The sequence below is a fragment of the Anastrepha obliqua genome, chromosome 6, assembly GCF_027943255.1.
Source record: "Anastrepha obliqua isolate idAnaObli1 chromosome 6, idAnaObli1_1.0, whole genome shotgun sequence".
NCBI lineage: Eukaryota > Metazoa > Arthropoda > Insecta > Diptera > Tephritidae > Anastrepha > Anastrepha obliqua.
Window position 1 is genome coordinate 62479957 of NC_072897.1, and position 72089 is coordinate 62552045.

Consider the following 72089-nt stretch of genomic DNA (forward strand, 5'->3'; position numbering starts at 1 on the left):
AAACATGCTCTCACCTTTTATACGGCTCCGAATCGAACACACTATACTCACACATGCTCAGCTCCTAGAAAGGTGCCGGACCAACCATTCTCCATTTAATTGCATTCTGCCCAGGACTCGATGCCAAAAGACAACAGAATTTCGTTGGAACTGACCCCATCGCACTTCTTATGAACCCATCTGAAAAAAACATAAGAACAATGTATGGATTCCTAAAACACGCCGACCTACTCCGAATTATTTAAAACCGTTCATACTTCCCGGACAGCTAATAGCCTGTGATGCTAGTGCTGCATGACAACCCCAGCTTATATATTAGTTATTAACATTGAATAAGCTTAATTGAAATAAAATAAAATAAAATAAAATATGCTGGACAAAGATTTATGCAACGACTTAAGCTAATCACTTTCTTTAATTATTAAAATGTAACTCTTTCTTTAGTTATTACTTTCGATTTTTTTAAGGCATTTCTTTACAGTCTGGATATAAGATGAGTCTTTTTGTGGAAAATAAGTAAATTGGCTGCTGGAATCTTATCGATATTCAATAAAATGTATTTCTATCTATAGCCTTTACGAAATTACTTAATTCTAAAAATATAATTTTTTAATAGGAACTTAAAAGAAGAAATCCAGCTGTAACTGCAGCTGTAGCTATTGTTGCTGCTGTATGTGTTGTGACTACAGTATTCTTTCATTATTATTTAGTTAATGAATTTTTTAGTTTAGTCAAGTAGAGTCGCAGAACTGTAAGAGCAATGTGATGCTTTGAGTGGAAATGCTGTTAGGATGGGAGTCATGTGTTAACCTATACCTTCCAATGTTCTTACACACAACTAAATATGAATATGAAATGAAATGCTTGTAAAACAAGGAAAAAACACTACAAGCAAAATATATATATATATATATTTTTTTTTTTTAACTTTATTTTGTATTCTGTCTATACTTACAATTCTTAGAAGACATTTTACAAATATTGGGTTACATTTAAGAGTGGCTTTGATTTTAGTATTAAAGGAATATTTCCAGTGAAATATATAAAGCACTATATAAATAACATATAAAATACCACCTACCATATCAAGAAACAGAAATATCTTCCATCGATGGAACACATCTCTTTCCAAAATCACAAAAGCTTTCTCTTTGCTAAAACGTTCCGTTTCTTCATCAACTTCGTCATCAAAAATTGCTACTTACTGCCACTTCAAAAATCGACTTGTCAACAATTTCATAAACTTTCAGAGTCTTCAAGCATATTCAAACATCTTGTATCGCTTGTTCATACATATATAACGTATATTTTAAACTCTTACTATCATACTTGATGCATTGATCCTGGAAGTCTGATTTTAATTTCTAAAAGCATTTAATTTCGTTTCTTTTTCTTTTCTGTTAATTTTCTAAAGCTTGTCCTATCTTCCATTTATCTAACTTTTAGTATCGCGGACGTCCAGGCTCTCTCTGGTTTTACAAAAATATTTCATTTTTTGCTCTTCGAGAGCTCTGTAGAAACTCCTCCTCGCGATGTCTTTGGAAATCCTGTACCTTTTTACAATTTTTTTAAAGCTCTCGCCATATTTGATAAAAATCCACGAGCTTCTTTACACAATTAGGAACAGCCCTGGTAGGTATCTTAGCTTTACCCAGAATATAATGCATTCTAAAACCACATGATACTCGCTTTCACTTAGAGTCAACCACCACGACCACGCTTGCAGGACAATATCCTTTTCATGAATTTTTCCATAACCGAATTGCAAAGTGGCTGCCCTATGTCCTCGATGGCCTCATGAGTTCCATCTTTGAGGTCTCGAATCGACCTTGGGCTGTTGGCGTAAACCTTATCTTTTACGGGGCCCCAAAGAAAAAATTCACAAGGTGTTAAGCCACAAGATCTCTGATCACCTTTTCGAGGGATAACACGGTCTAGAAACTCTTCCCGTAAAAGATCAATGGTTTCGTTGATTTTGTGGCATGTAGAGCCGTCTTGTTGAAAGTAAACGTTGTCCAGATCAATACCATCCAATTCCGGCCATAAAAAATCGTTAATCATCGTCTGTAACACCTGTTATTGGAAAACGCTTTAGATGGCAAAAAAAATTCTCTTGAGGGACCCCAGAAGAGACAGTGGATGGATCAGAAGATATACCTTCAATTATAACGACATATCGACTGTTGATCAAGTATGACCTAATATATATTTATATTATATATAAAATTGGCGCGTACATCCTTTTTGGGTGTTTGGCCGAGCCCCTCCTCCTATTTGTGGTGTGCGTCTTGATGTTGTTCCACAAATGGAGGGACCAACAGTTTCAAGCCGACTCCGAACGGCACACATTTTTACGAGGAGCCTTTTCATGGCAGAAATACACTCGGAGGTTTGCCATTGCCTGCCAGGGGGCGACCGCTGTTAGAAAAATGTTTTTCTTAATTTTGGTGTTTTCACCGAGATTCGAACCGAGTTCTCTCTGTGAATTCCGAATGGTAGTCACGCACCAACCCATTCGGCTACGGCGGCTGCCTATGACCTAATACTTTGCAAAAAAAAAAATCGAATGAAAGCCCAAATTTGATAACTAAGATCGAGTGCGATGCTTTGTCAAAGTTTTACTCGATTTAGAATGCGACTGTTGTTACAGAGAATTTTCTCGGTGTCTAGCGAAAATGTCGAAAAACACTTATTTTTTATAATGAATCGATTTATTTTTATTAAACTGTTACTTATAAATATATATTAGATAAGCTGACAAAATTCACAATCCGTTAACAAAATTATAACTTTGATATTATGGTAGTAGCCCGTGTGACGGTTCAAAAAATCGAATTTTTTTTACAGTTTTCAGAAGAAAAACATCTTAAAAATATACTATAAAAATTTCAGACAGAAATTTTAATTATTTTTAAAGTTATAGCTAAAATAAGGGAGCGCGCCGTATAGTGTAGGAAAGCAAATTCGACTTACATAGACAAAATATAAGAATTTGATACAATATACTGATCTGTACCATCGAGCAGTTCATCAGTACACGTTTTGCACTCGACGAATACACACTGCTCTGAAATGGAAAACAAGCGCTTTAATGGAGCTTGGCACAAGAATAAAGGTGAAAGAAAGAGATCATTTAAGGGGAATCAATTTATTGCAGAAGCTGATACTGAAAGATAACAGTGATTTTGAAGTAAACCATGATTCTATTGTCAAGTACGTTTTAATCAGTTTCGCTTTGGTGTTTGGTGCGATAGAATCGCAGTTAAAATGTTAACTTTGCAACAGTGATACTAAATTTTTGAAAAATTCACCTAGAGGATTAGGATTTAAATTATGTGTGAAGTGTTCGTGCCGAGAATATCTGATTGATTCGTGTCCAATGATAAAAAATGCCGACGATTACTTATGTAATGAGATTAACCGACGATTTACTTATGTAATGAGATTGCTTGGCATCGGTCACGCTGGAATTAATCTTTTTTGCTCGATGATGGATTTAAATATTTTTCATAAGTCTCTCTATTATCAAGTGATACAGCAAATAAGTCTCGCTGTCAAATCTGTTACTGATGTTGTGCTTAAAAAAGCAATAAAGGAAGAAAACGAAAAGAATTTGGCAGAAGGTTTCCCAGAAAATCACTTGACTGTTTCAGGAGATGGTTCACGGGCTAAGAGAGGTTTTTCCTCTCTCTTGGACATTGTGTCATTGATAGGAAAATTTTCTAATAAAATCGTTGACGTCACAGTTAAGTCAAGCATATGTAAAGGATGCCAGTATTTAGCAACGAAAGATCCCATCGAAGTCGAGAGTTTATACGATGATCACAAAGATGAATGCACAGCAAACCACAAGGGCAGGCAGTAGTGGTAAAATGGAGGTCAACGGGATTTCGATCCAGAAGTTGAGAAGCAAGAATGTGTATTGCATGTGAAGAAAAGAATGTACCGAGCACTTCAAGGTGTAAAAAAAAACTCTTACCGAGTACGCAAAAGTGAAAAAACAATTGGAGGCAGCTAAGAACACAAATATGGCCGTTAAAGTGAAGAGCACCGAGGAAAGTGCTCCGAAAAAGCGTAGGACAAAGAGAGACTCGTCGACCAGGGCTGAGCCACCAAAACCTAAACCATTGCAATTGACTAATAAGATTATGTTAAAAATGTCTATGTACTACGGTTTGGCAATCCCCAATCACTGTCATTCTCTCGAAGAAATAAAGAAAGTCGTGTGGACTACATTCTACCACATGACGTCAACAAACGAAAACCCTCAGCACTCTTACTGCTCAGATTCTTGGTTCAAGTACCAACAGCTCAAAGCGGAAAATCAAGAGAGCACTTATGAACACCCAGTAACGTTTGACGAACAAGTTATAAATCTCATAAAACCAGTGTACCAGACTTTAGCGTTCGACGATTTATTGAAAAGCTGTTCGGGCGGGAATAACAACGAAAGTTTTAATCACTGTGTATGGCATTTTGCTCCGAAGCATACTTTTACTGGGAAAAACGTTCTGGAAATTGCTACTTACAATACCGCCACTTGCATCTTTAATGAGGGTTTTCTACCTGTACTCAAGGTTATGGAGACAATGGGCGTTACATTAGAACAAACAGCCAGGGACTACGCTGACGATGTTGACAATGCACGGATTTTGAGGGCAGAGAAAATTGCAGAAGCCAACCGTAAAGAGGCCACAACTTTACGTAGGGCTCTAAAAGCTGCTGAAAATGACAACTTTGAGGAAACGGAAGGACTGCTCTATGCACCGGGCATAGCTGATTAATGTAAGTATAATTTTTTTATAAAAAATTTGTTGTCGAAACTTTAAACGCGTTTTTCTCAAAACCATGTTTTCGAAATTGCGGGGAATCACTGAATCAAAACTATTCAACCGATTTGGCTAAAAATTTAACCCGTTATTCTAGACACACATATCTAGATCTCGGACCTTTAAAACATTTAATTTTTTAATAATAAAGTATTTAATTTAAACAATTTATGGAGAAAAAAATTAGATTATGAGAACTTTTTTCACAAATCCGCCATTTTTTTTTTCCTTTTTTTACGTATATTTTAGGTTTGGGACCTACGGAATAATAACCTCTTTGAATTTTTTATTTCAGATGACTTTGGAAGGCTGTGTGTTTCCCCGAGCCAACTCATCTTTTTTTTAAGGACTCCACTTTGACGACAGAAATTTTAAACAAATTAATATAAAATTAACTTTAACCAAATTTTTTATATACTTCAAAACACCAATCAATTTAGAAACCCCATTAGCGACATCATCAGATAACAAAATACGAGAGCCGAAGCTAAAAACAGAATTTGTTTTTAACTCAAAACCAGAGGGAGAGATGCCATTGTCAAAAAATTTTTTAGCTGAACAACTTAGGAAATAAGTTAGACAATCCTTTGGAATATGAGCAAAATTGCCAAGAAGCTTTTGGAGTATATTTAGTTCTCTATGGGCTTCTATACCATTGTATGTGACATAACGATCTTGTTCAATCATTTCGCGCACAGTAACTTATTTTGGAGGTTTTTCACAGAATTCGTTGCTGAGTGAACAACGGCCACGAGAAAACTTATTATACAAGTTTTCACGGCATCGAAGGATAGTGGTTAATCATTGTATAATGATTTTAGTTCATCGATGCATTCTTGTCTTGCTAACCCATCTCGAAATGTGTTAAAAATAATCGCACGAAAATATTCACTGTTTAATTCTATATTATTGCGGAAATGATTTTTATAGCCAATGTAATTAACACTAATATGGCTCACACATAAAAACGTTCTGATTGCGTTTGTGGTAAAATATGTGACTCTCTCCAATGGAAACGTCTGATGGCATCCGACAATACTAGAAGTGCCCAAGGCCAGAAATAAAATGGTGGTGCTGGTGTAACTGTATTTTGTCCTAAAAATGAAAGGGTCAAGAGTTGTATGCCGCCTCCGGATGACAAATGATTTTTTTTTTATGAAAAGCTACTTTATGATATAAATGGGTTCGGAGTTTTACCATATGGTAGTCTGCCAAAGGGCAATTGGGTCGGGTGAACAAAATGTTTAAATATAAGTATATTTTTACAAGCCAGTTCAAAGGTTAACAAACTCCACAGAATTGTACATAGATATGTACATACATAGTTACTTACTTACCAGATAAGCAGTAACCGCAAGCACTTTCACCATCCGGATGCTTTTCTCGCATGTGAATCTCGAGTGTCTCCTGATATTTGTAGTGCCAGTTACATTGTGGACACTTCAAAGTCTTGCATGAATTCCGTGTTGACATTTGAACACCAGTATTAAGTCGTGTTGAATTCAGTATCATTTCGCAGCTATTGAATATAAGAACACGAATATAACAACAAAAATGAATATAAAAACATAACAGGTGTACAATATGACTAAAATTTCGACTAGATTTTGATTATCTACAACAATATTTCCAAATGAAGGGGAAATATTTTTGAATATACTTGTAAGCTTTTTTTTGGTGAGCAGGCTTTAAATTTGAACTTTTGAATTTTAAATTAGCGAATTTCAATTTATTGTGCTACTTCAAATTATTGTGCTATTTAAATGAGTTTTAAACTAAATACTCTTTATATTGATTTCTTGTGATATTGCCTATTTAGCCACGTATGCATTCATACAATTTCCATCCATGAATACGTGCCCATACTGTGTATGTATGCATGCTCTTGTATGTAAAGTGTAATTTGCCTCTAGGATACGAGTAAGGCACTTTCAATGAATTCCTACAATGGTCAATTAGAACGAACTTCATCTAACTCATTGCTTAAATACTTTCATCAAATCAAACCATTCATCCATCGCTGCTACTTCTTCCCTTAGCGTGCAGTGCAGCGTGAGACTCCATCCCTATTTGCTTCTGGTCAGAGTAAGTTTTCGATTGCATCTCCAGGGAATCACGGTGATCCCAATACACTAACCCAACATAAAACTGCTGAAGCAATCTCAATTAAATCAAATACATTACCTCTTCCATAACAAAAATAAATGAACAATTGTATGAACCCGCAAATAGAAATATGTAAATATGAGTACATTGTATTGTTATAACAGCGTGTAATCTGATTCAGCAGAGCTCATATTGAAATTGCCGTTGGTGCGGGCGTCTCATTAGCTTACTGATTTCTGAACTATGAGGCATTTACGCAGTCGAAAAGTATTATTATTAGTTATTCCGTTTATTACGGGCGTGTGTCGAGCCAAGTGGGACAGAAAGTAATATCTGCCACCAAAAAGCAATGAAATACAAATAAATCAAAAGTCGCAATTAAAGTAAATATTTATGTAACCAAAACATAGCAACTTAAATTCATACATACAGATATGCATGTATAAATAAAAGCACAAAAAACGAATTACGTTAAAAGATTTATAGATCTTACACAGTTGCTTTAGATAGCTGCACTATCCGCAGATTGGCCAGTAGGTATACTTAAGTATGTCATCACTTTTTAATAAAAGAAAAAAAGCCTCACTACGTCTATTAATTTCGCGGGATATCAGAATGAAAAAAAAACGATATCAAATTTGAAAACAATTTTCGATATTAATATATATTTTGTTCGCTGATAGAACTACATATGTAATACTCATATGCTAAATTATTCTTGTCAATCACTTCAAATTAGCTATCAAAAAAATCAAATTAGCTATCAAAAAAAGTTTTCTTCTTCGTATATTTCATCGTCACAGCCTTCAGCGTTGAGGTAATTTTTGGTGAAAGAATTGTCCTTTGCAGTTATTTCATAGAGCAGCGTTGGACTTGTTTTCAAAATGTGGTAGAACTCTACACGCGAATATGTTGAATTATGTTTCGCCATAAGAATCTCTTTCAGCGTATCGAGCTTTAATTGTGACTTTTCTTCCGCCCACAATTTGTTGACGTTTGAAAATACCCGTTCCAGTGAAGCCCTAGTCCCGGCAAACACAAAATATATTCGACCAAACTGGCTATCTCACTGTAGTCACAGTTTACATTATGCAAATTTTTAAATATTTCTGTCATGGATTCGGAACTGAAACATTATCCCCTCTCCCTTTTTTAATTTTGTCGACGCAACAGTAATTCTCAATGTACAATTTCGCAACACTCAAAAGCTATGCATCACCGTTTCTTTGTCATTTCTTCTTCACCAATATATGTATTTATGTACATTAAGAATTGTATGGAAAACAAAGAATTTATATAAAGAAAAAAGTTTTTCTGCAATAAAAAACGGGATTTGTATAGTTTCCGCGAGATAAGTTTCAAAGCTGATAAGAGTATTCCGAGAAAAAACGATAGATGAGATGCTTAGGTATAATGCATAGCATGTCATATTGTTACATAAGAAGATTGATTAACAAAGGATGACTTTATTTTTTTGAAAAATATTTATTTATTCATCAATATTTATTTTTTCACCTTCAAAGTAATATCCTTTAGATACAACTTTCTATATACGAATTTCCGATATATGATTTTTCGCATGGCATATCATGAAAATGAAAGCAAAGCCTCAGATGAGACCTCCCTACTCTAATGACGACCACAAAAAAATCAACACACTACACATCATCCATAAACCTACTAAAAGAACGAAATACACAATATCACATATTTCGTCCAAAGGAAGAAAAAGGATTTAAGGTAAATCTACGAAATATGTGTCACTAAGAATAACATTCGCTGACTACGGACATATAGTTACTGACATAAACAAAATTTAAAAAAACGGGACAAAACAACCTCTTTCTATCTTCTCTGTAGAGCGTGAACAAAGATATATACATATATACATCTTGTCGAGCTTACGTCACTGTAAAATAAAATGTGAACCTCCGCATCAGAAAAGAATTTTGCCCCAGTGCATCAATTGCCAGAAATATGGGCACACAAAAAATTATTGTCGCGAAAAAAGAGAACATTTTTCAAATTGAGCGTAAACTCCCAAAACCACAGGAGAGAATTTGAGTAATCGATTGGGCACCAGGAGGCAGCACCGCCACAGGTAATGGTTTGGGCCGATGTAAGCGCAGATGAGCGCTCTCCAATGCTTTTCATCGAGGCTGGCGTCAAGGTAAGTGCGAAATATTATCGGGAAAGTTTTCTGGACGTTGCTTTGACGGTGTGGGCACTCAAACATTTCGGTGGCAGACCATGGACGTTTCAACAGAATTCGGCACCGTCTCAAAAAGCTCGAGTGAACCAAGAATGGATAAAAAACAACGTTTTGTACCTCATAACGTCCACACAATGGCTCTCAAATTCACCAGACACGAATCCGATGGGCCAAAATACCTGCAAGTCACATTCGGGCAGATTCGTTTCTGAGGCAAAAGATGGTCATATCGAGTAAAAGAAAACTGATTCTTAATTTTGTATTATTTTCACACATATTTTACTTCGGATTGAATAAAAGTAATTTTCCAAACTGAATTTATGGCTTTTTCAATTGGTGAGACTTCGAGTGCCGGGCCTTGTAGTATTAATATAAAAGATATACATTAAATGCGCTCTATGTAAAGAGAAGCACACCGCAAACTACAAAGGCTGCATGGTCTATAAATCCTTAGGAGTACAACGTTTCCCAGCTCTGCAGAAGAAGGAAATACCTGCTCCACAAACAATCCAAAATCAGCATAACGACACAAACGAACCCACCGGAAAAATCTCTGGGATTTATGCACAAGTAGTAACACAGACAACAAATAACAAAGTAACAAATAAAACATATTCTATGCGTTAGAACGATGATATACAAGAATTAAAAACAATGATAAGTCACCTAATCAATCAAATGTTGAACATGATGAACATCAAAACACTTCTCGTCACCAAAATGGATGATCAAAGAAAATAACTTGACAAACGGACTAAGCTGACATATACTGGAAACTCAAAACTTCATCTGACAAAACAGCATTAAATGGCACTCATGGCTTATTGACTATTTTAGCTGCATACTGCCCACCAAAATTTAATATTAAAATAAAGACACTTTAAAATTTATAGCTGCAGGTCATTTCCATGCAAAGAAAATGACATGGGGTTAAAGACTGACTAATACTAAAGGAAAAGCTCGACTTGACGACATCAGAAAATCAAACTGTGAATTTATTAGCACAGGCGATCCCTCGACTTGCTGGACTTTTTCATAACAAAATCAATAAATTTAAAAATGCTGACAATGTAATCCTGCCTCGAACTTTCGTCTGACCATTCACCAATCATCCTGACAACTCCAAAACGCCTGCAACTAACATTTAGTCGGATTTCCTATAACTATCGAACAGATTGTGAGGCTTTAATGGAAAGAATGGAGCAAAGCCTGGACAGGACAATCCCATTAAAAACTGAAAACGATATTGAAACTGCAATAGCTTTTTTAATGACACAACTATTATGTTACTTAGCCGATCTACACCAACTCTATAACTCCAAACTACAAAGTATAACATTCCTGAAAAAGAAACTAAACCAAAAGATAAAACTGAGAAAAACAATGGCAGACTGCAAGATTCCCAGATGATAAAGAACAACTTAACAAATTAACTAAACTAGTTAAAGAACTATTCAAACATGAAAAATACAGAAAACTAAACAATTATCTTAAAAATATTGACGCGAAAAAATCTACAAACTATTCATTGTGAAAGGCGACAAAAAAGATGGTCGGAGCTACAATACACCTCCCACCAATAAGAACAACAAACGGACAATGGGTCCGAACATAATCGGAAAAAGCGAGTATTCTAGCTCAATATTTTAAAGATATATTTCAACATTAAAAAACAACAAATCCCCTGGATATGACGTCATCTCAGGAAAAATTGTAAAACATATGTCCGACAGCGCAATAATATATCTTAGAAACGTTTTCAACGTTGCTATAAAGCTCAAAGACGTGGAAAATTGAAGAAATTATTGTGATCCCAAAACTCAATAAAGATGCCACGTTTGCATCGTCACCAATAAGTCTGCTACCGGCAATATCAAAAATATTTTAGGAGCTATTCTTTACCCTATCATAACAAGAATGAATTTAATTCTTCAACATCAGTTCGGATTTAAACAAAAGCTTATTGAATGCTTAATAATGACTTCAACAATAATCAAGTATGTGTGTCTGTACATCTTGACGTAGCTAAAGCCTTTGATAAAGGCAACCTGAACCTATGAACGCAGGAATTCTCCAAGGCAGCGTATTAGGACCCACTCTATATCTCATCTACACCGCAGGAGCAGTCTGCAGAAAACAGCATGATTGCGACGTTTGCAGATGACACTGTACTGATGGCATCTAATAGAGACCCATATGTAGCACAAAAATATTCACAAAACGATTTAAACAAAACCCTGGATTGGTTCAAAAATAGAATATAGAAATTAATGGCGACAAAACAATTCAAGTGAATTACACGAACAAAAAGGAAACAATAGACTCATTAAAGATTGGAAACTCTGACGCGAATACTGATACAAAAGCTAAACACTTAGGCATTACAATTGACTCTAAGCTCAACTGGAAGGACCTTATAATAAAAAAACATACGCAGAGTTCTGACGCACATAACTCCGATGATGAGAGAGCTTCCTGCTGTAGAAAAATTCAATAAGAAGATACTTAAACGAAAAAACTAACTGACCTCTTGTAATGTAATAATCTACATATATATATAAAAAGAAGTTACATTTCCTTGGTAATCTTATAACTCAAGAACCGCCGAACCGATTAACACAAAAATTTCAGAGTTCTTTTCTATCTTTGAGGAGGTAGTTTGTGTGAAGTTTGATTGAAATCGGTGCAGCCGTTCCTGAGTTATGACATTTTATGTGAGTAATGGTTTCCTCTCATACGAAATGCCTGTAATATACTGTTTCTTGAAATATAATAATTTTCAGTATTTTGCTTTTACATTCAATTAGTAATATACTGTTTCTTGAAATAATTTTGAATGTTTTGCTGTTACATTCAAATACTAATATATTGTACTGAAAGAATACCACGTGCAAGACGAGCAAACATTCTATATACATAAAAATAAGTTACATTTCCTTGGTAATATTATAACTCAAGAGCAGTTCTTTTCTATCTTTGAGGAGGTGGTTTGTGTGAAGCTTGATTGAAATCGGTGCAGCCGTTCCTGACATTTTATGTGAGTAATGGTTTCCTCTCATACGAAATGCCTGTAATATACTGTTTTTTGAAATAATAATAGCAAACGACGTTAATTTGTTGTGAATTTGTTAGCACATGCCAATGCTATGGACGTACCGCAAAAGTGAATTGTTTGTTTTGTGTTTGTAAACGCCAAAGTGTACGCCGTATCGACGTGCAGCAGAAAACCGCTTAACCTCAAGACCAACAACAACAGTGTAGTCTACGATCAATTTGATTGAAATCGGTGCAGCCGTTCCTGACATTTTATGTGAGTAATGGTTTCCTCTCATACGAAATGCCTGTAATATACTGTTTTTTGAAATAATCTATATATAATATATAAAAAGAAGTTACATTTCCTTGGTAATCTTATAACTCAAGAACCGCCGAACCGATTGGCACAAAAATTTTAGAGTTCTTTTCTATCTTTAAAGAGGTGGTTTGTGTGATTGAAGTCGGTGCAGCCGTTCCTGAGTTATGACATTTTATGTGAGTAATGGTTTCCCCTCATACGATTATACATTATACACAGCCGCTTATGAGCGTTTCTGTTGTACTGTTGTACTGTTGTGGTTGTAAGTGTATAATGTTAATATTAATTTTGGACGAAAATATAATAAAAACTGGAGCATTCAAGGAACTGGAAAAACATTTTTAACTTTATTTATTTTGGCATAATTTATTTAGCGTAAAAAATTGAATTAAAGAATCAAAGTTTAATTACAAGTTTTTATCGGCTCTTTCACCTTACCTGTATATAGGTGATCACCACAATCAAATTTTAAAAAAGTACAGAAAAGGCTATTGTGATATCTTTAGAAAGTATGTTGAATGAAAAAAATCAACTTATTCAACTGTTTAAACATTTTACGAGTTCTATAAAGAAAACTTATTTAATATGAAAAATTTCTTGCGATATAAAAAACATTTTATGTATGGTGGTGCCAAGCCCACTGGGAAATGCTAGTAAGAAATATATTTATGTACTTATCTAAATTATCAAAGCAGATACTTTAAAAATGAATTACATATTCCGAAATAATTCTGGAGAACAATGGCCTTTCCAAATATCTGTAAAACAAATTACTTATTGTCGTATAGACAGGTGTAATATGTTTTTTTGGAAGCAATGCAAAAAAAAAACTAATTACCCACGGCACACGTAATAAGGATTATGATTTGAGGGCATGCACCTAGGATGTCCGGTCCCTTAATGGGAAGGTGCCTATGCCCGGCTGGTTGATCAGAGTAAAGACTGACATCACCGTTATTCAAGTGATGCTATGGACATGGCAAGACAAGAATACCATTGGGCTTTCCGACGTCTGTTACAGCTGCCATGTAAAAAAACGTAATTTTGGTGTTGGATTTCTAGTGGGAGAGAGATTTTATCGCCAAGTAATAACGTTCACTCCGCTGAACAAGCGTTTCGCCATAATCCGCATCAAAGAAGCTGTATGTATTAGCTCTTATATATGCAAAATATGGCCGGATGAAAGCATGCCTGCCGATTGGAAATGAAGTATGCTCTGCTCAATCATCTGCCAGGGCTGTCGGAGTTATTCGTTTAAGTCTTCGTTTTTGCCGTTTTGAATGTGGAATTTTCAGCTTTCTTCCTTTGTGTGTGTTAATAGTCTGTGAATATGAATGATGTCTGCATTATCGAATGATGTCTTCAATAATTTTAATTTTGAGGTCCCTGTCTACATATATCGTCATTGGTTATGAACCAGCCTGCGTTTGTGATAGTCCTTAAGATTTTTGATTGTAGTTCTTGCATTATTTTAAGGTTTCATTTGCTTGCTGCTCCCCATAGTTCGATGCCGTATTTCCAAATTGGAGTTATAAGAGTTTTGTAGAATAACAATTTATTACCAAGTAAAAGTCGCGAGTCGTTTCATTTCTCTTTTGAAGTATATGCTCGTTGCAAGTCAGTTTTGCATGAATTATTATGCATAAATATTTGGCTTTTGTATCATATTTAATGACTTTATTATTTATAGTCAATACTTGTGTATCACACTTTCTGTTTGTGTATATTACTTGGATTGTTTTATCTGTGTTAACTTCGATTCCCTATTTATTGAACCAGGTCATCGTTGAGTTAAGTAACTGTTGTAGTTTATTTGTGGCAACATTTGTGTTTTTGTTAGAGGTCAATAAATCGGCAAAGGTTGCAATAATGCTATTGCTATTGCAATAATGCTACTTGTGCAGGGTATATCATGTGTATCGATAATGTATGTAGAAGAGTGGCCCCAAAATGCTTCCGTGTGGAAAACCTGCTTCCATACATAGTAACTCAGAGCATTCGGTCTGATATTTAACACAAAATATCTGTCATTCCGCAAAAGTAGATAAAAATCAGTTGGAAGTATTTATTTTTGTTTAAATTGTGCGTAATAGTCCGAGATACCATACACTGTCAACAGCTTTAGCCACGTCAGCATAGACGTGACGCAAAAATTTTTGTTGTAAATATTTTTTTGTATTTTGTATGGTACTCTGTGTACCTGTTGTATCGTTGAATGTTTTCGCTGAAAACCAAATTGATTAGAGGGAATGATGTCGTTAGCTTCTTTAGGGGATGAAGACTGTCATAAATCAATTGTTCGAATAGCTTCGGCAAAATAGACAAGAGACTTATCGGCCTGTATGATGAAGGTTCTGGCAGAGCAATTATTTCAGAAACTTTCCAAGGCAAAGAGAAATATTTGAGTCTTATTGACGCGTTACGTATTCTTTAGATACTTAATTCCATCGTTGGGTAGCTTCTTTATAATTTGTCCATTAATTCTGTCGTAGCCTGAGATACTTTGTTGCTTAAATTCTTAATTTCTGTCAGTATTTCATGTATGGTCACTTTTCTGATTATTCCATCTTTTAATTCAAATGTATCAGATAAGCTATTTTGTTGCCTATTTCTTGGATTGCAGAAGGTAATTTTGAAGTGTTTCGCAAGTGTGCAAGCTTTATCCAAATGTGGTTTAGCCCACGCATTAATTTCAGTAAGAGTTGCCTGTTGGTGAAGTGTTGTTTTGTTAATGTTCTTCTTCGCTTTCCATAGTGAGAATTAGTCATTTTTATAGAGTAAGATAAGATAGGAGTATTTTATTTTCAAATTCCCTTAACAGCTGTTTAATATCTTTAGTCATCTAGTTTAAGATTGTTTTGTCATCTGGATGTCTTGTTGTTTGTCATTGTTTCCTTAGTTTTTTTTTTAGTTTTATCTTCTGCCTAATGTAGTCCTGAATATATTCTCTTTTGGTTGTGTGTTTGACTGTTGGTGTTGATAAGGTTTTTGCGTGACTGATTGCATTGGTGAAAAACGCAATAGTGCCGTCGATTTGTTACTCAGTTGATTAATTTAATTTTCACTATTGAAAAACGCGTCCTCACAGTTCGATAGTTAGACAGACTGTCGGCTGAGCTATTCACACATAGGGACGAGCAGCTGGTTAAGGTGCATGCATCAGCTTCTATGCAAAATATGGTCGGATGAAAGCATTCCTGACGATTGGAAATTAAGTATGCTCTGCCCAATCCAGAAAAAAGGTTATTCCGTAAACTGTGCCAATTTTCACGGAATCATAATAGTATTCTAAATATCGCGTACTTGGTTCTATCGAGGGTATTGTGTGAAAAACTGAAGCTCACCATCTACCAACTGGTTGAACCTTATCAGTGTGGCTTTAGACCAGATATTCACAATACGAGTTTTGGAAAAGACCATTGAAAGAAGAATTAACACCCACCATCTTCTCGTAGATTTTAAAGCCGCTTTCGACAATACGAAAATGCGTTGCCTATATATCGCAATGTGTGAATTTGGTATCCCTGAAAAATGAAAACGGCTGTGCAAGATTACGTTGATTAATTCTAGCAGTTCCGTTAGAATGGGGAGGGCCTCTCCGAGCCATTTGATACCAAACGAAGTTTCATATAGGGTGACTCTCTTCTTCTTCTGTAACCTTATGCATTTTATTATTAGAGCGTACAATTTCTGGCGTGCGCCGATGACATAGACATCATCGGCGTTAACAACCGAGGTGTTAGCTCTGCCTCTTCTCCGCTTATAAAACAAACAGTCCGCGTACCTGCGTATCGGCACCTACGTTACAGTTGAAAGTTATGATATTGAAGTTGTAAGAGCGTCCGTTTACCTAGGGACCAGTATTAACACCGATAATAATGCCAGAATATTTCTTGCCAACAAGTGCTACTTTGGTCTAAGTAGGCAATTGAGTAGCAAAGTCCTCTTTCGACGAACAAAACTAACACTCTACGAGGCTCTCATCATGCCCGTCCTAACGTATGGTGTTAGAGAAAAATATTCTGCGCAAGATTTTTGGACCTTTGCACGTTGGCAACGGCAAATATCGTAGGGAATGGAAAATTGAGCTGTATGAGCTTTACGCCGATATAGATACACTGCAGCGAAAAGATCCAGCGACTCCGCTGGCTAGGTGATATCGTGCGAATGGATACAAACGCTCCGCCTCTGAAAGTTTTCGATGCGGTACCTACTGGTTGTAGCAGAGAAAAGATCAGGAGGAGGACTTGGCTTCACTCGGTGTGTCCAACAGGCGTCGGTTATCACGAGAAAGAAACGACTGGCGCGCTGTGTTGAGCTTGACCAAAATCGCGTAAGAAGTTATCACGTCAAAGAAGAAGAAAGACCAGGTTACAGATATATCAATGCGGGATATATTACATATGATTTATTTGTGAGCAATTTTCACAAGTACCTCGGGTTTTTGACAAGCACCTCGTAAAATGTAGTGCAACTATCTGAATTGAATTAAATTACACTGGATCACAAATTTCAACTTTTTTTCTGCACCAGAGACGCCGTTATGAAATTCCTATGTAAAATCACCGTCTGATTTCGAAAATCAAGGTTATTTTTTATTCTATGGTAACGGTTTTGAGATATTTACGAATTACCATTATTTCAAAAAAAAAAAAAATTCGGCCCACTTAATCATATAAATCTCGAAAACGAATTGAGCGATTTCAAAATCGTTTAAAGCTTTCAAAAGGTAATAAAATTTGCTATAAACTGTGTGTAAAACACTTTTTGCTAGGCCCTGCAGATTCAAAGATAACGAACTATCATGTTTTGTCATCTGGATGTCTTGTTGTTTGTCATTGTTTCCTTAGTTTTTTTTTTAGTTTTATCTTCTGCCTAATGTAGTCCTGAATATATTCTCTTTTGGTTGTGTGTTTGACTGTTGGTGTTGATAAGGTTTTTGCGTGACTGATTGCATTGGTGAAAAACGCAATAGTGCCGTCGATTTGTTACTCAGTTGATTAATTTAATTTTCACTATTGAAAAACGCGTCCTCACAGTTCGATAGTTAGACAGACTGTCGGCTGAGCTATTCACACATAGGGACGAGCAGCTGGTTAAGGTGCATGCATCAGCTTCTATGCAAAATATGGTCGGATGAAAGCATTCCTGACGATTGGAAATTAAGTATGCTCTGCCCAATCCAGAAAAAAGGTTATTCCGTAAACTGTGCCAATTTTCACGGAATCATAATAGTATTCTAAATATCGCGTACTTGGTTCTATCGAGGGTATTGTGTGAAAAACTGAAGCTCACCATCTACCAACTGGTTGGACCTTATCAGTGTGGCTTTAGACCAGATATTCACAATACGAGTTTTGGAAAAGACCATTGAAAGAAGAATTAACACCCACCATCTTCTCGTAGATTTTAAAGCCGCTTTCGACAATACGAAAATGCGTTGCCTATATGTCGCAATGTGTGAATTTGGTATCCCCGAAAAATGAATACGGCTGTGCAAGATTACGTTGATTAATTCTGGCAGTTCCGTTAGAATGGGGAGGGCCTCTCCGAGCCATTTGATACCAAACGAAGTTTCATATAGGGTGACTCTCTTCTTCTTCTGTAACCTTATGCATTTTATTATTAGAGCGTACAATTTCTGGCGTACGCCGATGACATAGACATCATCGGCGTTAACAACCGCGGTGTTAGCTCTGCCTCTTCTCCGCTTATAAAACAAACAGTCCGCGTACCTGCGTATCGGCACCTACGTTACAGTTGAAAGTTATGATATTGAAGTTGTAAGAGCGTCCGTTTACCTAGGGACCAGTATTAACACCGATAATAATGCCAGAATATTTCTTGCCAACAAGTGCTACTTTGGTCTAAGTAGGCAATTGAGTAGCAAAGTCCTCTTTCGACGAACAAAACTAACACTCTACGAGGCTCTCATCATGCCCGTCCTAACGTATGGTGTTAGAGAAAAATATTATGCGCAAGATTTTTGGACCTTTGCACGTTGGCAACGGCAAATATCGTAGGGAATGGATGAGCTTTACGCCGATATAGATACACTGCAGCGAAAAGATCCAGCGACTCCGCTGGCTAGGTGATATCGTGCGAATGGATACAAACGCCCCGCCTCTGAAAGTTTTCGATGCGGTACCTACTGGTTGTAGCAGAGAAAAGATCAGGAGGAGGACTTGGCTTCACTCGGTGTGTCCAACAGGCGTCGGTTATCACGAGAAAGAAACGACTGGCGCGCTGTGTTGAGCTTGACCAAAATCGCGTAAGAAGTTATCACGTCAAAGAAGAAGAAAGACCAGGTTACAGATATATCAATGCGGGATATATTACATATGATTTATTTGTGAGCAATTTTCACAAGTACCTCGGGTTTTTGACAAGCACCTCGTAAAATGTAGTGCAACTATCTGAATTGAATTAAATTACACTGGATCACAAATTTCAACTTTTTTTCTGCACCAGAGACGCCGTTATGAAATTCCTATGTAAAATCACCGTCTGATTTCGAAAATCAAGGTTATTTTTTATTCTATGGTAACGGTTTTGAGATATTTACGAATTACCATTATTTCAAAAAAAAAAAAAAATTCGGCCCACTTAATCATATAAATCTCGAAAACGAATTGAGCGATTTCAAAACCGTTTAAAGCTTTCAAAAGGTAATAAAATTTGCTATAAACTGTGTGTAAAACACTTTTTGCTAGGCCCTGCAGATTCAAAGATAACGAACTATCATAACGGATTTTTTAAATTTTTTTTGTAAAAATATAAAAAAATGTGTACTTTGAGAGAAAGGATCTCGAAAGCTTTTTACTTTTTCGTGTATTTTTTGTTTTCACTCTAAGCTCTGTTTTATTACAAAAAAAATAACTTTGATTCAACAAAATCGATGAACTAATACAAAAGTTACAAACATTCAAGTAAATATATTCATTTAATACTTAAGTACCCTACTGGTAATAGGTATGTGTTAGTATTCGCATATCAGTTAGTTACAGGTAGATTTTGGAAGGGTTATTTGATACAAATAAAAAATAGTTTAAAAAAACTAAAAAACACGCTTTTATTGCTAATCGAACTAAAAAGTATTATAGAAAATAATTTTTAATGACAAAGAGACCTATAATGAAGTAATAGCAAATAGAACGATCAGTCGTAGTCTACTACCTTAGAACAGAATTATAACAAAAATTAAGATACAAATAGAATAATTCAAATTAGAGTTAAACTACTTTTTAGTTCGATTAGCAAAAAAGCGTGTTTTTTAGTTTCTTTAAACTATTTTTTTTTTTATTATGAATGAAAATTATTGTTATCATTGCAGTCAGTGAATAAATGATTCGATATATTTGTGTTATATTTAATTCCTTTCTTATCGACTGTGGGTCTAAAGCTATGCAGTTATCGGCCGTAATAAAGAAGTAGTCGGGATGAAGAACTTATTTCGTGGAGGGAGCCTGAGAAACTGATTTACAAGAATAAATAAATATTTTTCATTTTACAACCAAATTCACCTTACTTTTTGCCCACAGTAAAAAAAAGAAAATATTAATCCTGGCAATCCTAATAAGGATAATGGAAAACTTTTATCAAATTATTGCATTCTCATCGGTCCTTGATAGGTATGCAAAATTTCAAGTCGATCAGATTATTAGAAGCCAGTGAAAATTAAGCTCAAAGATTCCGTTACATACATATATACATACATACAACCCGACCTAATAAAAGTGTGTTAAAAATTGTTAGTGGCGTTATCTCAAACACAGATACATTTCAAGCAAGATCCTATGTTTAATGCAGGTAGTGCTTTCTATGTATAACTAGGGAACCTTTTTGTATAGGTAGGCTTGCATTTTTAGTTGATCTATGTAAGTATAAATAGTAGTACATGTGCCTCGTTCCTTCATAATTTCTACAAGGATCGCCGGATACTGTTCACTTTATAATTGCAGTTTATAATCCGTCATTTACTTAAAAATATAATATGAATAAAAGGGCGCGAGAGTTTGAGTGTAAAAATGATTCAGATATGTTCTGTTTCATCTCCGGGGAATTTATCGTTAAAAGGATGCGACGTGTGTTTTCAAATCCTTTGAAATTTGCATACCATAAGTGTTATGGAATGGAGCCTAGAAACAATGAAAAACCATGGACACCGAATACTGTGTGCACCACATGTCGAGTCGAATTGGTATTTTCGGAAACCGGAACCAAAGGTACACCGTAAAAATTAGGAATTTGCTCTCTTTTAATGCATATCTGACTAATTTCTTAAACTATCTATTTAGGCGACATATGAAATTTATTACACCAATGAGGTGGAGGGAACCAACTTGCCATTCAACGCACTGCTATATTTGTACTACAAAAGTATTTGGGGTTGGAAAGTCAAGAAAAGTAACCTACGCGAGCGTATCTATAGTGTCATTACCAGAACTAAATTCCACGGAAGCTACATTGCCAGAATCAAATTTAACTTTAGTTCCGGCTCCAGTTTCATCGTCAACAGCAGTATCTGATTACGCGTCATCATGTTGTAATGAATTGCAAACGGAAAACGAAAGAAACCCTTTGTCACAAGCACAACTCAATGATTGGATAAGGGATTTGGAATTGTCAAAAGAAAAGTCCGAACTATACGCCTCTCGTATGCAACAATTTAAATTTGTTTCATCCGATGTTAAGGTAACATATTATAGGACTCGTCACGAACAATTCTCCCAGTACGAAGAAGGACAGTGTTTGTTATTGCAAAAACATTGCTGGTCTATTTAAATAGTTTGGTGAACCATATGATTCGAAAGAGTGGCGATTGTTCATAGACGGCAATAAATTAAGTTTAAAGGCCGTATTATTGCATATTGGCAACCAAAAGCCATCTATCCCGATCGCACATCTCCCAATCGTTAACGACCGGACCATGGCGAGATGTGAATAGCGATAATGCGGCTGAAGGACAACGCTTCGAGGGCTGACGGACCGCCAGCTAAGCTATTGAAACATGGTAAGTTGTATGCATCAGCTCTTATGCAAAATATGGCCGGATGAAAGCATGCCTGCCGATTGGAAATGAAGTATGCTCTGCTCAATCATCTGCCAGGGCTGTCGGAGTTATTCGTTTAAGTCTTCGTTTTTGCCGTTTTGAATGTGGAATTTTCAGCTTTCTTCCTTTGTGTGTGTTAATAGTCTGTGAATATGAATGATGTCTGCATTATCGAATGATGTCTTCAATAATTTTAATTTTGAGGTCCCTGTCTACATATATCGTCATTGGTTATGAACCAGCCTGCGTTTGTGATAGTCCTTAAGATTTTTGATTGTAGTCGTTGCATTATTTTAAGGTTTGATTTGCTTGCTGCTCCCCATAGTTCGATGCCGTATTTCCAAATTGGAGTTATAAGAGTTTTGTAGAATAACAATTTATTACCAAGTAAAAGTCGCGAGTCGTTTCATTTCTCTTTTGAAGTATATGCTCGTTGCAAGTCAGTTTTGCATGAATTATTATGCATAAATATTTGGCTTTTGTATCATATTTAATGACTTTATTATTTATAGTCAATACTTGTGTATCACACTTTCTGTTTGTGTATATTACTTGGATTGTTTTATCTGTGTTAACTTCGATTCCCTATTTATTGAACCAGGTCATCGTTGAGTTAAGTAACTGTTGTAGTTTATTTGTGGTAACATTTGTGTTTTTGTTAGAGGTCAATAAATCGGCAAAGGTTGCAAGAATGCTATTGCTATTGCAATAATGCTACTTGTGCAGGGTATATCATGAGTGGCCCCAAAATGCTTCCGTGTGGAAAACCTGCTTCCATACATAGTAACTCAGAGCATTCGGTCTGATATTTAACACAAAATATCTGTCATTCCGCAAAAGTAGATAAAAATCAGTTGGAAGTATTTATTTTTGTTTAAATTGTGCGTAATAGTCCGAGATACCATACACTGTCAACAGCTTTAGCCACGTCAGCATAGACGTGACGCAAAAATTTTTGTTGTAAATATTTTTTTGTATTTTGTATGGTACTCTGTGTACCTGTTGTATCGTTGAATGTTTTCGCTGAAAACCAAATTGATTAGAGGGAATGATGTCGTTAGCTTCTTTAGGGGATGAAGACTGTCATAAATCAATTGTTCGAATAGCTTCGGCAAAATAGACAAGAGACTTATCGGCCTGTATGATGAAGGTTCTGGCAGAGCAATTATTTCAGAAACTTTCCAAGGCAAAGAGAAATATTTGAGTCTTATTGACGCGTTACGTATTCTTTAGATACTTAATTCCATCGTTGGGTAGCTTCTTTATAATTTGTCCATTAATTCTGTCGTAGCCTGAGATACTTTGTTGCTTAAATTCTTAATTTCTGTCAGTATTTCATGTATGGTCACTTTTCTGATTATTCCATCTTTTAATTCAAATGTATCAGATAAGCTATTTTGTTGCCTATTTCTTGGATTGCAGAAGGTAATTTTGAAGTGTTTCGCAAGTGTGCAAGCTTTATCCAAATGTGGTTTAGCCCACGCATTAATTTCAGTAAGAGTTGCCTGTTGGTGAAGTGTTGTTTTGTTAATGTTCTTCTTCGCTTTCCATAGTGAGAATTAGTCATTTTTATAGAGTAAGATAAGATAGGAGTATTTTATTTTCAAATTCCCTTAACAGCTGTTTAATATCTTTAGTCATCTAGTTTAAGATTGTTTTGTCATCTGGATGTCTTGTTGTTTGTCATTGTTTCCTTAGTTTTTTTTTTAGTTTTATCTTCTGCCTAATGTAGTCCTGAATATATTCTCTTTTGGTTGTGTGTTTGACTGTTGGTGTTGATAAGGTTTTTGCGTGACTGATTGCATTGGTGAAAAACGCAATAGTGCCGTCGATTTGTTACTCAGTTGATTAATTTAATTTTCACTATTGAAAAACGCGTCCTCACAGTTCGATAGTTAGACAGACTGTCGGCTGAGCTATTCACACATAGGGACGAGCAGCTGGTTAAGGTGCATGCATCAGCTTCTATGCAAAATATGGTCGGATGAAAGCATTCCTGACGATTGGAAATTAAGTATGCTCTGCCCAATCCAGAAAAAAGGTTATTCCGTAAACTGTGCCAATTTTCACGGAATCATAATAGTATTCTAAATATCGCGTACTTGGTTCTATCGAGGGTATTGTGTGAAAAACTGAAGCTCACCATCTACCAACTGGTTGGACCTTATCAGTGTGGCTTTAGACCAGATATTCACAATACGAGTTTTGGAAAAGACCATTGAAAGAAGAATTAACACCCACCATCTTCTCGTAGATTTTAAAGCCGCTTTCGACAATACGAAAATGCGTTGCCTATATGTCGCAATGTGTGAATTTGGTATCCCCGAAAAATGAATACGGCTGTGCAAGATTACGTTGATTAATTCTAGCAGTTCCGTTAGAATGGGGAGGGCCTCTCCGAGCCATTTGATACCAAACGAAGTTTCATATAGGGTGACTCTCTTCTTCTTCTGTAACCTTATGCATTTTATTATTAGAGCGTACAATTTCTGGCGTACGCCGATGACATAGACATCATCGGCGTTAACAACCGCGGTGTTAGCTCTGCCTCTTCTCCGCTTATAAAACAAAGAGTCCGCGTACCTGCGTATCGGCACCTACGTTACAGTTGAAAGTTATGATATTGAAGTTGTAAGAGCGTCCGTTTACCTAGGGACCAGTATTAACACCGATAATAATGCCAGAATATTTCTTGCCAACAAGTGCTACTTTGGTCTAAGTAGGCAATTGAGTAGCAAAGTCCTCTTTCGACGAACAAAACTAACACTCTACGAGGCTCTCATCATGCCCGTCCTAACGTATGGTGTTAGAGAAAAATATTCTGCGCAAGATTTTTGGACCTTTGCACGTTGGCAACGGCAAATATCGTAGGGAATGGAAAATTGAGCTGTATGAGCTTTACGCCGATATAGATACACTGCAGCGAAAAGATCCAGCGACTCCGCTGGCTAGGTGATATCGTGCGAATGGATACAAACGCCCCGCCTCTGAAAGTTTTCGATGCGGTACCTACTGGTTGTAGCAGAGAAAAGATCAGGAGGAGGACTTGGCTTCCCTCGGTGTGTCCAACAGGCGTCGGTTATCACGAGAAAGAAACGACTGGCGCGCTGTGTTGAGCTTGACCAAAATCGCGTAAGAAGTTATCACGTCAAAGAAGAAGAAAGACCAGGTTACAGATATATCAATGCGGGATATATTACATATGATTTATTTCTGAGCAATTTTCACAAGTACCTCGGGTTTTTGACAAGTACCTCGTAAAATGTAGTGCAACTATCTGAATTGAATTAAATTACACTGGATCACAAATTTCAACTTTTTTTCTGCACCAGAGACGCCGTTATGAAATTCCTATGTAAAATCACCGTCTGATTTCGAAAATCAAGGTTATTTTTTATTCTATGGTAACGGTTTTGAGATATTTACGAATTACCATTATTTCAAAAAAAAAAAAATTCGGCCCACTTAATCATATAAATCTCGAAAACGAATTGAGCGATTTCAAAACCGTTTAAAGCTTTCAAAAGGTAATAAAATTTGCTATAAACTGTGTGTAAAACACTTTTTGCTAGGCCCTGCAGATTCAAAGATAACGAACTATCATGTTTTGTCATCTGGATGTCTTGTTGTTTGTCATTGTTTCCTTAGTTTTTTTTTTAGTTTTATCTTCTGCCTAATGTAGTCCTGAATATATTCTCTTTTGGTTGTGTGTTTGACTGTTGGTGTTGATAAGGTTTTTGCGTGACTGATTGCATTGGTGAAAAACGCAATAGTGCCGTCGATTTGTTACTCAGTTGATTAATTTAATTTTCACTATTGAAAAACGCGTCCTCACAGTTCGATAGTTAGACAGACTGTCGGCTGAGCTATTCACACATAGGGACGAGCAGCTGGTTAAGGTGCATGCATCAGCTTCTATGCAAAATATGGTCGGATGAAAGCATTCCTGACGATTGGAAATTAAGTATGCTCTGCCCAATCCAGAAAAAAGGTTATTCCGTAAACTGTGCCAATTTTCACGGAATCATAATAGTATTCTAAATATCGCGTACTTGGTTCTATCGAGGGTATTGTGTGAAAAACTGAAGCTCACCATCTACCAACTGGTTGGACCTTATCAGTGTGGCTTTAGACCAGATATTCACAATACGAGTTTTGGAAAAGACCATTGAAAGAAGAATTAACACCCACCATCTTCTCGTAGATTTTAAAGCCGCTTTCGACAATACGAAAATGCGTTGCCTATATGTCGCAATGTGTGAATTTGGTATCCCCGAAAAATGAATACGGCTGTGCAAGATTACGTTGATTAATTCTAGCAGTTCCGTTAGAATGGGGAGGGCCTCTCCGAGCCATTTGATACCAAACGAAGTTTCATATAGGGTGACTCTCTTCTTCTTCTGTAACCTTATGCATTTTATTATTAGAGCGTACAATTTCTGGCGTACGCCGATGACATAGACATCATCGGCGTTAACAACCGCGGTGTTAGCTCTGCCTCTTCTCCGCTTATAAAACAAACAGTCCGCGTACCTGCGTATCGGCACCTACGTTACAGTTGAAAGTTATGATATTGAAGTTGTAAGAGCGTCCGTTTACCTAGGGACCAGTATTAACACCGATAATAATGCCAGAATATTTCTTGCCAACAAGTGCTACTTTGGTCTAAGTAGGCAATTGAGTAGCAAAGTCCTCTTTCGACGAACAAAACTAACACTCTACGAGGCTCTCATCATGCCCGTCCTAACGTATGGTGTTAGAGAAAAATATTATGCGCAAGATTTTTGGACCTTTGCACGTTGGCAACGGCAAATATCGTAGGGAATGGAAAATTGAGCTGTATGAGCTTTACGCCGATATAGATACACTGCAGCGAAAAGATCCAGCGACTCCGCTGGCTAGGTGATATCGTGCGAATGGATACAAACGCCCCGCCTCTGAAAGTTTTCGATGCGGTACCTACTGGTTGTAGCAGAGAAAAGATCAGGAGGAGGACTTGGCTTCACTCAGTGTGTCCAACAGGCGTCGGTTATCACGAGAAAGAAACGACTGGCGCGCTGTGTTGAGCTTGACCAAAATCGCGTAAGAAGTTATCACGTCAAAGAAGAAGAAAGACCAGGTTACAGATATATCAATGCGGGATATATTACATATGATTTATTTGTGAGCAATTTTCAAAAGTACCTCGGGTTTTTGACAAGCACCTCGTAAAATGTAGTGCAACTATCTGAATTGAATTAAATTACACTGGATCACAAATTTCAACTTTTTTTCTGCACCAGAGACGCCGTTATGAAATTCCTATGTAAAATCACCGTCTGATTTCGAAAATCAAGGTTATTTTTTATTCTATGGTAACGGTTTAGAGATATTTACGAATTACCATTATTTCAAAAAAAAAAAAAAAATTCGGCCCACTTAATCATATAAATCTCGAAAACGAATTGAGCGATTTCAAAACCGTTTAAAGCTTTCAAAAGGTAATAAAATTTGCTATAAACTGTGTGTAAAACACTTTTTGCTAGGCCCTGCAGATTCAAAGATAACGAACTATCATAACGGATTTTTAAAATTTTTTTTGTAAAAATATAAAAAAATGTGTACTTTGAGAGAAAGGATCTCGAAAGCTTTTTACTTTTTCGTGTATTTTTTGTTTTCACTCTAAGCTCTGTTTTATTACAAAAAAAATAACTTTGATTCAACAAAATCGATGAACTAATACAAAAGTTACAAACATTCAAGTAAATATATCCATTTAATACTTAAGTACCCTACTGGTAATAGGTATGTGTTAGTATTCGCATATCAGTTAGTTACAGGTAGATTTTGGAAGGGTTATTAGATACAAATAAAAAATAGTTTAAAAAAACTAAAAAACATGCTTTTATTGCTAATCGAACTAAAAAGTATTATAGAAAATAATTTTTAATGACAAAGAGACCTATAATGAAGTAATAGCAAATAGAACGATCAGTCGTAGTCTACTACCTTAGAACAGAATTATAACAAAAATTAAGATACAAATAGAATAATTCAAATTAGAGTTAAACTACTTTTTAGTTCGATTAGCAAAAAATCGTGCTTTTTAGTTTCTTTAAACTATTTTTTTTTTTTTATTATGAATGAAAATTATTGTTATCATTGCAGTCAGTGAATAAATGATTCGATATATTTGTGTTATATTTAATTCCTTTCTTATCGACTGTGGGTCTAAAGCTATGCAGTTATCGGCCGTAATAAAGAAGTAATCGGGATGAAGAACTTATTTCGTGGAGGGAGCCTGAGAAACTGATTTACAAGAATAAATAAATATTTTTCATTTTACAACCAAATTCACCTTACTTTTTGCCCACAGTAAAAAAAAGAAAATATTAATCCTGGCAATCCTAATAAGGATAATGGAAAACTTTTATCAAATTATTGCATTCTCATCGGTCCTTGATAGGTATGCAAAATTTCAAGTCGATCAGATTATTAGAAGCCAGTGAAAATTAAGCTCAAAGATTCCGTTACATACATATATACATACATACAACCCGACCTAATAAAAGTGTGTTAAAAATTGTTAGTGGCGTTATCTCAAACACAGATACATTTCAAGCAAGATCCTATGTTTAATGCAGGTAGTGCTTTCTATGTATAACTAGGGAACCTTTTTGTATAGGTAGGCTTGCATTTTTAGTTGATCTATGTAAGTATAAATAGTAGTACATGTGCCTCGTTCCTTCATAATTTCTACAAGGATCGCCGGATACTGTTCACTTTATAATTGCAGTTTATAATCCGTCATTTACTTAAAAATATAATATGAATAAAAGGGCGCGAGAGTTTGAGTGTAAAAATGATTCAGATATGTTCTGTTTCATCTCCGGGGAATTTATCGTTAAAAGGATGCGACGTGTGTTTTCAAATCCTTTGAAATTTGCATACCATAAGTGTTATGGAATGGAGCCTAGAAACAATGAAAAACCATGGACACCGAATACTGTGTGCACCACATGTCGAGTCGAATTGGTATTTTCGGAAACCGGAACCAAAGGTACACCGTAAAAATTAGGAATTTGCTCTCTTTTAATGCATATCTGACTAATTTCTTAAACTATCTATTTAGGCGACATATGAAATTTATTACACCAATGAAGTGGAGGGAACCAACTTGCCATTCAACGCACTGCTATATTTGTACTACAAAAGTATTTGGGGTTGGAAAGTCAAGAAAAGTAACCTACGCGAGCGTATCTATAGTGTCATTACCAGAACTAAATTCCACGGAAGCTACATTGCCAGAATCAAATTTAACTTTAGTTCCGGCTCCAGTTTCATCGTCAACAGCAGTATCTGATTACGCGTCATCATGTTGTAATGAATTGCAAACGGAAAACGAAAGAAACCCTTTGTCACAAGCACAACTCAATGATTGGATAAGGGATTTGGAATTGTCAAAAGAAAAGTCCGAACTATACGCCTCTCGTATGCAACAATTTAAATTTGTTTCATCCGATGTTAAGGTAACATATTATAGGACTCGTCACGAACAATTCTCCCAGTACGAAGAAGGACAGTGTTTGTTATTGCAAAAACATTGCTGGTCTATTTAAATAGTTTGGTGAACCATATGATTCGAAAGAGTGGCGATTGTTCATAGACGGCAATAAATTAAGTTTAAAGGCCGTATTATTGCATATTGGCAACCAAAAGCCATCTATCCCGATCGCACATCTCCCAATCGTTAACGACCGGACCATGGCGAGATGTGAATAGCGATAATGCGGCTGAAGGACAACGCTTCGAGGGCTGACGGACCGCCAGCTAAGCTATTGAAACATGGTAAGTTGTATGCATCAGCTCTTATGCAAAATATGGCCGGATGAAAGCATGCCTGCCGATTGGAAATGAAGTATGCTCTGCTCAATCATCTGCCAGGGCTGTCGGAGTTATTCGTTTAAGTCTTCGTTTTTGCCGTTTTGAATGTGGAATTTTCAGCTTTCTTCCTTTGTGTGTGTTAATAGTCTGTGAATATGAATGATGTCTGCATTATCGAATGATGTCTTCAATAATTTTAATTTTGAGGTCCCTGTCTACATATATCGTCATTGGTTATGAACCAGCCTGCGTTTGTGATAGTCCTTAAGATTTTTGATTGTAGTCGTTGCATTATTTTAAGGTTTGATTTGCTTGCTGCTCCCCATAGTTCGATGCCGTATTTCCAAATTGGAGTTATAAGAGTTTTGTAGAATAACAATTTATTACCAAGTAAAAGTCGCGAGTCGTTTCATTTCTCTTTTGAAGTATATGCTCGTTGCAAGTCAGTTTTGCATGAATTATTATGCATAAATATTTGGCTTTTGTATCATATTTAATGACTTTATTATTTATAGTCAATACTTGTGTATCACACTTTCTGTTTGTGTATATTACTTGGATTGTTTTATCTGTGTTAACTTCGATTCCCTATTTATTGAACCAGGTCATCGTTGAGTTAAGTAACTGTTGTAGTTTATTTGTGGTAACATTTGTGTTTTTGTTAGAGGTCAATAAATCGGCAAAGGTTGCAATAATGCTATTGCTATTGCAATAATGCTACTTGTGCAGGGTATATCATGAGTGGCCCCAAAATGCTTCCGTGTGGAAAACCTGCTTCCATACATAGTAACTCAGAGCATTCGGTCTGATATTTAACACAAAATATCTGTCATTCCGCAAAAGTAGATAAAAATTAGTTGGAAGTATTTATTTTTTTTTTAAATTGTGCGTAATAGTCCGAGATACCATACACTGTCAACAGCTTTAGCCACGTCAGCATAGACGTGACGCAAAAATTTTTGTTGTAAATATTTTTTTGTATTTTGTATGGTACTCTGTGTACCTGTTGTATCGTTGAATGTTTTCGCTGAAAACCAAATTGATTAGAGGGAATGATGTCGTTAGCTTCTTTAGGGGATGAAGACTGTCATAAATCAATTGTTCGAATAGCTTCGGCAAAATAGACAAGAGACTTATCGGCCTGTATGATGAAGGTTCTGGCAGAGCAATTATTTCAGAAACTTTCCAAGGCAAAGAGAAATATTTGAGTCTTATTGACGCGTTACGTATTCTTTAGATACTTAATTCTATCGTTGGGTAGCTTCTTTATAATTTGTCCATTAATTCTGTCGTAGCCTGAGATACTTTGTTGCTTAAATTCTTAATTTCTGTCAGTATTTCATGTATGGTCACTTTTCTGATTATTCCATCTTTTAATTCAAATGTATCAGATAAGCTATTTTGTTGCCTATTTCTTGGATTGCAGAAGGTAATTTGGAAGTGTTTCGCAAGTGTGCAAGCTTTATCCAAATGTGGTTTAGCCCACGCATTAATTTCAGTAAGAGTTGCCTGTTGGTGAAGTGTTGTTTTGTTAATGTTCTTCTTCGCTTTCCATAGTGAGAATTAGTCATTTTTATAGAGTAAGATAAGATAGGAGTATTTTATTTTCAAATTCCCTTAACAGCTGTTTAATATCTTTAGTCATCTAGTTTAAGATTGTTTTGTCATCTGGATGTCTTGTTGTTTGTCATTGTTTCCTTAGTTTTTTTTTTTAGTTTTATCTTCTGCCTAATGTAGTCCTGAATATATTCTCTTTTGGTTGTGTGTTTGACTGTTGGTGTTGATAAGGTTTTTGCGTGACTGATTGCATTGGTGAAAAACGCAATAGTGCCGTCGATTTGTTACTCAGTTGATTAATTTAATTTTCACTATTGAAAAACGCGTCCTCACAGTTCGATAGTTAGACAGACTGTCGGCTGAGCTATTCACACATAGGGACGAGCAGCTGGTTAAGGTGCATGCATCAGCTTCTATGCAAAATATGGTCGGATGAAAGCATTCCTGACGATTGGAAATTAAGTATGCTCTGCCCAATCCAGAAAAAAGGTTATTCCGTAAACTGTGCCAATTTTCATGGAATCATAATAGTATTCTAAATATCGCGTACTTGGTTCTATCGAGGGTATTGTGTGAAAAACTGAAGCTCACCATCTACCAACTGGTTGGACCTTATCAGTGTGGCTTTAGACCAGATATTCACAATACGAGTTTTGGAAAAGACCATTGAAAGAAGAATTAACACCCACCATCTTCTCGTAGATTTTAAAGCCGCTTTCGACAATACGAAAATGCGTTGCCTATATATCGCAATGTGTGAATTTGGTATCCCTGAAAAATGAATACGGCTGTGCAAGATTACGTTGATTAATTCTAGCAGTTCCGTTAGAATGGGGAGGGCCTCTCCGAGCCATTTGATACCAAACGAAGTTTCATATAGGGTGACTCTCTTCTTCTTCTGTAACCTTATGCATTTTATTATTAGAGCGTACAATTTCTGGCGTACGCCGATGACATAGACATCATCGGCGTTAACAACCGCGGTGTTAGCTCTGCCTCTTCTCCGCTTATAAAACAAAGAGTCCGCGTACCTGCGTATCGGCACCTACGTTACAGTTGAAAGTTATGATATTGAAGTTGTAAGAGCGTCCGTTTACCTAGGGACCAGTATTAACACCGATAATAATGCCAGAATATTTCTTGCCAACAAGTGCTACTTTGGTCTAAGTAGGCAATTGAGTAGCAAAGTCCTCTTTCGACGAACAAAACTAACACTCTACGAGGCTCTCATCATGCCCGTCCTAACGTATGGTGTTAGAGAAAAATATTCTGCGCAAGATTTTTGGACCTTTGCACGTTGGCAACGGCAAATATCGTAGGGAATGGAAAATTGAGCTGTATGAGCTTTACGCCGATATAGATACACTGCAGCGAAAAGATCCAGCGACTCCGCTGGCTAGGTGATATCGTGCGAATGGATACAAACGCCCCGCCTCTGAAAGTTTTCGATGCGGTACCTACTGGTTGTAGCAGAGAAAAGATCAGGAGGAGGACTTGGCTTCCCTCGGTGTGTCCAACAGGCGTCGGTTATCACGAGAAAGAAACGACTGGCGCGCTGTGTTGAGCTTGACCAAAATCGCGTAAGAAGTTATCACGTCAAAGAAGAAGAAAGACCAGGTTACAGATATATCAATGCGGGATATATTACATATGATTTATTTGTGAGCAATTTTCACAAGTACCTCGGGTTTTTGACAAGTACCTCGTAAAATGTAGTGCAACTATCTGAATTGAATTAAATTACACTGGATCACAAATTTCAACTTTTTTTCTGCACCAGAGACGCCGTTATGAAATTCCTATGTAAAATCACCGTCTGATTTCGAAAATCAAGGTTATTTTTTATTCTATGGTAACGGTTTTGAGATATTTACGAATTACCGTTATTTCAAAAAAAAAAAAAAAAATTCGGCCCACTTAATCATATAAATCTCGAAAACGAATTGAGCGATTTCAAAACCGTTTAAAGCTTTCAAAAGGTAATAAAATTTGCTATAAACTGTGTGTAAAACACTTTTTGCTAGGCCCTGCAGATTCAAAGATAACGAACTATCATAACGGATTTTTTAAATTTTTTTTGTAAAAATATAAAAAAATGTGTACTTTGAGAGAAAGGATCTCGAAAGCTTTTTACTTTTTCGTGTATTTTTTGTTTTCACTCTAAGCTCTGTTTTATTACAAAAAAAATAACTTTGATTCAACAAAATCGATGAACTAATACAAAAGTTACAAACATTCAAGTAAATATATTCATTTAATACTTAAGTACCCTATTGGTAATAGGTATGTGTTAGTATTCGCATATCAGTTAGTTACAGGTAGATTTTGGAAGGGTTATTTGATACAAATAAAAAATAGTTTAAAAAAACTAAAAAACACGCTTTTATTGCTAATCGAACTAAAAAGTATTATAGAAAATAATTTTTAATGACAAAGAGACCTATAATGAAGTAATAGCAAATAGAACGATCAGTCGTAGTCTACTACCTTAGAACAGAATTATAACAAAAATTAAGATACAAATAGAATAATTCAAATTAGAGTTAAACTACTTTTTAGTTCGATTAGCAAAAAATCGTGTTTTTTAGTTTCTTTAAACTATTTTTTTTTTTTATTATGAATGAAAATTATTGTTATCATTGCAGTCAGTGAATAAATGATTCGATATATTTGTGTTATATTTAATTCCTTTCTTATCGACTGTGGGTCTAAAGCTATGCAGTTATCGGCCGTAATAAAGAAGTAATCGGGATGAAGAACTTATTTCGTGGAGGGAGCCTGAGAAACTGATTTACAAGAATAAATAAATATTTTTCATTTTACAACCAAATTCACCTTACTTTTTGCCCACAGTAAAAAAAAGAAAATATTAATCCTGGCAATCCTAATAAGGATAATGGAAAACTTTTATCAAATTATTGCATTCTCATCGGTCCTTGATAGGTATGCAAAATTTCAAGTCGATCAGATTATTAGAAGCCAGTGAAAATTAAGCTCAAAGATTCCGTTACATACATATATACATACATACAACCCGACCTAATAAAAGTGTGTTAAAAATTGTTAGTGTCGTTATCTCAAACACAGATACATTTCAAGCAAGATCCTATGTTTAATGCAGGTAGTGCTTTCTATGTATAACTAGGGAACCTTTTTGTATAGGTAGGCTTGCATTTTTAGTTGATCTATGTAAGTATAAATAGTAGTACATGTGCCTCGTTCCTTCATAATTTCTACAAGGATCGCCGGATACTGTTCACTTTATAATTGCAGTTTATAATCCGTCATTTACTTAAAAATATAATATGAATAAAAGGGCGCGAGAGTTTGAGTGTAAAAATGATTCAGATATGTTCTGTTTCATCTCCGGGGAATTTATCGTTAAAAGGATGCGACGTGTGTTTTCAAATCCTTTGAAATTTGCATACCATAAGTGTTATGGAATGGAGCCTAGAAACAATGAAAAACCATGGACACCGAATACTGTGTGCACCACATGTCGAGTCGAATTGATATTTTCGGAAACCGGAACCAAAGGTACACCGTAAAAATTAGGAATTTGCTCTCTTTTAATGCATATCTGACTAATTTCTTAAACTATCTATTTAGGCGACATATGAAATTTATTACACCAATGAAGTGGAGGGAACCAACTTGCCATTCAACGCACTGCTATATTTGTACTACAAAAGTATTTGGGGTTGGAAAGTCAAGAAAAGTAACCTACGCGAGCGTATCTACAGTGTCATTACCAGAACTAAATTCCACGGAAGCTACATTGCCAGAATCAAATTTAACTTTAGTTCCGGCTCCAGTTTCATCGTCAACAGCAGTATCTTATTACGCGTCATCATGTTGTAATGAATTGCAAACGGAAAACGAAAGAAACCCTTTGTCACAAGCACAACTCAATGATTGGATAAGGGATTTGGAATTGTCAAAAGAAAAGTCCGAACTATACGCCTCTCGTATGCAACAATTTAAATTTGTTTCATCCGATGTTAAGGTAACATAATATATTATAGGACTCGTCACGAACAATTCTCCCAGTACGAAGAAGGACAGTGTTTGTTATTGCAAAAACATTAAAAAAATTAAATGCAAAAACATTGCTGATCTATTTAAACAGTTTGGTGAACCATATGATTCGAAAGAGTGGCGATTGTTCATAGACGGCAATAAATTAAGTTTAAAGGCCGTATTATTGCATATTGGCAACCAAAAGCCATCTATCCCGATCGCACATCTCCCAATCGTTAACGACCGGACCATGGCGAGATGTGAATAGCGATAATGCGGCTGAAGGACAACGCTTCGAGGGCTGACGGACCGCCAGCTAAGCTATTGAAACATGGTAAGTTGTATGCATCAGCTCTTATTCAAAATATGGCCGGATGAAAGCATGCCTGCCGATTGGAAATGAAGTATGCTCTGCTCAATCATCTGCCAGGGCTGTCGGAGTTATTCGTTTAAGTCTTCGTTTTTGCCGTTTTGAATGTGGAATTTTCAGCTTTCTTCCTTTGTGTGTGTTAATAGTCTGTGAATATGAATGATGTCTGCATTATCGAATGATGTCTTCAATAATTTTAATTTTGAGGTCCCTGTCTACATATATCGTCATTGGTTATGAACCAGCCTGCGTTTGTGATAGTCCTTAAGATTTTTGATTGTAGTCGTTGCATTATTTTAAGGTTTGATTTGCTTGCTGCTCCCCATAGTTCGATGCCGTATTTCCAAATTGGAGTTATAAGAGTTTTGTAGAATAACAATTTATTACCAAGTAAAAGTCGCGAGTCGTTTCATTTCTCTTTTGAAGTATATGCTCGTTGCAAGTCAGTTTTGCATGAATTATTATGCATAAATATTTGGCTTTTGTATCATATTTAATGACTTTATTATTTATAGTCAATACTTGTGTATCACACTTTCTGTTTGTGTATATTACTTGGATTGTTTTATCTGTGTTAACTTCGATTCCCTATTTATTGAACCAGGTCATCGTTGAGTTAAGTAACTGTTGTAGTTTATTTGTGGTAACATTTGTGTTTTTGTTAGAGGTCAATAAATCGGCAAAGGTTGCAATAATGCTATTGCTATTGCAATAATGCTACTTGTGCAGGGTATATCATGAGTGGCCCCAAAATGCTTCCGTGTGGAAAACCTGCTTCCATACATAGTAACTCAGAGCATTCGGTCTGATATTTAACACAAAATATCTGCCATTCCGCAAAAGTAGATAAAAATTAGTTGGAAGTATTTATTTTTTTTTTAAATTGTGCGTAATAGTCCGAGATACCATACACTGTCAACAGCTTTAGCCACGTCAGCATAGACGTGACGCAAAAATTTTTGTTGTAAATATTTTTTTGTATTTTGTATGGTACTCTGTGTACCTGTTGTATCGTTGAATGTTTTCGCTGAAAACCAAATTGATTAGAGGGAATGATGTCGTTAGCTTCTTTAGGGGATGAAGACTGTCATAAATCAATTGTTCGAATAGCTTCGGCAAAATAGACAAGAGACTTATCGGCCTGTATGATGAAGGTTCTGGCAGAGCAATTATTTCAGAAACTTTCCAAGGCAAAGAGAAATATTTGAGTCTTATTGACGCGTTACGTATTCTTTAGATACTTAATTCTATCGTTGGGTAGCTTCTTTATAATTTGTCCATTAATTCTGTCGTAGCCTGAGATACTTTGTTGCTTAAATTCTTAATTTCTGTCAGTATTTCATGTATGGTCACTTTTCTGATTATTCCATCTTTTAATTCAAATGTATCAGATAAGCTATTTTGTTGCCTATTTCTTGGATTGCAGAAGGTAATTTTGAAGTGTTTCGCAAGTGTGCAAGCTTTATCCAAATGTGGTTTAGCCCACGCATTAATTTCAGTAAGAGTTGCCTGTTGGTGAAGTGTTGTTTTGTTAATGTTCTTCTTCGCTTTCCATAGTGAGAATTAGTCATTTTTATAGAGTAAGATAAGATAGGAGTATTTTATTTTCAAATTCCCTTAACAGCTGTTTAATATCTTTAGTCATCTAGTTTAAGATTGTTTTGTCATCTGGATGTCTTGTTGTTTGTCATTGTTTCCTTAGTTTTTTTTTTAGTTTTATCTTCTGCCTAATGTAGTCCTGAATATATTCTCTTTTGGTTGTGTGTTTGACTGTTGGTGTTGATAAGGTTTTTGCGTGACTGATTGCATTGGTGAAAAACGCAATAGTGCCGTCGATTTGTTACTCAGTTGATTAATTTAATTTTCACTATTGAAAAACGCGTCCTCACAGTTCGATAGTTAGACAGACTGTCGGCTGAGCTATTCACACATAGGGACGAGCAGCTGGTTAAGGTGCATGCATCAGCTTCTATGCAAAATATGGTCGGATGAAAGCATTCCTGACGATTGGAAATTAAGTATGCTCTGCCCAATCCAGAAAAAAGGTTATTCCGTAAACTGTGCCAATTTTCACGGAATCATAATAGTATTCTAAATATCGCGTACTTGGTTCTATCGAGGGTATTGTGTGAAAAACTGAAGCTCACCATCTACCAACTGGTTGGACCTTATCAGTGTGGCTTTAGACCAGATATTCACAATACGAGTTTTGGAAAAGACCATTGAAAGAAGAATTAACACCCACCATCTTCTCGTAGATTTTAAAGCCGCTTTCGACAATACGAAAATGCGTTGCCTATATATCGCAATGTGTGAATTTGGTATCCCCGAAAAATGAATACGGCTGTGCAAGATTACGTTGATTAATTCTAGCAGTTCCGTTAGAATGGGGAGGGCCTCTCCGAGCCATTTGATACCAAACGAAGTTTCATATAGGGTGACTCTCTTCTTCTTCTGTAACCTTATGCATTTTATTATTAGAGCGTACAATTTCTGGCGTACGCCGATGACATAGACATCATCGGCGTTAACAACCGCGGTGTTAGCTCTGCCTCTTCTCCGCTTATAAAACAAAGAGTCCGCGTACCTGCGTATCGGCACCTACGTTACAGTTGAAAGTTATGATATTGAAGTTGTAAGAGCGTCCGTTTACCTAGGGACCAGTATTAACACCGATAATAATGCCAGAATATTTCTTGCCAACAAGTGCTACTTTGGTCTAAGTAGGCAATTGAGTAGCAAAGCCCTCTTTCGACGAACAAAACTAACACTCTACGAGGCTCTCATCATGCCCGTCCTAACGTATGGTGTTAGAGAAAAATATTCTGCGCAAGATTTTTGGACCTTTGCACGTTGGCAACGGCAAATATCGTAGGGAATGGAAAATTGAGCTGTATGAGCTTTACGCCGATATAGATACATGGCAGCGAAAAGATCCAGCGACTCCGCTGGCTAGGTGATATCGTGCGAATGGATACAAACGCCCCGCCTCTGAAAGTTTTCGATGCGGTACCTACTGGTTGTAGCAGAGAAAAGATCAGGAGGAGGACTTGGCTTCCCTCGGTGTGTCCAACAGGCGTCGGTTATCACGAGAAAGAAACGACTGGCGCGCTGTGTTGAGCTTGACCAAAATCGCGTAAGAAGTTATCACGTCAAAGAAGAAGAAAGACCAGGTTACAGATATATCAATGCGGGATATATTACATATGATTTATTTGTGAGCAATTTTCACAAGTACCTCGGGTTTTTGACAAGTACCTCGTAAAATGTAGTGCAACTATCTGAATTGAATTAAATTACACTGGATCACAAATTTCAACTTTTTTTCTGCACCAGAGACGCCGTTATGAAATTCCTATGTAAAATCACCGTCTGATTTCGAAAATCAAGGTTATTTTTTATTCTATGGTAACGGTTTTGAGATATTTACGAATTACCGTTATTTCAAAAAAAAAAAAAAAATTCGGCCCACTTAATCATATAAATCTCGAAAACGAATTGAGCGATTTCAAAACCGTTTAAAGCTTTCAAAAGGTAATAAAATTTGCTATAAACTGTGTGTAAAACACTTTTTGCTAGGCCCTGCAGATTCAAAGATAACGAACTATCATAACGGATTTTTTAAATTTTTTTTGTAAAAATATAAAAAAATGTGTACTTTGAGAGAAAGGATCTCGAAAGCTTTTTACTTTTTCGTGTATTTTTTGTTTTCACTCTAAGCTCTGTTTTATTACAAAAAAAATAACTTTGATTCAACAAAATCGATGAACTAATACAAAAGTTACAAACATTCAAGTAAATATATCCATTTAATACTTAAGTACCCTACTGGTAATAGGTATGTGTTAATATAGTATTCGCATATCAGTTAGTTACAGGTAGATTTTGGAAGGGTTATTAGATACAAATAAAAAATAGTTTAAAAAAACTAAAAAACACGCTTTTATTGCTAATCGAACTAAAAAGTATTATAGAAAATAATTTTTAATGACAAAGAGACCTATAATGAAGTAATAGCAAATAGAACGATCAGTCGTAGTCTACTACCTTAGAACAGAATTATAACAAAAATTAAGATACAAATAGAATAATTCAAATTAGAGTTAAACTACTTTTTAGTTCGATTAGCAAAAAATCGTGTTTTTTAGTTTCTTTAAACTATTTTTTTTTTTATTATGAATGAAAATTATTGTTATCATTGCAGTCAGTGAATAAATGATTCGATATATTTGTGTTATATTTAATTCCTTTCTTATCGACTGTGGGTCTAAAGCTATGCAGTTATCGGCCGTAATAAAGAAGTAATCGGGATGAAGAACTTATTTCGTGGAGGGAGCCTGAGAAACTGATTTACAAGAATAAATAAATATTTTTCATTTTACAACCAAATTCACCTTACTTTTTGCCCACAGTAAAAAAAAGAAAATATTAATCCTGGCAATCCTAATAAGGATAATGGAAAACTTTTATCAAATTATTGCATTCTCATCGGTCCTTGATAGGTATGCAAAATTTCAAGTCGATCAGATTATTAGAAGCCAGTGAAAATTAAGCTCAAAGATTCCGTTACATACATATATACATACATACAACCCGACCTAATAAAAGTGTGTTAAAAATTGTTAGTGTCGTTATCTCAAACACAGATACATTTCAAGCAAGATCCTATGTTTAATGCAGGTAGTGCTTTCTATGTATAACTAGGGAACCTTTTTGTATAGGTAGGCTTGCATTTTTAGTTGATCTATGTAAGTATAAATAGTAGTACATGTGCCTCGTTCCTTCATAATTTCTACAAGGATCGCCGGATACTGTTCACTTTATAATTGCAGTTTATAATCCGTCATTTACTTAAAAATATAATATGAATAAAAGGGCGCGAGAGTTTGAGTGTAAAAATGATTCAGATATGTTCTGTTTCATCTCCGGGGAATTTATCGTTAAAAGGATGCGACGTGTGTTTTCAAATCCTTTGAAATTTGCATACCATAAGTGTTATGGAATGGAGCCTAGAAACAATGAAAAACCATGGACACCGAATACTGTGTGCACCACATGTCGAGTCGAATTGATATTTTCGGAAACCGGAACCAAAGGTACACCGTAAAAATTAGGAATTTGCTCTCTTTTAATGCATATCTGACTAATTTCTTAAACTATCTATTTAGGCGACATATGAAATTTATTACACCAATGAAGTGGAGGGAACCAACTTGCCATTCAACGCACTGCTATATTTGTACTACAAAAGTATTTGGGGTTGGAAAGTCAAGAAAAGTAACCTACGCGAGCGTATCTACAGTGTCATTACCAGAACTAAATTCCACGGAAGCTACATTGCCAGAATCAAATTTAACTTTAGTTCCGGCTCCAGTTTCATCGTCAACAGCAGTATCTTATTACGCGTCATCATGTTGTAATGAATTGCAAACGGAAAACGAAAGAAACCCTTTGTCACAAGCACAACTCAATGATTGGATAAGGGATTTGGAATTGTCAAAAGAAAAGTCCGAACTATACGCCTCTCGTATGCAACAATTTAAATTTGTTTCATCCGATGTTAAGGTAACATAATATATTATAGGACTCGTCACGAACAATTCTCCCAGTACGAAGAAGGACAGTGTTTGTTATTGCAAAAACATTAAAAAAATTAAATGCAAAAACATTGCTGGTCTATTTAAACAGTTTGGTGAACCATATGATTCGAAAGAGTGGCGATTGTTCATAGACGGCAATAAATTAAGTTTAAAGGCCGTATCATTGCATATTGGCAACCAAAAGCCATCTATCCCGATCGCACATCTCCCAATCGTTAACGACCGGACCATGGCGAGATGTGAATAGCGATAATGCGGCTGAAGGACAACGCTTCGAGGGCTGACGGACCGCCAGCTAAGCTATTGAAACATGGTAAGTTGTATGCATCAGCTCTTATTCAAAATATGGCCGGATGAAAGCATGCCTGCCGATTGGAAATGAAGTATGCTCTGCTCAATCATCTGCCAGGGCTGTCGGAGTTATTCGTTTAAGTCTTCGTTTTTGCCGTTTTGAATGTGGAATTTTCAGCTTTCTTCCTTTGTGTGTGTTAATAGTCTGTGAATATGAATGATGTCTGCATTATCGAATGATGTCTTCAATAATTTTAATTTTGAGGTCCCTGTCTACATATATCGTCATTGGTTATGAACCAGCCTGCGTTTGTGATAGTCCTTAAGATTTTTGATTGTAGTCGTTGCATTATTTTAAGGTTTGATTTGCTTGCTGCTCCCCATAGTTCGATGCCGTATTTCCAAATTGGAGTTATAAGAGTTTTGTAGAATAACAATTTATTACCAAGTAAAAGTCGCGAGTCGTTTCATTTCTCTTTTGAAGTATATGCTCGTTGCAAGTCAGTTTTGCATGAATTATTATGCATAAATATTTGGCTTTTGTATCATATTTAATGACTTTATTATTTATAGTCAATACTTGTGTATCACACTTTCTGTTTGTGTATATTACTTGGATTGTTTTATCTGTGTTAACTTCGATTCCCTATTTATTGAACCAGGTCATCGTTGAGTTAAGTAACTGTTGTAGTTTATTTGTGGCAACATTTGTGTTTTTGTTAGAGGTCAATAAATCGGCAAAGGTTGCAATAATGCTATTGCTATTGCAATAATGCTACTTGTGCAGGGTATATCATGTGTATCGATAATGTATGTAGAAGAGTGGCCCCAAAATGCTTCCGTGTGGAAAACCTGCTTCCATACATAGTAACTCAGAGCATTCGGTCTGATATTTAACACAAAATATCTGTCATTCCGCAAAAGTAGATAAAAATCAGTTGGAAGTATTTATTTTTTTTTTAATTATGCGTAATAGTCCGAGATACCATACACTGTCAACAGCTTTAGCCACGTCAGCATAGACGTGACGCAAAAATTTTTGTTGTAAATATTTTTTTGTATTTTGTATGGTACTCTGTGTACCTGTTGTATCGTTGAATGTTTTCGCTGAAAACCAAATTGATTAGAGGGAATGATGTCGTTAGCTTCTTTAGGGGATGAAGACTGTCATAAATCAATTGTTCGAATAGCTTCGGCAAAATAGACAAGAGACTTATCGGCCTGTATGATGAAGGTTCTGGCAGAGCAATTATTTCAGAAACTTTCCAAGGCAAAGAGAAATATTTGAGTCTTATTGACGCGTTACGTATTCTTTAGATACTTAATTCCATCGTTGGGTAGCTTCTTTATAATTTGTCCATTAATTCCGTCGTAGCCTGAGATACTTTGTTGCTTAAATTCTTAATTTCTGTCAGTATTTCATGTATGGTCACTTTTCTGATTATTCCATCTTTTAATTCAAATGTATCAGATAAGCTATTTTGTTGCCTATTTCTTGGATTGCAGAAGGTAATTTTGAAGTGTTTCGCAAGTGTGCAAGCTTTATCCAAATGTGGTTTAGCCCACGCATTAATTTCAGTAAGAGTTGCCTGTTGGTGAAGTGTTGTTTTGTTAATGTTCTTCTTCGCTTTCCATAGTGAGAATTAGTCATTTTTATAGAGTAAGATAAGATAGGAGTATTTTATTTTCAAATTCCCTTAACAGCTGTTTAATATCTTTAGTCATCTTGTTTAAGATTGTTTTGTCATCTGGATGTCTTGTTGTTTGTCATTGTTTCCTTAGTTTTTTTTTAGTTTTATCTTCTGCCTAATGTAGTCCTGAATATATTCTCTTTTGCTTGTGTGTTTGACTGTTGGTGTTGATAAGGTTTTTGCGTGACTGATTGCATTGGTGAAAAACGCAATAGTGCCGTCGATTTGTTACTCAGTTGATTAATTTAATTTTCACTATTGAAAAACGCGTCCTCACAGTTCGATAGTTAGACAAACTGTCGGCTGAGCTATTCACACATAGGGACGAGCAGCTGGTTAAGGTGCATGCATCAGCTTCTATGCAAAATATGGTCGGATGAAAGCATTCCTGACGATTGGAAATTAAATATGCTCTGCCCAATCCAGAAAAAAGGTTATTCCGTAAACTGTGCCAATTTTCACGGAATCATAATAGTATTCTAAATATCGCGTACTTGGTTCTATCGAGGGTATTGTGTGAAAAACTGAAGCTCACCATCTACCAACTGGTTGGACCTTATCAGTGTGGCTTTAGACCAGATATTCACAATACGAGTTTTGGAAAAGACCATTGAAAGAAGAATTAACACCCACCATCTTCTCGTAGATTTTAAAGCCGCTTTCGACAATACGAAAATGCGTTGCCTATATGTCGCAATGTGTGAATTTGGTATCCCCGAAAAATGAATACGGCTGTGCAAGATTACGTTGATTAATTCTAGCAGTTCCGTTAGAATGGGGAGGGCCTCTCCGAGCCATTTGATACCAAACGAAGTTTCATATAGGGTGACTCTCTTCTTCTTCTGTAACCTTATGCATTTTATTATTAGAGCGTACAATTTCTGGCGTACGCCGATGACATAGACATCATCGGCGTTAACAACCGAGGTGTTAGCTCTGCCTCTTCTCCGCTTATAAAACAAAGAGTCCGCGTACCTGCGTATCGGCACCTACGTTACAGTTGAAAGTTATGATATTGAAGTTGTAAGAGCGTCCGTTTACCTAGGGACCAGTATTAACACCGATAATAATGCCAGAATATTTCTTGCCAACAAGTGCTACTTTGGTCTAAGTAGGCAATTGAGTAGCAAAGTCCTCTTTCGACGAACAAAACTAACACTCTACGAGGCTCTCATCATGCCCGTCCTAACGTATGGTGTTAGAGAAAAATATTCTGCGCAAGATTTTTGGACCTTTGCACGTTGGCAACGGCAAATATCGTAGGGAATGGAAAATTGAGCTGTATGAGCTTTACGCCGATATAGATACACTGCAGCGAAAAGATCCAGCGACTCCGCTGGCTAGGTGATATCGTGCGAATGGATACAAACGCCCCGCCTCTGAAAGTTTTCGATGCGGTACCTACTGGTTGTAGCAGAGAAAAGATCAGGAGGAGGACTTGGCTTCACTCGGTGCGTCCAACAGGCGTCGGTTATCACGAAAAAGAAACGACTGGCGCGCTGTGTTGAGCTTGACCAAAATCGCGTAAGAAGTTATCACGTCAAAGAAGAAGAAAGACCAGGTTACAGATATATCAATGCGGGATATATTACATATGATTTATTTGTGAGCAATTTTCAAAAGTACCTCGGGTTTTTGACAAGCACCTCGTAAAATGTAGTGCAACTATCTGAATTGAATTAAATTACACTGGATCACAAATTTCAACTTTTTTTCTGCACCAGAGACGCCGTTATGAAATTCCTATGTAAAATCACCGTCTGATTTCGAAAATCAAGGTTATTTTTTATTCTATGGTAACGGTTTAGAGATATTTACGAATTACCATTATTTCAAAAAAAAAAAAAAAATTCGGCCCACTTAATCATATAAATCTCGAAAACGAATTGAGCGATTTCAAAACCGTTTAAAGCTTTCAAAAGGTAATAAAATTTGCTATAAACTGTGTGTAAAACACTTTTTGCTAGGCCCTGCAGATTCAAAGATAACGAACTATCATAACGGATTTTTTAAATTTTTTTTGTAAAAATATAAAAAAATGTGTACTTTGAGAGAAAGGATCTCGAAAGCTTTTTACTTTTTCGTGTATTTTTTGTTTTCACTCTAAGCTCTGTTTTATTACAAAAAAAATAACTTTGATTCAACAAAATCGATGAACTAATACAAAAGTTACAAACATTCAAGTAAATATATCCATTTAATACTTAAGTACCCTACTGGTAATAGGTATGTGTTAATATAGTATTCGCATATCAGTTAGTTACAGGTAGATTTTGGAAGGGTTATTAGATACAAATAAAAAATAGTTTAAAAAAACTAAAAAACACGCTTTTATTGCTAATCGAACTAAAAAGTATTATAGAAAATAATTTTTAATGACAAAGAGACCTATAATGAAGTAATAGCAAATAGAACGATCAGTCGTAGTCTACTACCTTAGAACAGAATTATAACAAAAATTAAGATACAAATAGAATAATTCAAATTAGAGTTAAACTACTTTTTAGTTCGATTAGCAAAAAATCGTGTTTTTTAGTTTCTTTAAACTATTTTTTTTTTTATTATGAATGAAAATTATTGTTATCATTGCAGTCAGTGAATAAATGATTCGATATATTTGTGTTATATTTAATTCCTTTCTTATCGACTGTGGGTCTAAAGCTATGCAGTTATCGGCCGTAATAAAGAAGTAATCGGGATGAAGAACTTATTTCGTGGAGGGAGCCTGAGAAACTGATTTACAAGAATAAATAAATATTTTTCATTTTACAACCAAATTCACCTTACTTTTTGCCCACAGTAAAAAAAAGAAAATATTAATCCTGGCAATCCTAATAAGGATAATGGAAAACTTTTATCAAATTATTGCATTCTCATCGGTCCTTGATAGGTATGCAAAATTTCAAGTCGATCAGATTATTAGAAGCCAGTGAAAATTAAGCTCAAAGATTCCGTTACATACATATATACATACATACAACCCGACCTAATAAAAGTGTGTTAAAAATTGTTAGTGTCGTTATCTCAAACACAGATACATTTCAAGCAAGATCCTATGTTTAATGCAGGTAGTGCTTTCTATGTATAACTAGGGAACCTTTTTGTATAGGTAGGCTTGCATTTTTAGTTGATCTATGTAAGTATAAATAGTAGTACATGTGCCTCGTTCCTTCATAATTTCTACAAGGATCGCCGGATACTGTTCACTTTATAATTGCAGTTTATAATCCGTCATTTACTTAAAAATATAATATGAATAAAAGGGCGCGAGAGTTTGAGTGTAAAAATGATTCAGATATGTTCTGTTTCATCTCCGGGGAATTTATCGTTAAAAGGATGCGACGTGTGTTTTCAAATCCTTTGAAATTTGCATACCATAAGTGTTATGGAATGGAGCCTAGAAACAATGAAAAACCATGGACACCGAATACTGTGTGCACCACATGTCGAGTCGAATTGATATTTTCGGAAACCGGAACCAAAGGTACACCGTAAAAATTAGGAATTTGCTCTCTTTTAATGCATATCTGACTAATTTCTTAAACTATCTATTTAGGCGACATATGAAATTTATTACACCAATGAAGTGGAGGGAACCAACTTGCCATTCAACGCACTGCTATATTTGTACTACAAAAGTATTTGGGGTTGGAAAGTCAAGAAAAGTAACCTACGCGAGCGTATCTACAGTGTCATTACCAGAACTAAATTCCACGGAAGCTACATTGCCAGAATCAAATTTAACTTTAGTTCCGGCTCCAGTTTCATCGTCAACAGCAGTATCTGATTACGCGTCATCATGTTGTAATGAATTGCAAACGGAAAACGAAAGAAACCCTTTGTCACAAGCACAACTCAATGATTAGATAAGGGATTTGGAATTGTCAAAAGAAAAGTCCGAACTATACGCCTCTCGTATGCAACAATTTAAATTTGTTTCATCCGATGTTAAGGTAACATATTATAGGACTCGTCACGAACAATTCTCCCAGTACGAAGAAGGACAGTGTTTGTTATTGCAAAAACATTGCTGGTCTATTTAAACAGTTTGGTGAACCATATGATTCGAAAGAGTGGCGATTGTTCATAGACGGCAATAAATTAAGTTTAAAGGCCGTATTATTGCATATTGGCAACCAAAAGCCATCTATCCCGATCGCGCATGCAGTAAATACGAAGGAAACATATGAGACATTGCAAAAATTGCTTAAATCAATTAAATACGAAGGACATGATTGGAAAATATGTGCCGATCTAAAAGTCGTTGCAATGCTATGTGGTTTACAATCTGGATACACAAAATACTGTTGCTTTCTATGCAAATGGGATAGCCGAGCACGTCAAGACCACTATAGTTGGGGTGGATAACATAAAATACTCACAACTTATAAAGAAGGAAAAAATAATTCTACCTCCGCTCCACATCAAGCTCGGCCTTATCAAAAACTTTGTCAAGGCTTTGGACAAAGAAGGCGAAGCTTTTCATTATTTGAAAACAATCTTTCCACAGATTTCAGAAGTAAAAATAAAGGAAGGGATTTTTGTGGGGCCGCAAATAAGGAAAATAATGGTCAATACCTATTTCAAAGAACTATTGTCACCAGTGGAGGCAACGGCGTGGGACTCTTTTGAAAAGGTCGTTACTTCTTTTTTAGGCAAACACAAAAGTTCTAGTTCGAGCTGATAGTGAACGATTTAATCAAAAACTATGCGGAAATGGGTAAATAAAAAACACATATAAGACCGTTTTCTCAGTTAACTTTAAAACTAAACAAAAAATTTGAAAGCAAATTTTTAAATTTACATGAGAATATATAGCTCTTAATCTGAATTTATTGCCCTGCTCCGAACAAACAAGAACGACCAAAATTTGTTCTGAATTGGAAGATTAATCCAGCCTAAGAAAATTATATGCTAATGTGTCACTTATGTATTTATCTAATTCCCTTTTTAATTTTCTTTCAGGAGTAAATATGTCTTTAAAAATTCATTTTCTGCACTCCCATTTAAATTTTTTCCCGCAAAATCTTGGCGACGAAAGTGACGAGCATGGCGAAAGGTTTCACCAGCAAATGAAAATGATTGAAAGTCGGTATCAAGGATTCTGGGATGTCGCTATGATGGGTGACTACTGTTGGTTTCTCATAAGAGAAACCGATCCTTATATAAATAAGCGTCCAAACAAGACACATAACTTTTTCAATTATAAAATAAGATCATAGAGTTAAGACAGAATCATATGTGCATATGCTATTATTTGTAGGGTACTTAAGTTTTACTATATGGGTATATTTACTTGAATGCTTGTAACTTTTGTATTAGTTCATCGATTTTGTTTAATCCAAGTTAATTTTTTTGTATTAAAACAGAGCTTAGAGTGAAAACAAAAAATATACGAAAAAATAAAAAGTTTTCGAGATCCTTTCTCCCAAAGTACACATTTTTTTATATTATATTTTTACAAAAAAAATTTTAAAAATCCGTTATGATAGTTCGTTATCTTTGAATCTGCAGGGCCTAGCAAAAAGTGTTTTACACACAGTTTATAGCAAATTTTAGTACGTTTTAAAAGTTTTAAACGGTTTTGGCATCGCTCAATTCGTTTTCGAGATATATATGATTAAGTGGGCCGAATTTTTTTTTTTTAAATAACGGTAATTCGTAAATATCTCAAAACCGTTACCATAGAATAAAAAATAACCTTGATTTTCGGAATCAGACGGTGATTTTACATAGGAATTTCATAACGGCGTCTCTGGTGCATTTTGGCTGTAAACCAGTGTTATTAGCATAACACGAAATTTTTCCACTTTATTTTTTAAGTGAGGCATGCAAAGGAATAGTGAATAGACAATCAACGCTTCGTTTGTAAATTAAAATTTGCGTCCTTTAATCGACGTTAAATTGCGGGACATATTGGGCGTTTCACGGAACAATTTTAATAATTATTATAATGCGGGATTTTAGCTGATATTGCGGGACGGTCGCGCACAATCAAGGACGGTTGACTGCTTAACTATAACTGCCTATAACTATAACTATAATAGTAACTATAATAAGTATGAAACTCAAATCGCCTATATGTTTTATAAAACTCGATTAAACCGGAATTTGAGCTATATTCAAAGTTTTAAGTCTAGCTCATCGGTAAGGTTGCTTAGGAATTGACTTCAAAGTTCCTACTAAAATCTCGGATAAAAGAAAAGCCTGTGAACATAAATGTGGTAAAATGCAAAATGGCTGGTATTGTCATTATAAATTACAGACATGTGAAATCCAAAAGATGAACTACGAGGAAAGCTAGTACTCGCCAACTTTCATTAGAACAAAACTTAGTTTAATTTCTGATATCTGGCAAAAGCTTGAAGTGCACAACTCATTTATTTAAACAAAGGGCGGGAAACCACGCAAAATCATTACAATATATCTCTGATTTTATATAGACCATCCTGCAGACATCTTTAAGCTTATAAAGAATTAAAAAAAAAAATTTGCAGTACATTTGCGTAGCAACAATAACAGTCATCGATAGTACAGTAACAGATTTTAATAAGACCTGGATCAAATAACAATAATATTTATGTTGAACTTAAACAACGTGGAGAGCAATACGTGAACTAAATTTGGTCGAGTTTCATTAAGTCGTTATCGAGATACACGCAAAGGCATCGGTCATTTCCAAAAACTTTTCTTTCATGTATTTTTTTGTTTGTTTTGTAACTTTTACCAAGTTTTAAATATATCGCGAAATATCTTTTTTGAAAATTACCTTTACGTGGGAGGTGGACATGGCCACTTACTGATTTCGCCTCTTAGTGAGTTTCGCTAAAATACATTACCTTTTTCTCGAGTTATAGCTTGTAATATTAGTACCTTGGATAAGGAGTACTATTTTCACCAAGTTTCATTGAAATATATTAATTTTTGTAGGATTTATCGTGCAGACGAACGGACGCACGGAAAGACATGGCTAAATCAACTCCTCTAGAGCTTCTGCTAAGCCCGCATTTTCCGGGATGCAGCGCTCACGAAAGTGGGAGGGGAAATATTAGACGGAGCCAATATAATCCACAGCATCTTGCAAATGAAATTATTACCAAGGAAAAAGTTGCATGGGCAACCAAATCTTTCTCACCCTTTAAATCTCCGGGGCCAGATGGGATCATTCCAAAGATGTTACAGGAAACCTTGGACTGTAACCTACCATGGCTAGAAGAAATTTTTAAAGCTTAAACTTTAAACTAAGGCCATTTCCAGATAGTTGGAAACTAGCCAAGGTCGTCTTCATACCAAAAGTAGGTAGGAGGGGACATGAATCAGCGAAGAACTTCAGGCCAATAAGTCTTTCGTCTTTCCTGTTAAAAATTTTTGAAAGACTTTTGGATATGCACCTCAGAAGCTCTTTGGAGGGCTCTAGTATATCAACTGCACAACACGCATACCTTAAAGGAAAATCTACGGACACAGCGCTTCACGAGGTAATCCGAACAATAGAGAAAGCAAACCTTATACCATGGCGGCATTCTTGGATATAGAAGGCGCCTTTAACAATGTTAGTACAGATGCCATCCAACGGGCGTTGATAGACCTGGAGGTGGACAGTTGCATTAGTCATCTCCATGCTAGAAACCAGGATCCTCAAAGCTAATATGGGTAATATCAACATAACCAAGAAGGTCCACGGGGCACTCCACAGGGGGGAGTATTATCTCAACTTCTTTGGCTATGTGTGATCAGCAAAATCTTAATAAAACTTAATGGAGGTGGGGTAAAAGCGGTGGCGTACGCTGATGATGTGGTGCTAATGGTGTCAGGACTGTGCCCCAATACGATCAGTGGGATCATCCAAAGGGCGTTAGCCGAGCTTAACCTTGGGCCACAGGATGTGGCCTAAGTTTAAACCCGCGTAAAATAGAACTTATGCTTTTTACCACCAGATACAAGGTACCAACTTTTACTCTACCGAATATCAACGGACAAACTCTTTCACTATCACCCAGTGCAAAGTACTTAGGGGTAATTGTGGACTCCAAACTTAGCTGGAAGTTAAACGTCGAAGAACGGGTAAGGAAAGCAGAAATTGCTTTATATAAAGAAGATGGGGTCTTCAACCTAAGCATACATTATGGCTGTATAAGGCGGTTATACGACCTATTTTATCGTATGGTTCGGTAGTTTGGTGGAAAGCTCTAGGCAGAATACAAAGATCAGCAATAACGGTCGGTGCAATCAGATCATGTCCTAGAGAGGCTCTCAATGCACTGACACACGTTATTCCCATAGACCTACATATAAAGAAGACGGCAACCATGAGTGCATTTAGGTTAAATGAAGTGGGTCGCTGGAAAGAAACAACTTATGGTCACGCTAGTCTATTATTGCGACAAGTTCAGTTAACCTCGGTGAGGACTGACTACATCGTCCCGATGGTAACATTCAATAGGAATTTTGCCACACTCTTTCCATCTAAGAAAGAATGGAATAAGGGATTCTCTCTAAACAACTTCGATACCAAAGTCTATACAAATGGCAGTAAAATGGATTGAGCTGGTATATATTCTCATAGAGTTGGAATTGAAAAATCTTTGCGTCTCGCTAATACCAGCAGTGTCTTCCAGGCGGAAGTACTGGCAATTGGGTTGTAGGCTACTAATCGCAGATTTCTCTTTTAAGGGCAATATCGCTATTCTTTCGGATAGCCAAGCTGCAATACAGGCACTGAACGCGGCTATAACAACGTCTAAAGTGGTGGAACTAAGTAGGAATAGCCTCACCAACTTGAATGAAAACCATAAAGTAACCTTAATTTGGGTCCCGGGACATGGGAACATAGAAGGTAACGAAAAAGCTGATGAACTGGCAAGAGGGGGATCTGCCATGAACAGCGTTCTTGCAGTACCAGTATTCACACCATTAGGTGCGGTCAAGAATGCAATTTCCCTAAAATACCTTCGAATTGCAGATTGTAGATGGAGAGACCAGACGAAATGCAAAATCAGCAGAACGTTATGGCCCACCTACAATCTCAAGCAATCGTCACATTGGTAAACATGAAACGAAGACACGCTTGTAGACTAACGACAGTTGTAACTGGCTTCTGGTCTATCGGAGAACAAGCCGCCAAAATGAGCATCGCTCACAACACATACTGTCATAGTTGCAAACAACCGGAGAAAAAGGAAACAATCTTCCATTTTCTCAGTGAATGCCCTGCCCTATGGAAGGACAGAATGTTAACCCTGGGCAAACCGCTGTTCGAGAGTCTCAAGCAACTGTCTGGCTTAGACGTTAACAACCTAATAAGGTTCCTAAACCGCACAGACTGGATACAGTCTTGCTGTAAATAACTGTTGAACAATTTGGTAACGAGGATGTGGCAACAAAATGGTGCGGAAGCGCTAGTTGGATTCTGAATGAATCACCACTCTAACCAACCAACCAACCAACCATGAGTTATCATTCGAAAACACCTAGTATATAATATCACAGAGAGCAATGATAGTCAGGATTCACGCAGCTTAATAATATGGGATAAGTGCACCTCGACCGATCGAAAAGGGAATGAGGGCAAAATATATGTTTTGAAAAGGGAATCATAAAAAATCTCAAGCATTAGGAAACATATTCAACAATTGCGGATTTGACTTTAAAAAAAGGGGAACAGAATGAGGTCTGACTCTGAAAAAACAAATTCTGTAGGTCCAAAAGTATTAAACGAATAAATATACATGAATACGCTTTAGTCATCAAAATTGGTTCAGGGAGAAGAGATATACATATGTACATATTTTATTTTTGATTATAGACTCATCCTCAGCAATCAAACAAAAGACTTCAAAATGGTTGCTTGGGTTCTCTTCGACTGAACCAGCTTCAATATGTTTTATAATGGGCATCGTCATGCTATATGAAGTTTTATTCAAAATAGGGTAAAACTTTGGTATTTATGTACAACACTTCCAACAATAAAAATGGTAACTGTAGCAAGGCATACCGTTTGTTTTTTAGTTATCAGTATTTTAAGATGCAAAGCCGTTTTCTCTGTGTCTGGTGAAGTGCTTAATCAGAACATAAATAGCAGATGGGTAAAAAAGTGGCTTCTCAGTGCCTGGTTAGCGAACGTCTGTCACTTAACGTCTGATAAAGTTTACCTGAGGATGAGATGCCTGTAAGCTGCCAACCGAAACAAAAACCGGCTTCCTAATTATTATAGGTCATTTGTATGAAATGATAAAATGTCTAACTTACTGTAAGACTTTCAAAAGATTTTACTCGGTCGGCCAGCCAGTGCTATTAATAATTATTTTTATTCGGAGCTAGAAATTTGATTTATCTTCTATTCATTTTAAAATATTGGTATTTGTCATTTCAATTCATCATTCGATTAAGTTACGACCGGTTAAATACACTATCAACCGGACATTACGAAAACAGTCTCAAGTGAAATATTTTTGACAGCATTTATTATACCCGCGAACATAAGTGTGCACAAGGGTATTATAATTTTGTTCACATAACGGTTGTATGTAACCGCGTAAGGAATTCCCACGATCAAAACATTTATTATATTTTAACGAAATGCTTCAAGATAAAAGAGCGCAAAATAAAGTGATAAAAATTTTAATGTAGCATGAGTTGTGTACTATTCATTTAATATACCACATTATGTAATAACTAGTAAAGATATTTTCACAATCACTCGTATGTACTGACATCCGAGTGTGCCATTTATCATGGATAGTTCAAAGAAATTTATTTCCCCTTATAATTTGCCCGGAGGAAACCGTCGATGGAGAAGAGAATGATGATGCGCTGACAGTACCGTTGACATGTCATCAAAACTTCCAGCAGGAAGGTATATATAAAGGTGTTTAAGTAGAATATTGTTGCCTGCATTGCTATATTAGTGGGGTGTGTGTGTGCTTGTAGCACGGCAAAACAAACTAAATATCTTACCGTGTGCATTCTACTCCCAATGGCCGCCCGTTCATGTGATCCGAGCAGGCGCCTATAGTAAAACTGGAATTGTTGCTAGCTACAGATACAACTGCTGCTGCCGCCGCAGCGGCAGCCACAGCTACGGCAGCAACTGTATTCTGTTGCTGAGATGCGGCCGCTGCGACTGCTGCTGCTGAGACATTGACAATTGTAGCATTGGGTGATGTTGTCGAATTCGCTGGTGATCGCATGATGGTACTGGTACAACTACTGCTGCTGCGTGATGGTGAGCGTTGCGGCGTTGTATTGGTGTTAGTTAACGTATGCTGGCGACCTTGATTGTGATGCGGGGAGGATTTCAGTTGCTGTATTTCGCAATTTTTATAGTCGTTATCCTTATAATCTGAATGTTCTGCACATTTCCCGTTTAACGCACCGTACTGCTGTTGCTGCTGTTGATGTTGTAAGCTAAGATGCTGTTGTAGAAAGTCACTGATTAACCTTGCGCCTGTTTTTTGTGGATCTGTACTGTCACAGGTGGTAGGAAAGCCATCATTTAAAGCCACTAAAGAAGCATGCAAACTGCTAAGATTGTTTGTCGTGGGTGTCATTGATATTAGTGAAGGAGACGGGGAGGCAAAAGTGCTGCTGCTCATTGCCGCAAACTGCTGCTGCTGCTGATGAAAGTTAACTGCATCCGCTGAAAGCCGTGATTGAGTTTCGGATCGATCTAACTTATTGTCGTCCACCGTTGGAGAGTCGCGATGCAAATTCATGTGCAAAATATCGGAAACATTAGCTGATGTAGCGGTAGTCGAACCCATTTCTATATTTTCCATTTTAGTGACAGTACACAACGGCGAACTATAACAGTCTTCCCGATCCCCTAGAAGATTTCTGTTCCCTGTCTTGCTCGACCTATCATTTTTCGTGGCAGACGCCGTTGGTGGTGTTTCGCATACAGTTAATTTTGGCTTCAGGGTAGAATCCGAACTTGATCCGAACACAGTTACTTCAGTTTTAGAGACATCTTCTGACTCATTTTTTGGCAGTAATGACAACGGAAATGATGAGGGTGACAAAAATGTTAATGATGAAGGCAATGATGGCGAAGATGTCGCTACTTTCGCTTTTGAGTCGTCCTTTTCTTGCGTTTCTACAGTGGCTGTTTTTAATCTATTAGTAATGATTATTGTTTCTTGTTGTTGATTTTCAATGGAATTGGGATTATTGATTCCTGATGGTTGGTTTGATACTGTAGTCGCTGTTATTACCGACGAGTCGTTGATAAAAGCAGTTGCTTCGTATCGAGGTTTTTGCCGTGCACATTCAGAAAGGGAGTTTACCCGCAGGAAATTACTATTGTTGCTACAATCTATAGTACCATTTGGCTCAAACGTGGATGCAATTTGTGATACAGCTGGTAGAGTCGCAGTCGCTGATCGCGAGCATTTTGGGGACTTTACCGATGATAACGTCAGATCTGTTGACATTGTCGCTGATGTCGGAGGCGACGTTGAGGTTGGGATTGACGCTTTCGTTGATGACATTGATGAATTCGCTCCCGTAGTTGCAGTCATATCTTCAGCTGTCTCATTTATTAGTTTTTTAACTGCCGGTCTTACCGTCATGGAGGTATCACCAGTATTAAATTCGCGAGTCACCACCTGCGATGTGTTCTCATTAAATTCAACATCAGTCGCAGTATTTAAATCGTCACTTTTTATAACGTTGAGCATGTCAATTGGCTCAAGAAATGATATTTCTGGACGCTCATCCATATTTGGCGGCTGAATAATAACACTCGAATATTCGCGATTTAGTAAATGCTGTTCTTTTGATTGCAAGGTTAGTTGATGTTCTGAGCTAGCGTGTAATCTGAAAGATTTTGTATTCCCAAACGATAGTTTGCATATAAAACACATTAATATCGGTTTTTGTATTTTGGAAGAGCACTTCACGATATTGTTGCCGTTGGTACTGTCACTATCGTTGTCGTTATCGATATCGTTCGTGTTGCTACGTCGGCGTCGTTGTTGGAGCTGTAGTTCTAGCTGTGACTGTTGATATTCAACATGGGTCTCGAACTGCGATTGCTCGACAGTGCTGTTTTTGACGATGGAGGCGGTAGTGGTAGCAACAACGGCGGCTGTAGCATCCTGAGCGCTCACTATTCGAAATGAATGAATACGAGGACTCGCGGTGGTTTTTAGAGGGCCGGCCCTTTTTGGCGTAGCCTTTTGTTCACCATCACGGCTGCTCAATGCTTCCTTTGACGTTGAAGCTATATTCAATGAAGTTTTTATTGATTTTGTTGCTGCTGCTGTTGTTTCTGATGTGCCCGTTATATTCTTTCCCACCTCATTTGCCGTTCCGAATGATGGCACAGTTGTTGTTGTTGCTGTTGCTGTTAATCATAGCCATGAAATTTAGAACTACAAAATTAGTTTAAATTCCTACCAAAATGCATATTATGAATAAATTAATTGAGTACAAAAATTGACTCAATAGCATAAGAGTAAATGACTAGGTAAATAATAATTTGTAGGAATTTTTTTATTTTTTGTTTCAATTAATATTGACGAATATACACGACATATGTAATATTAGTACTAGGGGTGGGACTATTCGAATAAAAATTATTCGAATAATAAAATCTTTTATTCGAGAGGTATTCGTAATTCGAATAATATTTATTCGAATTTTTTATTCGTTTATTCGAATAATGCTATTCGAATACCTCACTATTCGAATACCTCACTATTCGAATACCTCACTATTCGAATACCTTACTATTCGAATACCTTACTATTCGAATACATCACTTCACTATTCGAATATTTTTGGTAAATATTTATTTAGATTAGCGGACTACTAATCGGTTTATGTACAAGTGCATGCACCATGAGAAGGGCCAATGTAATTTTTATATTTTTAAAAGCATTTTCTCCCTGATGTAAATGAATATATAGTGAGGTATTCGAATAGTAAGGTATTCGAATAGTAAGGTATTCGAATAGTGAGGTATTCGAATAGTAAACTATTCGAATAGTGAGGTATTCGAATAGTAAATTATTCGAATAGTGAGGTATTCGAATAGTAAAGTATTCGAATAATGAACTATTCGAATTATTTGAAACGAATAGTATTATTCGTTTTATTCGAATAATGTTTATTCGAATATTATTCGAAAATAATCCCACCCCTAATTAGTACATGTGTGCTTTAACCTGATATGGAAAGGAAACTGCTATCTAACCAAAATTTATTAGTTCTTAACACTTAATTCTTAAAACTTCTTAAAAAAAGAGCGAGTGATGCAGCGGTTTGGCGAAATTGCGGCTGAGATGGCGAATCTGCGGAAAGCCATGAAAATAATGGAAAAACGCGTGGGGAAAGCTGAAGCGCCAATCCAACTGCATGGTCAACTACAGGGTGAAATTGCGCTATTGAAGACTCAGCTGGATGAGTGCCAAAACCAAGCAGTCTCCACCGATCTCATCATCAACGGCTTGACGCACATTGAAGGTGAGAATATTGACAATATTTTTGGTAGCCTGTGTCACACGCTCAACATGCCAGCGCCACAAGTTTCCTCCGTCTTTCGACTGCGTAAGCAGAGCAACTCTACTGCGTCTGCTGTTATAATTAAATTAAATTCTTCTGCTGATCGCTCAAGATTATTCAAATCAGTGGCTAACTACTGCAAAGCCAAAAAGCGGCCACTATTACTCTGCGATGCTGGACTCAAATCAGAAGGCAAATTACACATACACGAATGCCTCACAAAAAGCAATCGCGAACTAATGCGTTTTGCTATGCAGCTCAGGCGAGAACAAAAAATCACAGCCGCCTTCACTATTCGTAGTTATGTGTATGTACGCGTTCGCCCTAAATGCAAAGCAGTTAGGGTGACTAATATTGATAGCATTGAAAATGCAGTTGGTGCAGCCACCTCATGCTCCTTGATAGACATTTAATGCTCAGAATTTCTAATATGTATCTATGCCAGTGCTGCCGGACGACCAAAAAAAAGTGAAGTGAAAGGTCGAAAAAAGTGAAGTATTTTCGAAATTTTCGAAGTGTTTAAAACTTTTTATGGACAATGAACCCCCTTAAATAAATTTATTTGAATATAGTTATAGTTAGATATAATGAATTTTATTGACATTTGATTAAACTAAAGGCTTACAAATTTAGTTTATAAAAAATTGCATTTACATATACAATATGTATTAAAATAGTTAATTTTAAGACCAATAAATTCACATGAATAAAGCCCTCGATTTCAGATTACTACTGAAATAAAATGGACGTACAAATAATTTTTAATTTTTATATTAGATTTTATCTAATGACTATTCAAGTAAAAAAAAATAAACATTTAAATGGTGATTATTTTATACTGAAAAAGGATATAGCATTCTTAAGATTTTTTGCATTCCCTTAGAATATTATGGGATGGAACCCAATTATTGATTTCGTTTGCAGCCACCATTTCTCTTACTAAAAGTAAGGAGTCCATTGTACCCACATCCAAATAATTTCTTCCAAACGATTTAATACTATTCATTCTTGAAAACACACGCTCAGGGGATGCGCCACTATGTGGAAGGCTTAGGATAGCACCAACAAAATCTTTTAAATTAGGGTACATTAAATCTCCTAAGCTGTTTCTCATGCAAAACATTTGTTTCCAGAAACTCTTCGGACCGATTTTGTAGAATAAGTAACCTCCATTCACTTTCCAAAAGTTCTAGATGTTCATCATTTTCTACAAGTTTTGGGAATAAAGTGGTAAACGGCATTAAACTAGAGCCTAAAGAAAGAGGGTTCAGAATTTTCACAGCATTAAGAATTGGGTTTTTAAAATCGATTCTACGTAAAATTTGCTTCCAGAGAATTATATAAAACTGTTTACAATTTTGCTGAATTTCAATAGTTTGTGAATTTGTTAAATTCTGACTTTGTAAAACACTCTGAGCTTTTTGTCCAAGATAAATATCTTTTAAAGGTTTAAATACACTTAGCTGATCAAAATTATCCACTGTTAATATTTCAAAATTTTCTTATATAGATTCTTTCCATTTCAATTCAAAAGGGCTATTTGAGACATGTTCTTCGATTTCGATGTAACTCAAATATGTTGCTCTCTGGTCAAAATAATGAGACACATATTTTTTTGTTCGCCCGAAAAAATTTTTTTTCAAGAGTTATCGGCAATTTTGTTTTTCGGCTCAAAATCGATTTTTTTTTAATATATAAAAAAATTTTTTTTTTAACTGCTCATAACTTAGTCAAAAATGAACCGATTTTAATAATTTTGGGTTCAAAATGATCGTCATTACTTACACGAGCGATTTCAAAAAAGTTGCAAAAAAGTATATTATTTGAAAATTTTTTATTTTGCAAAAAACAAAAAGTGCGAAACAGGTTTTTTACTCAAAAATTCATTACTCAAAAACAACTCATTTTAGCTACTGGGCATTCTGCTCAATTGAAGTTTGAGGTGTCTTCTTGATTTAGAAAAAGTCATAAAAAAAAAAATACACTTTTTGAAATATTGAATTTCGAAAAAATTTCAATTTTTTTCTTTTTTGCTAAATAAAAAATTTTCAACTACTTTTTTGCAATTTTTTCTACATTAAGTCGCTCCTGTAAGTAATGACGATCATTTTGAACCCAGAATTATTAAAATCGGTTCATTTTTGACTAAGTTATGGGCATTTAAAAAAAATTGTTTCTTATATAATTAAAAAAAATCGAGTTTGAGCCGAAAAACAAAATTGCCGATAACTCTTGAAAAAAATTTTTTTCCGGCGAACAAAAAAATACGGGTCTCATTATTTTGACCAGAGAGCAACATATTTGAGTTACATCGAAATCGAAGAACATGACCCGAATAGCCCGGTTGAATTGAAATGGAAAGCATCAGGTTTAAGTCAACAAAATTACTTAAAATATTTTTGAAATAGAGGGTCAACAGTTCCAGAGCTACGTGAAAGCGTGGAGTCTCTGACTGAAATTCTAAGTTAATTTTATTGATTTCTTTCAAAATGTATGCATTTATTTGCATCATTCATATTTGTCAGTATGTTATTTGTCATATCATGGTTTTGTTCAAAATTTGTTAAGTGAAAATAATGAACTAAGGCTTTCCATTGTTCCAATACTCTGGACACGGCATTTTACGGTATTAGATACTTTCAAAATTTTATGTTTTTCTAAATTGAAATAATTTTGAAATTCCACGAACTCTTTTTGCCTTTTACTGCTATAATTAAAAAAATAGGTATATATCCCTCACAAGATTCTCGATTTTACTTGGAATGGCCTTAGCAGGTTTCGATGAACACAAATGCATAGAGTGGCAGATATATCCAATAACATACAAGTGAGAATTTATATCTTTAACACGTTCCCTGTCCCAATACAAAAATGCAAAATTGACCGACAAGTCCAATATTTCACAACGTAAACATGTCATATAATCGGTTCTCGTCAATATTACGTTGCTGGCACTTTGTTGATAATGAAGCCCCGAGGGATCAAAACGAACATCTATACAAAATAAAACCACTTTTGGACCTTGTTATCAATAACTGGAAGAGCTTACTAATACCTGGTGAATGTATCGTCATTGACGAGTCGATGATGCCGTTTAGAGGCAGGATATCTTTCCGTCAATACAACCCATCAAAAGCTCATAAATACGGCTTGAAAATCTATAAACTGTGCACAGAAGAGGGTTTTACCTGGAATTATGATATTTACATAGGGCGTGACCCCGATATTTCTGATTTGGGTAAGTCTGGGAGTGTCGTAATAAGAAATAATTAAAAATAATTTGTGATTTCTGGGTACAATAAAAATATTTTTTCGTATGTCCCGGCGTTTTTCTTTACTTTATTATCGTACCAGCACGTCCAGTGCAGAAACTGCACAGTTCCGTTACGCCCAGTCCAATAATTTGCTTTAGAAGTTTTACCCCCTGACACACATATGGCTCAGGAACGTATTAGTGCTTATCAGGCGCACGTTTCCTGAACCATATGTGGCTCAGCGGACAGGGAACGTGTTAAGGAGCCTCTGCACTCCATTTATTTGACCCATCATCACTGAGGCATTGTCAGCTGCAAAGCTAATTAAGTTTGTTAAGGGAATTTTAAATCGTTCAAAAAAAGCTTTAATTGATTCAAAAATAGTTTTGGAATCACTCTTATCAAGTTCGATTAAACTTAAAAAATGATCTCGAATTTTCCAGTTTTCTTTATCAAAATAGCGAACCACTAGAGCCAAACACTTTGCTGAACTTACATCTGTTGCTTCGTCTATTATAAGAGAGAATTGTTATTTCTCAAACAATCGCTTATCTTTTCAACAAAATTTTTATGTAAAGCGTTTTTCAATAGGTGCGCTTCAACTTTTTTCCGATAGGGAGGGCGAACGACGCAATATTTTTTATTTTTCGCTTGTCATTTGTAAACTTCATTAGTATACATTTTATCATGGAACGCTAAACACTTGAGCAACACGTTAAAGTTATTCAGGCTTATTATGAAAACGGGCGTTCAAATCAAAATGCATATCGCGCACTTCATCTTCAGTGAGGACGCACATTTTCACCTCAGTGGATTCGTCAATAAGCAGAATTTCCGCATTTGGGCGAAAGATAATCCAAGAGAGATTGCCGAAAAACCAATGTGCGGTTTACATGCCGGCGGCGTAATTGGCCTATATTTTTTCGTTGACGAGAACGATCGCCACATTACTGTGAATGGAAATCGATACCGCGACATGATAAACGATTATTTTTGGCCGCAATTGAATGGTATGGACTAAGACGACATGTGGTTTCAACAGGACGGGGCCACAAGCCACACAGCACACGCTACAATTGATTTGTTGAAGAGTAAGTTCAATGAGCGCATTATTTCCAGAAATGGACCGGTCGAATGGCCGCCGCGCTCGTGTGATTTGACGCCTCTAGACTATTTTCTTTGGGGTTATGTGAAGTCATTGGTCTACAGTAACAAGCCGGCGACGATTTGTGAGCTCAGAGCCAATATTGAACGCGAAATTGCTGGAGTTTCGGCCGATTTATGCAAAAGAGTGGTCGAAAATTGGGTTCAACGATTGGACTTCGTAAAACGTGCACGCGGTGGTCATGCAAAAGAAATCGAATTTCATACTTAAATGTATATGTTCAAACTCGATAATAAAAAAAATACCAGTCTAACGGTTAGACGCGATAGAAGTGAAACCTTCCGTAAAACAAACTGAGAGAGAATGAGACGAAAGCAGCATTAGGGGCGGGATAATTATAGGTTCATTATAATATTGCTATAAAGTTCATATTTTATTTTCTTCATTTTATTATTATTCATCCTCAATGTTTTCAATTTCAACAAATGATACGAGTGGCTTATGATAGCTAAAATATGATACAAATGCTTTGGTTTCGATGTTGTCAACATATCTTTGAAATACCGCGTCAATTGTTGTTTTTGATCGTGTTGTCGATTCAGTGCGATTGTTACACATTTTTAAATTGAATGTTGTATTGAGAAAGTCAATTGAAGGAACCGCTGTGTCCAATGCAAAATTTACGTTAAAATCGCCACTTAAAATCATTGGAACTTTATCGTAATCTTTTCTAAGTATCCGCGATACTTCTGGTGTATACTTTATTAAATTTTCGTGAATGAATTCCGTGATGCTATTTATTGATTTTTTTTTCTGTCGATATTCACGACACTTTTCTGCATTATTTTTCGGCATAATTGCGGTAAATATTTAAAAATGAAAATATTTACGAATATAAAAATACACACGCGGTTGCTATTATGAGCGTCCCCAGCAAAACCTGCGTGACCGAAACTCTAACACAATTACATTTTTTTGAATGTTATAAACACATATGCACGCAGGTTTTGCTGGGGCGTGACCGAAACTCTAACACAATTACACATATGCACTCGTATTTGTTTGAAAATCGACTTTTTTTTTTTTGGTTCTCCGTCACCTTTGGAAAATGTGTAAACAGTAAGCAAACTTTATTCAAATATTTTCCCTCATTTTTGCATCAGTAAAATTAAACAAACGCCGTAGCCGAATGGGTTGGTGCGTGACTACTATTCAGAATTCACAGAGAGAACGTCAGTTCGAATCTCGGTGAAAACACCAAAATTAAGGAAAACTATTTTTCTAATAGCGCTCACCCCTCAGCAGGCAATGGCAAAACACCGAGTGTATTTCTGCCATGAAAAAAAGCACAAATAAGCAAACATATCATAAAATAAAATAAAATAACTGTATAAAAAAAAAATTTTTCTTGTGATTCGAACCAAGGATTTTGGATCGGAAGCTCACATTGCTAGTCGCTCGGCTGCCGCGCCATGCTGTCGGCGCTGGCCTAAAAGTTATTTAGTTCGTCGCTACGTTTATATCAACATATAATATAACGCTTCGTAGCGAAGAGTGTCGCTTTTTTTGTTTCACTTTTTCTCAAATCACTCCCAACGATTCTAAAGAAGTTTTCACTTCAAAAAGCTCCTCATAAACATATCATAAAATAAAATAAAATAACTGTATAAAAAAAATTTTTTTTTGTGATTCGAACCAAGGATTTTGGATCGGAAGCTCACATTGCTAGTCGCTCGGCTACCGCGCCATGCTGTCGGCGCTGGCCTAAAAGTTATTTAGTTCGTCGCTACGTTTATATCAACATATAATATAACGCTTCGTAGCCAAGAGTGTCGCTTGTTTCGTTTCACTTTTTCTCAAATCACTCCCAACGGTTCTAAAGAAGTTTTCACTTCAAAAAATTAGTTAAAAAAGTCAAACCGTTTGTGTTTTATTCAAAAACAAAGTTGAAGCGCTCTTACTGAAAAACGCTTTAGTACATTTGTTACGGTTTCTTTTGCCTTTGTTCTAACACATTTCAGGCCTTTTATTACATTTACTTTTCATTAGTTCTATTAAAGGCGATATGAGTGTAAACGGTAAATCGTAAATGAACAAAAAAATTATAATTTTTAATTCAGCTATCTTGATTGCATTTTTGGTAGCATAACACCTTTCTTTAACGTTGCTCAGCTTAATTTGATTTCGCAAAGCTGCTTGCCTTTTTTTATGACTTTCTCCTTCTCCGTGTCTTTTAATATTGGTTATGTTATTTGCAAGGATTTTTTTGCAAATTACGCAGTATGATTTACCTTCTTTAGTATCAAGCCATCTATGTAAATTTTTCCAATGTGGACGGAATTTTTGTTTAAAATTTTTGGACACATCTTCGGAGGCTGATCCATCTGATTCGTCAGAAGAGCTGATACTAATATAATATTAGAAATATTAGTTTTTGCAATCAAATCTATTAACGACAACTTACACTGATTTACTAGACACTGGAATTGTTGGATCCTTTCTTATTGCACCATATTGCGTGCCATCTGCTTTGACTAAAAAACTAATGCCTACAATTTAAGATATTTGTATCACACGTGCATTTAAACAATGGTTTTTCTTACCGATCCATGATTTTACGCCCAAGAAAACGAGAGTTACGATATGCTTTGCTATTAAACTTAAAGCACACTTCTTGAAACGAAAATACAATAATTTGAATGAAAACTTTTGTAAAACTATGAGGCACTTGTTTTCCGAAAAATAAATACTCCAAACCAAATGAAAACAAAACGTAAAATCAGTTGAAGCCACATAGCGGTATTTTTCGAATGTGTTTGTATGTATGCATACAAATGCACAACTTCTAATTAATTGACATTGCCAAGTCAAGCAAACACAGCGAATAAAATGACAATCAGTCACAATAGTTAATAGGGCTTTCGAGCGTTCAGCAAATTCATGTTTACCCTATGAGTGGTAATTAATTTGAAATAGAAATATTTATGAATTGGGATATTGAAATAACAAAGTATTTAAAAAGTAAAGTGTTTTTTTTGTTGAAACAGGCAAAAAGGGAAGTGTTTTTTTGAACGAGGCAAAAAGTGAAGTATTTTTTCGAAAGAGGAAGTGGTGGAATATTTGGAAAAAAGCGAATTAAATCTTCCAAACGAAGTAAAAACGGCAGCACTGATCTATGTTTATGCTCTACATACTCTCTGTTATTTTATTCTCTTTCTTTACTTTATTGCTTTTCTTTACCTTAACACATCTTGTATTACTTCTTAATTTTCTCTGTTATTCTAACTATTGCTTTTTTTCTGTTTATTGCTCTTCTATCTTTGTTTATGCCAATCATTTTTGCAAACACACATACATACATATACTCTTGCGTGCTCGTGCTTTTTTGTTTCTGTTTTTGTTCAGTACTTGTACCAGAAAATGTTAATGCAATGAGAAGGTGCAAATGTTACTGTGAGCTTTTTTTAGTACAATTGAGATTTGAAAGATTTGAAGTAAGGGAATTTAGCACACCGAGTTTATAGACACCTCACTGACTTTTGCCCACACAAAATTAAAAACTCCACACATCTTTCACCTCAACACACAACACATTTCTCACCTCGACATTAAACCAATTAAATTTTTACTATTTTCGTATTTTTGAAATAATAAGCGAATACGTAAAATTTTTTACATAATTTTTTTTTTCAATTACATTAAAAAAAAACGATTTAAAAAAAAAAAATGTATAAAAAAAAGTTTGCACCGGGAATTGAACTCGAGTCTAACATGTGGCGAGGAAAAATAGGCGGTGCGTTTATTTCTTCGACTGCTTATTTTTTTACCATTTTGTTACTTTTGAAATGATAAGCGGATACATAAAATTTATTACAAATTTTTTTAAGATTACATTAAAAACAAAAAAATTTAAAAACGAAAAAAAAAAATTGGCGCCGAGAATTGATGCCGAGTCACATGGGTAGGATAAATACGCAGTGCGTTTATTTCTGCGCCTGCGTTGTGAACCAAGGTTTTGTGCATGCGCGCGACGCGAATTAATTTTAATAAAGTTCTGAAAGTAATTCATAAAGTTTTTCATTACATACATTCAAAAATGAACGTATACTCTATATGTACATAAATGATGGTATATGACAATTGGTATTTGGTATTTGCATTAAGAAAAAAAAACGGTTTAAGATAAATCAACACTTATTTTATATTGTATGTCAATTTATAGTTTATGTATTCGACAGCATTTACATACATATGTAGGTATGTACATTTGTATATAAAAAACAATAATGCACAAGCGCAAGAACATCATATCACATATGCAAGTATGCCCAAATAACCTTGACTTATGTATGTACACATGTCACAGCACATCACATTCTTACAAGAAATCAAATACACATACGCACTAGTGAACGAGTTTCTTTCTAACAAGTGCAAAAACAATTCTGCCCTATGTATGTATATATACCCACTTTATGTCCTAGCATATATACATACATATACGAGTATACCCCTTCTAAACTTCCTACAAAATAATTGTATTCATATGTTACTACATCCATGCACGTTCATACATTCAAGCATATATATATGCGCGAGCACAGCGCTCCCTTCTTGCTTCCGTGTACTTTTGTCTTTCACCAGTCGATATTCATAATATTGTACTTACAAAAACACAATACTTTGATAGACGCAAAAGCAACAGCAAGCACAACGCGATGGCCGCTTTGCCACCACACATTCAAAAATGTTCTAGAACACAACAAAAACACATACCTCACATGCGCATGTCGCCCAAAGCTAAAATCTAAGCCTAGCGACTACAAAAACAAAATACATTCGTAGACGCAGTCGCAGCGGCCATGATTCTATCAGCGACAGCGCTGAACAATTTAGAACAAACACAAAAAGTTCATTCATAAGTTAGAGCTCATATTTCAATTTCATTCATAAAACGAGCCGCCCATATGCCAATTTTCGCGACCATTCGAAAATCGTCAATATTGGAATATTTCGCGTGGAATTATTTGCCAATATTTGATAAATCTTAAATTTTTGTCATGTCGAGTGGCCGCGGCTCCGTATGTATGTACGCACCCTTATATGTATGTAAATATGTCTTCTAACTGTGCGACAGTCGCGAGTTAATGCGACTTCCAGCGAATCACACATTGCTGTCCGCAAAGCCGCATATATGTACCTTATGATCAGAAAGTACCGGGAATGTTTAAATTGAACAAAACAGAGTTAAATTTAAGGCAAATTTATATTATCTCCTTCAAAATATGACCCGTCTGAAGGAACACACATGTGCCAACGTTTAACCCAGTCCTCCAAACACCCCCGGCAGGCCGATTTGCATTCTCTTTGATCAGTGCGATGGCGCGTTATCATCATGCAAAATCTGAGAATTGTTTGCTCACATTTCCGGCGGTTTGCAACACACAGCATCTCTCTAATGGCCTCTGGTGACGGTCAAGCATTACTTTATATGTGTGCGTGTCGGCTGATTGACGCTAATATCTAAAATTTTTGATTTTCATCATTCAAAAGCCGACAACAAGTATGTGTGACACGACGACACCCGACTGCACTAACACACACAAAGCTCAGTCAAGCATGCTGGACCGTCTCCCGAGGCCATAAGGTTTCAAAACGGATAAATAATATTCTCTATTGACTGTCTGGCCCGATGGAAGGTACTCATGGTGGACTATGCCTTGGCAATCGAAGGAAACAGTCAACATCACCTTCCCGGTTCTTTTTGCTCATAGGGTATACATATCCCATCTTTTCACTGACGGACAAGAAGACGGTCGCAGTTGTTGTTTTTTATATGCATACATTTTGCGTTCGTTGAAGGTTTGTATATATTTGTATACATATGCGTGTATGCGCGTTTGGCTTTCTGGATGCATCCATGGATATTAGAATATTTTCTCATCAATATGTGTATGTAAGTAGTTCAGATTTGACTGAAGAGATTAAATATAGGAATGCATATTCATATGATTGCCTTTATGGCTGTTTTACATATAAATTAATTCAAAAGAAGTATGAATAATGTTATATCGAAAATAAATTTCTAAATAACAGGTATTAGAAAAACCTGAATACACTATTTTAAATCAATTCTAATTAAACCAAATATAAAAAATGAAATAAAAATATCGAACAAAAAACTGTGTACAGGACTTGAACCTGAGTCAAATATGGGACGATGTACTGCATACACGACACGTCTTTCACGATTGCGCTAAAATACAATTACTAATGAAATTTTCTAAATCACTCATTTATTCGATTCGCAGTTTTATATGCACATATTCTGCGTTAGTTGAAAGTTTGTAAGCGTAATTATATGCATATGTATCTGTGTATGCGCGTTTGGCTTTCTGGACGGATATTAGAATGATATTTTCTCATCAATATAATTTGGATTTGATGAAAGAGATTAAAGATATATGTACATATTTTCTGTTTTGATTGATTTATATAAAAGTCAGGTCATATCCAGTATGAACTATTTTATACCGAAAAGAAATTTCCATTTATAAAATACAAAAAAAACATAATTTTAAAGAAATTTTAATTAAAATAAACTCAACAATTTTACCAAACTTTCCTGGTTTGAATTGTAAAAAAAAAATGTGCAAGAAAAAAAAATATGACTTCAGGACTTGAACCTGAATTAAATTCGTGCCAAAAAACAAAACGAATAATTCCGCCGACTTTAGCTTCCGCACCACAAATTAACTGCCGCGCGGCCTTCTTAATCGCAAATTTATTCGCTTCGCTGTGGGCATGAAATAAGTCGATTTCCTTAGTAGTGTGCCGAAAAATCTTATGAACTTCCTCAGTAGTTTGGTAAACGCAGAAAAAATCTGAATTCCTGTCCTAGCGTGGTAAGTAAATATAGAAACCCTCCACTCGCGTCACTCGCGTGGTAAATATCTGCAATTCGCCACTCGTGAGGAAAGTTGAATTTGAAATTACCTTATTATGAATCTACAAATCAGAACTCGAAAAAAGCTCATTTAACATTTGCTCCTTCTCATTGCATTAACATTCTCTGCTTGTACTACTCAAATTTATAGGTATGTTCGGTAAACTGAGTTCGAACGTTAATGAAAATAAGAAAATTCTCATTGATATTATGTGCAAACCAAATGATGGTTTTAATATAGTACATTTTAATAATGCACGTAGCCTAAATCAAGATAAACTTGATTTTACTAGATGCACTTTTGAAGATTCTGCAATCGATGTAATTTGCGTTTCAGAGACCTGGTTTCATAATGACCTTTTTGATTTCAACCTCTCTTTAAATGGGTACAATTTATTGAGAAACGATCGTAATCTTACTAGGAAAGGGGGGAGAGTTGCAGTGTACTGCAAAAAAAAGTATGAAATTTAAACTGATAGCAAAGTCAAATAACGGTGAATATGAATACTTATTGGCTGAAGTATCTGATGGCATGAATAAAATTTAAATTAATCCGAAATGAAACCACTGCCATAATACGACAAGCAAAACGTTGGTACAGTTACTCAAAACTTGATCCATCACTTCCAACAAGAGAACTGTGGCACAACCTAAAGAATTTTAAAATCTGTGGCAAGGAAAGTTCCTACTTTATTAGTGTTGGTAAGAAAACAAATTGTGCTCCAATTTTAAAAGAGTCCTCACCTTGTGCTACTCTAAAAGAACAGTTTCAATTTTTGACAGTTAGTGAGGTAGATGTCCTGAAAGCTTTATCCAAAATAAAGTCTAATGCTGTAGGCGATGATGGCATCTCGCTAAAATTCGTCCGTATAGTCATACAATATATAATAAGACCCCTTACCCATATAATAAACCATTGCTTGACTAGTTCATGTTTCCCAGCAGTATGGAAAAAGGCTATAGTTTTCCCAGTCGCAAAAAAGACAAATGCTATTTATGCTGGTGACTATAGACCTATCAGCATACTGCCCGCATTTTCCAAAGTTTGCGAAAACTTGATGGCTACGCAAATTTCATCATTTGTACAGAACAATCGTCTACTCTCTCCACTACAATCTGGCTTCAAACAAAGTCACAGTTACTCGACTGCAATGGTTAAAATACTGGACGACATTAGAATTAGTTTTGACAACGGAGACTTGACCCTACTTTGCTTAATTGACTTTTTTAAAGCATTTGACTCAGTGAATCACAAATTATTATGCTTGAAGCTTAAACACTATTTCGGCTTCAAAGGCAGAGCGGTGAAGCTCATGGCCAGCTACCTTAGTGACAGAACGCAGAAGGTCAAGACCAGTAAATTAACATCTCAGTCTAGATACGTACAAACTGGTGTTCCGCAAGGGTCAATCCTTGGTCCACTTTTATTCAGTCTTTTTGTCAATGATGTTTTTACCGTTTGTCAGTACGTGAATGTCCATGCGTATGCTGATGATATACAATTGTACTTGTCCAGTCGTATTGGTCTCGTTGAAGATTTATGTTTCAAAATAAACAGTGATTTGTCTGCTATTTATGTATGGACTAATGAAAACTCTTTATGTCTGAACGCGTCAAAGTCATATGCCTTACCTATATGTAATAGTGTTGTGCATGTTGACAATATCCCTAAATTGTGGATAGGTACAAGTTCCCTTACCTTTATGGATAAGGTAAACAATTTGGGGTTTATTCTTAACACAAAACTTACCTGTGCTGACCATATAAATAGGGTTGTGGGGAATATTTACGCTAAATTGCGAAAGCTGAGAGTCTCTGCAACATTCACGCCAGAGAAAACGAGGCGCAAATTAGTTCTCCAGCTAATTATGCCTCTCATTACCTACTCTGAGGTGGTATACAGCAAACTCGACTCCACATCTTGCCATAAACTTAATGTGGCATTTAATAACGCCACGCGGTATGTATAATATATGGGATTGGCAGATATGACCATATCTCTGCCTTCAGATCAAGGTTACTAGGCTGTTGCCTTAATAGTTATTTATGTGCTAGGAATTGCATATTTTTGTGCAAACTTGTAGTATTCAGGTATCCTCCCTATCTGACAGAGAAGTTGATACCAGTAAGGTCTTGCAGACACAACAAATTCATCGTTCCAAAATTTAATTACCTACTATCATCTAGATTATTTTTCATTAACGCTGTTAAAGTGTGGAACTCATTACCCGACACTGTGAAGGCTGGACTTAACAGTTTTAACTTCAGGGCACAAGTCTATAATTATTTTAAAAGTGTTTGATTGCATTAAAGTAGCGCATTAAATTTCTCTCTACATTCTCTAATTACTAGTACTACTCTTGTTTTTTTCTTTTCTAAATCCTTATTTTCTTTTCCTACTGCTTCTTTTCTTCTTATGACTATAGTTAAGTTAGATATATTGGATTGATTTGTAAATGAACTGGTGTAAAATTTAGATTAAGAAACACAAAATGAAAAAAACTTTAATCCCAGGGGTCTCATAGTGTTTGTTTTATTATGGTTATGAAAAATAAGAAGACACTAATTACACAAATATTTGTATCAGTATTTTTCCCCATTTTATATGGAACTTTGAAATTTTATGACAAAAACCATATCTGAAATCATCACAAACTGTTCTAAAAAGTGTTGCTAATTTTACCTTTAATTTGAGTTATAAAACTTTAAATTTTGCAATAGTTTTTATTTTATAAAAGGATATTTTCTTCTTCGTAATATATCGTGTTCAGTTTCGTCTAAGTTGAGACCTAGCACAGCAGAACAAAATTTCCGCCAAAGTCTAATGACGAACATAAAAGAAAAATCCAAATCCACAATTTTTAATGTATTTTTTTTTTTAATATTTCGAAAAATAAATAAAATAATTAGTTTTGAAATTTGCTTTTAAAATTAGAGACTACGAAGCAGAAAATAATATTTTTTAATTTAAAATGTATGTTTAATAGTACCATGGCGGCCGCCGTAGCCGAATGGTTGGTGCGTGACTACCATTCGCAAGTAGGTTCGAATCTCGCCTTCGCGCACGGGTCGTATCATCATCGTCGCTACATTAAAACATAATGTAGTACCAATGACGATACGCTTGCTTGTCCGCACACAACACAACTAGCTATGATCAAACTGCGAGTTGTCAATATGTCGAACGATGAAGAGGAATTTATTTTATTGTATTATTATCTCCATCGGAGAAGAAATAAAAGAAAAGGGAGGCACTGCATCTAATATGCATCCGTAAATTAGTAATAACCCAAACAGTATATTCTTCATTGCCACGAGGAGTTCCAAGAGGAT

The 72089-nt window shown here is 35.8% G+C and overlaps 1 protein-coding gene across 1 annotated transcript; it reads right to left on the minus strand.

Annotated features, from left to right (window-relative positions):
• Window positions 1–6158: 6158 nt before the first annotated feature.
• On the minus strand, window positions 6159–56482 carry LOC129250613 (mucin-2-like). Its single transcript, XM_054890220.1, has 3 exons — window positions 56476–56482; window positions 53903–56291; window positions 6159–6348 (listed from the first exon to the last, which is right to left on the minus strand). The coding sequence occupies exons 1-3, from the start codon at window positions 56480–56482 to the stop codon at window positions 6159–6161; spliced, it is 2586 nt and encodes an 861-aa protein (XP_054746195.1).
• Between the last annotated feature and the right edge of the window lie 15607 nt (window positions 56483–72089).

Coding starts and splice junctions, on each gene's coding strand:
- LOC129250613 (XM_054890220.1), bottom strand. Junction 6,349..53,902: donor TTGGGAGTAGAATGCACACG/GTAAGATATTTA, acceptor TATATTCAATAG/CTGCGAAATGATACTGAATT.